The sequence below is a fragment of the Somniosus microcephalus genome, chromosome 12 (genome assembly GCF_052327205.1).
Source record: "Somniosus microcephalus isolate GS21.2 chromosome 12, FLI_Smic_1.0, whole genome shotgun sequence".
Lineage (NCBI taxonomy): Eukaryota > Metazoa > Chordata > Chondrichthyes > Squaliformes > Somniosidae > Somniosus > Somniosus microcephalus.
The window spans coordinates 160,782,042-160,848,570 of record NC_140998.1 but is presented as its reverse complement, the minus strand read 5'-3'; the positions used below and the strand labels follow the sequence as shown (position 1 = coordinate 160,848,570).

At 48.4% G+C, this 66,529-nt stretch overlaps 1 protein-coding gene across 1 annotated transcript; it reads right to left on the bottom strand.

Annotated features, from left to right (window-relative positions):
• Positions 1-6,170: 6,170 nt before the first annotated feature.
• LOC147109642 (putative G protein-coupled receptor 139) lies at positions 6,171-44,503 on the bottom strand. The gene is made up of 4 exons (XM_086002333.1): positions 44,435-44,503; positions 42,398-42,692; positions 10,994-11,117; positions 6,171-7,086 (listed from the first exon to the last, which is right to left on the bottom strand). Exons 1-4 carry the CDS (start codon positions 44,501-44,503, stop codon positions 6,171-6,173), a joined length of 1,404 nt encoding a protein of 467 aa, XP_085858459.1.
• Between the last annotated feature and the right edge of the window lie 22,026 nt (positions 44,504-66,529).

Genomic DNA, 66,529 nt, shown 5'->3' with positions numbered 1-66,529 from the left:
TTTGCAGAAGCCGTGGGACAATTACCTAGCTCGGGCCTGGCTGGGCAAGAAAGACCCAGGCTTTGAGGCCTAACAAAAACGGGGAAAGGTAGGAAAAAGAATCTTCAGGTTAGAGAAAATATTTACAAATGAATGAAGTTTTCTTAAAACAATTTAATAAAAGCAATTTTATTTTGCTGGAAATGTATATTTGAAAAGAAAGACGCAGAAAGCAGGAAAAAGAATGGAAGCAAGATGGCGGCTACTCACCTCGGTTCAGAACGATAAGGCCCGCCCACACACGCACCGATTGGTCGACCGTCAGGTCACCAAAGCGTAGGATTGGTCAATCGTCCCATCACTCGACCGTAGGAGAGCCCGGCCGCACGCGCCAGCAACCCGGCGTACGATTGGTCGACCTCGAGGTCACTCTGTCGCTAATGAGCGGATAATGAGATGCTAATGAGCGGAATGTTGAACGTTTTTCAGATACCGCGGGCGCGATTTTCATCCGGCCGAAACATAAGTACGCTTACCAGCGTTTCGGAAAGGTAAGCTTTCTTTCGACGTAACGCACGCGTCGGTACGCTCTGTAACTTTCGAGCGCATAGCCGGACAGACGCACACGTGAGACAGACAGAAGGACAGACAGAAGGACAGACAGAAGGAGAGACAGATAGACAGGCAGACAGAAAGAAGTATCCGTTTATATATATACGATTAAGGGCAAGAGGATAACCAGGGACAGAGTAGGGCCCATTAGGGACCAAAGTGGCAATTTGTGTGAAGAGCCGGAAGACTTGGGTGAGGTTTTAGATGAATATTTTGCATCTGTGTTCACTATGGAGAAGGACGATATAGGCATAGAAATCAGGCAGGGGTATTGTGATATATTTGAACAAATTAGTGTTGAGAGGGAGGAGGTACTAGCAGCTTTAGTGGGCTTAAAAGTGGGTAAATCCCCAGGCCCAGACAAGATGTATCCCAGGCTGCTGTGTGAGGCAAGGGAGGAGATTGCAGGGGCTCTGACACAAATTTTCAGAACCTCTCTGGCCACAGGGCAGGTGCCAGACAACTGGAGCACAGCTAACGTAGTACCATTATTCAAGAAGGGTAGTAGGGATAATCCAGGGAATTACAGGCCAGTGAGCCTAACATCAGTGGTAGGGAAATTATTGGAAAAAATTCTGAGGGACAGAATTAGTCTCCACTTGGAGAGGCAAGGATTAATCAAGGATAGCCAGCATGGCTTTGTCAGGGGGAGATCATGTCTAACCAATTTGATTGAATTTTTCAAGGGGGTGACCAGGTGTGTGGATGAGGGTAGTGCAGTTGATGTAGTCTACATGGACTTCAGTAAGGCTTTTGATAAAGTCCCACACGGGAGACTGGTCAAGAAGGTAAGAGCCCTTGGGATCCAGGGCAATTTGGCACATTGGATCCAAAATTGGCTTAGTGGCAGGAGGCAGAGGGTGATGGTCGGAGGTTGTTTTTGTGACTGGAAGCCTGTGTCCAGTGGTGTACCACAGGGATTAGTGCTGGGTCCTTTGCTGTTTGTAGTGTACATTAATGATTTAGATTTGAATGTAGGAGGTATGATCAGTAAGTTCGCAGATGACACGAAAATTGGAGGAGTGGTAAATAGCAAGGAAGGAAGCCTCAGGCTACAGGATGATATAGACGGGTTGGTCAGATTGGCAGAACAGTGGCAAATGGAATTTAACCCTGAAAAGTGTGAGGTGATGCATTTTGGGAGGACGAACAAGGCAAGGGAATACACAATGAATGGTAGGATCCTAGGAAGGACAGAGGATCAGAGGGACCTTGGTGTGCATGTACTTAGACCCCTGAAGGCAGCAGGACAGGAAAATAAGGTGGTTAAAAAGGCATATGGGATACTTGCCTTCATTAGCCGAGGCATAGAATATAAGAGCAGTGAGGTTATGATGGAGCTGTACAAAACGCCAGTTAGGCCACAGCTGGAATACTGTGTGCAGTTCTGGTCGCCACACTATAGCAAGGATGTGATTGTATTGGAGAGGGTGCAGAGGAGATTCACCAGGATGTTACCTGGGCCGGAGCGCTTCAGCTATGAAGAGAGACTGGACAGGCTGGGGTTCTTCCTGGCACCAGGGGTGGCTCTGCTACACAGAATGGGAGGAAAAAGTGGGGTAGAGCGAGAGTAATAGGGGATTCTATTGTAAGGGAAATAGATAGGCATTTCTGCGGCCTCAAACGAGACTCCAGGATGGTGTGTTGCCTCCCTGGTTCAAGGGTCAAGGATGTCTCCGAGCGGCTGCAGAACATCTTGGAAGGGGAGGGTGAACAGCCAGTTGTCGTGGTGCATATAGGCACCAACGATATAGGTAAAAAGTGGGATGAGGTCCTAAAAGCGGAATATAGGGAGTTTGGAGATAAATTAAAAAACAGGACCTCAAAGGTAGTAATCTCAGGATTGCTACCAGTGCCACGTGCTAGTCAGAGTAGAAATAGAAGGATACTTCAGATGAATACGTGGCTAGAGGAATGGTGCCAGGGGGAGGGATTCAAGTTCCTGGGACATTGGAACCGGTTCTGGGGGAGGTGGGACCAGTTCAAACCGGACGGTCTGCATCTGGGCAGGGCTGGAACCGATGTCCCAGGGGGAGTGTTTGCTAGTGCTGTGGGGGAAGGTTTAAACTAAAATGGCAGGGGGTTGGGAACCTGAGCAAGGAGACAGAGGAAAGGGAAACAAGGATAAAAGCAAAAGATAGGAAGGAGAAAAACAAAAGTGGCAGTCAGAGAAATCAACGGTTTAAATCAAACATGGCCACAGTAAATAACAATTCTAATAGGTCTAAGAGCATTAAAAAAAACAAGCCTGAAGGCTTTGTGTCTTAATACGAGGAGCATTTGTAATAAGGTGGATGAATTGGCTGCGCAAATAGAGGTAAACGAATATGATTTGGTTGGGATTACAGAAACGTGGCTCAAGGATGGCCAAGACTGGGAACTCAACATCCAGGGGTATTCGATATTCAGGAAAGATAGGCAAAAAGGAAAGGGAGGTTGGGTAGCATTACTGGTTAAAGAAGGGATTAACACAATTGTAATGAAGGATATTAGCTCTGATGATATGGAATCTGTATGGGTAGAATTGAGAAATACTAAGGGGAAAAAAACGTTAGTGGGGGTGGTATATAGACCTCCAAACAGTAAAGTGGAGGTTGGGGATGGCATTAAAAGGGAAATTAAAGAAGCGTGCAATAAGGGCACAGCAGTCGCCATGGGTGACTTTAATCTACATATAGATTGGGCCAACCAAATTAGTAACAATGCTGTGGAGGAGGAATTCCTGGAGTGTTTACGGGATGGTTTCCTGGACCAATATGTCGAGGAACCAACCAGAAATCAGGCCATCTTAGACTGGGTGTTATGTAACGAGAAAGGATTAATTAGCAATCTTGTTGTACGAGGCCCCTTGGGTCGGAGCGATCATAATATGATCAAATTCTTCATTAAGATGGAGAATGAAGTAGTTGACTCAGAGACTAGGGTCCTCAATTTAAATAAAGGAAACTACGATGGTCTGAGGAGCGAGTTGGGTAGGATTGATTGGGGAATGGCACTCAAAGGGTTGACGGTGGATAGGCAATGGCAAACATTCAAAGACCGCATGGATGAGCTACAGAATTTGTTCATCCGAGTTTGGCATAAAAATAAAACAAAAAAGGTGACTCAACCGTGGCTAACAAGGGAAATTAGGGATAGCATAAGATCCAAGGAGACGACATATAAATTGGCCAGAAAAAGCAATAATCCTGAGGATTGGGAGCAGTTTAGGATTCAACAAAGGAGGACAAAGGGATTAATTAAGAAAGGGAAAATAGAATATGAGAGTAAGCTTGCAGGGAACATAAAAACTGACTGTAAAAGCTTTTATAGATATGTGAAGAGCAAAAGGTTGGTGAAGTCAAGCGTAGGTCCCTTGCAATCAGAATCGGGGGAATTTATAATGGGGAACAGAAATGGCAGACCAACTAAATACATATTTTGGTTCTGTCTTCACAAAGGAGGACACAAATAACCTTCCAGAGATGCCGGGGAAAATAGGGTTTGATGAAAGGGTGGAACTGAAAGAAAACAGTATTTGTAGGGAAATGGTGTTAGGAAAATTGATGGGACTGAAGGCCGATAAATCCCCAGGGCCTGATAATCTACATCCCAGGGTACTTAAGGAAGTGGCCCTAGAAATAGTAGATGCATTGCTGGTCATCTTCCAGAACTCGATAGACTCTGGAACAGTACCCATGGATTGGAGGGTAGCTAATGTTACCCCACTATTCAAAAAAGGTGGTAGAGAAAAAACGGGGAATAATAGACCGGTAAGCCTGACATCGGTAGTGGAGAAAATGCTACAGTCCATTATAAAAAATGTAATAGCAGAGCACTTGGAAAGCAGTGACGGGATCGGACAAAGTCAACATGGATTTACAAAAGGTAAATCATGCTTGACTAATCTACTGGAATTTTTTGAGGATGTAACTGGTAAAATAGATAAGGGAGAACCAGTGGATGTGGTGTATTTGGACTTTCAGAAGGCTTTCGATAAGGTCCCGCATAATAGATAAGCGTGCAAAATTAAGGCGCATGGGGTTGGGGGCAAGGTATTGACTTGGATAGAGAACTGGTTGGCGGACAGAAAGCAAAGAGTTGGAATAAACTGGTTGTTTTCCGAGTGGCAGGCAGTGACTAGTGGGGTACCGCAAGGATCGGTCCTAGGACCCCAGCTGTTCACAATATATATTAATGATCTGGACGAGGAAATTGGATGTAATATCTCCAAATTTGCAGACGACACAAAGCTGGGTGGGAGGGTATGCTGTGAGGAGGATGTCATGAAACTCCAGTACGATTGGACAGGTTGGGTGATTGGGCAGAAACATGGCAAATGCACCATAATGTGGATAAATGTGAGGTTATCCACTTTGGTGGCAAAAACAGGAAGGCAGATTATTATTTGAATGGCAATAGATTGGGAGAAGGGGAAGTGCAAAGAGACCTGGGTGTTCTTGTGCACCAGTCGCTGAAGATAAGCATGCAGGAGCAGCAGGCGGTTATGAAGGCAAATGGTATGTTGACCTTCGTAGCGAGAAGGTTCGAGTACAGGAACAAGGATGTCTTGCTACAGTTGTACAGGGCCTTGGTGAGACTGCACCTTGAGTATTGTGTGCAGTTTTGGTCGCCTTACCTGAGGAAGGACGTACTTGCCATGGAAGGAGTGCAGCGAAGATTCACCAGGCTGATACCTGGGATGGCAGGAATGACGTATGAGGAGAGGTTGTGTCGATTGGGCTTATACTCACTGGAGTTTAGAAGATTGAGAGGGGATCTCATCGAAACCTATAAAATTCTGTCAGGCCTGGAGAGACTAGGTGCAGGAAGGATGTTTCTGATGGCCGGGGAGTCCAGAACCAGGGGTCATAGTCTAAGGATAAGGGGTAAGTCATTTAGGACTGAAATGAGAAGGAATTTCTTCACCCAGAGAGTGGTGAACCTGTGGAATTCTCTGCCACAGAGGGCGGTGGAGGCCAGTTGATTAAATATATTCAAGAAAGAGTTGGATATATTTCTTAAGGCTAAAGGGATCAAGGGATATGGGAAGAAGGCAGGGACAGGGTACTGAATTTGGATGATCAGCCATGATCTCATTGAATGGCAGAGCAGGCTCGAAGGGCCGAATGGCCTACTCCTGCTCCTATCTTCTATGTTGCTATGTTTCTATGTTTTCCTTAGAGCAGAGAAGGCAGAGGGGGGACCTGATTGAGGTTTACAAAATTATGAGGGTCATAGATAGGGTAGATAGAAAGGAACTTTTCCCCTTTGTAGAGGGGTCAATAGCCAGGGGGCATAATTTCAAGGTAAGGGGCAGGAGGTTTAGAGGGGATTTGAGGAAAAACTTTTTCACCCAGAGGGTGGTTGGAATCGGGATCTCACTGCCTGAAAGGGTGGTAGAGGCAGCAACTCTCACAACATTCAAGAAGCACTTAGATGAGCACTTGAAACGCCATAGCATACAAGGCTACGGACCAAGTGCTGGAAAATGGGATTAGAATAGATAGGGCTTGATGGCCGGCGCGGACACGATAGGCCAAAGGGCCTCTTTCTGTGCTGTATAAATCTAAGACTCTATCTATGACTCTATGCTTTAATCACTTAACTAATTTAACAATTGCACTGAACGAATATTTCACTGCATTCTTCAATTGCTCTCTGAATTTAGTCTGGGTCATTGTATAAATACAGGTGTTGGTGCACGTGCTCAAAAGCTGCAGCATGTAGCCAGATTGTTCAGTGATATATGCAGGATCATGGGGACCTGTGTATTCATAAATGTTAATAATTCGCCAATACAAGAAATATGGAACATTTGTCAACCAAAGCAGTATAAAACTGCCAGATATAGCAAAGAGTAAAATGATGGATTTCCTTCGGTTCTCCATCTCTGGGTCATTGTGATTCTCACTACTGCTGTGGTCCAGTAGTCTCCTGCGGACTCTGCTGGCCACTAAAATGTGTCTGACAGTCAGAGCATTGAGCAGTAAAATCAGAACGAATGGAAGGAAAGGGGTTAAAATAATACTGAGGCAGTCAAATGCGACCCAGGCAGCTTCGGTGTAATAGCTCAGTGATAAGGTGTAGCCCCAGGGTGTGTTATCAATGATATACTCAGGCTCAAATACAAAGTACCAAGGAATGTCCTTTAAGCAGAACAGCACACTCACTGTCACTATAACCACATTCGCAGTTTTCTCTGTGCAATATTTAGTTTTCAGCTTCTGGCAAGAAATTGCAACAAATCGATCAAAGGTGAAAGTGACGGTGAACCAGACAGAAATGTCTGTGGCTGCAGAAAGCAGGAAATGTACGAGAGAAGATGCAGGAGTGGTGTCCAGGTAAGTACCTGGGAAATGAAAAGGAATAACTGTAAACAGTATCACGTCAGTGAAAACGACCAGCAGATCTGCCACCGCCATGGCCACCAGGTAGTGGGTGATACATTTAGAGAGACCGCACTTTCCTCGGGACAGGATCAGAATGGCCACTGAGTTAACTGGAATAAATAGAAAAAAGAAGCGAATTATAGATAGACACCTCAGAGAGCAAGACAATTGCAAAGGAACATAGGGACTTCAGAAGAGGAGAAGGCCATTCGGCCCCTCAAGCTTGTTCTACCATTCAGTTAGATCAGGGGTGATCCGTAGCTTAACTTCATTTACTTGCCTTGGTTCCGTAACCTTCAATATCTTGCCTAACAAAAATCTATCAATCTCAGTATTTAAATTTTCAATTGACCCCCAGCCTCAACAGCTTTTTGGGTGGGAGAGTTCCAGATTTCCACTACCCTTTGTGTGGAGAAGTGTTTCCTGACATCACCCCTGAACGGCCTCGCTCTAATTTTAAGATTATGCCCCCTTGTTCAGGACTCCCCCACCAGAGGAAATAGTTTCTCTCTATCTGCCATCTCATATCCTTTAATCATCTTAAACATTTCCATTAGTGCACCCCATAATCTTCTATATTCAAGGGAATACACGCCTAATGTATGTAACCTGTCCTCATAATTTAACCTTTTCAGCCCCGGTATCACTGTGGTGAATCTACGCTGCACCCTCTCCAAGGCCAAGATATCCTTCCTGAGGTGAGGTGCCCAGAACTGAGTGCAGTGCTCCAAATAAGGTTCAACCCAATCTCAGTGCAGCTGTAACATAACTTCCACCAATTTTTATTCCAGCCAACCTTGAGGTTAAAGCCAACATTCCATTAACCTTTTTTAATTATTCTGTCCAGGAGCTTTTAGTGATTTCTTTACTTGGATCCCAAGGCCTAGAAATTGGGTATAGCCCCGCTTGAGGCGCTAGAACTGGCGGTGCGCTAAGTTTATAGCCAGACGAAAGTTATCGCTGCCTGGCGAGATATTGGGTTGCATCGCCCCCAAAGGGGATTGAGGCGCTAATTCAGCTGTTGCACGGTGCTCCTAAGGCGCAAAGGTTCAGGCGCTACTCAATATCGACGCGGACGGACGCAGCGCAGGTGATCTCAATTACGGGAAACCACGAGACTTCCAGGCGCCGGCCGGCTCTTAAAGGGGTGGGTCAGTCAGCCTGAGCTTCAACACCCAACGCCCTGTAGGCCTCAGAATCGGCGCTCGCCCTTCTCTGGCGGTAGAAACTTGTTGAGCATGGAGAAGGTTAGACAGAGAGCAGAGCGCTTCAGCACTGAGGCTCTGGACCAGTTGCTGGCTGCAGTTGAGCGCCGTCGAGATGTCCTGTATCCGGACAGTGGCAAGAGGCCGAATCAGAAGGCTTACCGACGATCTTGGAGGGAGGTTGCTGTGAGGGTCAGCTCCAGCAGCATGGCGACCAGGACCCCTGTTCAGTGCAGGAAGAAATTCAACGACCTCACACGGATCGTTAGGGTGAGTGATGGTTTACCAAACTTCTGATTCCCTCCATCTGCAGCTGACTTCGGCCACCCTGTTGCAATGATGCCCCAATGGCCATCTGCCAGCAAGCACCCATGGCCCTTTCTGGACACACACATGGACAGATGTCTCAAGGCCTCATGTAAGGGCTCTTTCACCATGGGGGGCATGCGATGATGTCTCAAGGCCTCATATAAGGGCTCTTGCACCATGGGGGGCATGCGATGATGTCTCAAGGCCTCATGCAAGGGCTCTTGCACCATGGGGGGCATGAGATTACCTCTCAAGGCATCATGTAACAGAACTTCCCCTTCTTTCCCCTGCAGTCCAAGCTGGCGACGATCCGAAAGGAGCAGCGTCGAACCGGTGGCGGACCTCCACAAGTGGTCACTCTCACGGATCTGGAGGAGAGAGTGCACCAGATACTTGGAGGACGTCTGTCTGGTCCAGTGACCACTGCATCTGCCGACCCCATTTCCGACAGCGAGGGTAAGACTCTCACCTTTTTCACCTGTTGCCTTCCACTTGGTCCCCCCGCCAGCATGCATCCTCAGTGTGTAGCCATGTCAGAGCCTTGCCGCAATCTGGCATGCCTTTCAGCAAAGCTGTCCTTTTGCTAAAGCCACTCTTCCACCTCCCTACTTTCAGATGAATCAGCAGCAACTCGGGCTCAACGCACTGAAGCTGCCACTTCCAGTGCCACCGGAGGCGAGGAGCAGGAGGACTCCGGACCAGCCATTGCAGAATCCGGGGAGCGGACACATCTACAGACTGGGGATAGTAGTTCCCTGGAGGGGAGGTGGGGAGGCTCTGAGGATGAACCAGTTGCCGGACCAAGCGGCATGCAGCAACGCAAGGGGGATAGGCAAGTTCGGCCACCGTCTCCCCGGAGGGCAAGGCAGGTAGTGATGACTGCTGCACAGAGTGCAGATGAGGTGTGTCGCCTGGCTGAAATGAGCAAACAGGCCCGGGTCAGACACATGGAGCTGATGGCTGCAGTGGAGAAGATGCCTGAGTCAATAGATTCATTGGCTAAGAGTATGTTGGACTTTGGGGCAACAATGGACAGGACTCTCCAGGTGTTCGGGGCAACAATGGACAGGTCTATCCAGGGCTTCGGGGCAACAATGGACAGGACTATCCAGGGCTTCGGCCCAACAATGGAGAGGACTGTCCACGGCTTTGAGTCGGCTATGGAAAGGACTGTTCAGGGCTTCGGACAATCCCTGGAAAGGTCTGTCCAGGGCTTGTCCGAGGCAGTGGAGCGGTCGGCACCTGCCTTGTCCGAAGCAATGGGAAGAACTGTCCAGGGCTTCTCCGAAGCACTGGCACCTGGCACACAGGTCCTCACTGTTGCCACGCAGTCACTTGCTGGGCTCCTCCACACCCAGATTGAGGCAACGCGATCTCTCACTGCAGCCACCCTCTCTGCATCAGTTAGGATCACCCCGGGCCCTTCCAGTCCCGTACAAGGCCAGGAATCCGTGGAGCATGCGATTGTGGCAGATGAGCCGAGCCACTCCCCTCAGATAGCCAGTGTGTCGTCCGACCATGGTGCAGGTGTCCTCTCTCGGCAGGAGACCATTGCACATGCCAGCGCTGGGACGTCTGCATTGCAGCTGCCACCACCTGCAGGCCACACTGCTTCCAGCCTTGGTCACATCAAGCATCCTGCGTCCGCACCCTCCAAGCCCAGAGGTCGGCCAGGCCGTCCCTCAGGGGCTTCTGCGCTTCCACACAGTGAGCAGGCGCCCCCCAGCCTTGAGCCCACCACTGGGGTCCAATTACGTAGGAGCAGCAGGGAGGGAAGGGGCCAGGCGCGAAAGAGAAGTCGTTCTCCCTCAAGGGGCCAGTTGTAGAGGGAGGTGCTGAGACGTTTCTTTGTCCAAATTCAAGGACACCCTCACCTGTTGTTATATTTGCAGAAGGTTTGTTGAGTTTTGCGGCTTTGCCGAAGATTTCACAGTTATTTAGTAACTTATGGTTTCTGTTGGCATTACGTTGTTTTGCTGTAATGAAAGACTTTAGTGCCAATAAACAGAAGTTTCAATGTGGCATGGTGCACGTGACTACTTTCAGTGATGCTGGCATTCAGAGGCCGTCAAACATCCAAAGTGCGCATGAGTTAAGACTCTCATCATTCCGCCACAGGGGTCTCAAAACGAGTCCTGATGAGCCTCTGACGTATGGCCCTTCCACTTTCAGCAGCCCTTCCATCTTCCTCCTCCTCCTCCTCCTCCACCTGCGCTTCCTCCTCCTCCTCCTCCTCATCCTCCTCCTCCACCTGCTGTTCCTCCTCCTCCTCCTCCTCCTCCTCCTCCACCTGCTCTTCCTCCTCCTCCTCCTCCTCCACCTGCGCTTCCTCCTCCTCCTCCTCCTCATCCTCCTCCTCCACCTGCTGTTCCTCCTCCTCCTCCTCCTCCTCCTCCTCCACCTGCTCTTCCTCCTCCTCCTCCTCCTCCTCATCCTCCTCCTCTGCCTGCTCTTCCTCCTCCTCCTCCTCCTCATCCTCCTCCTCCTCCGCCTGCTCTGCTGGTCGTTGAGGGACAGCTGGAATTGACTGGGTGCGTCGATTCGCCAAGTTGTGGAGCATGCAGCAGACGACGACGATGTGTCCCACTTGCTGCGGCGAGTACTGCAGGGATCCCCCCGAATGTCCAAGACATCGGAAACGCTTTTTGAGAAGACCAATAGTGTGCTGCTTACTGTGCCTGGTCGCCTGATGGCCGCTGCTGATCAGCTCTTCTGCTGGGGTGTCAACCACACGGAGTGTTGTCATCAGCCATGGCCAGAGAGGATAGCCCTTGTCCCCAGTAAGCCAGCCTCATCTTTGAGCCAGCCCCTCAAAAAGGTTACAAACTGAGGTCAACTGCAGGATAAAGGCATCGTGGCTGCACCCTGGGAAATGCGCGGTGTCTGCCATGATGATTTGGCGGTGGTCACAGACCAGCTGCATGTTGAGGGAGTGGAGCCCCTTGCGGTTGCGGAAGTCCTAAGGATGATGGCATGGCGCCCTCAAAGCCACGTGTGTGCTGTCAGTCGCCCCCTGCACCATGGGGAAGTCTGCAATAGAAGCGATACCCTGCGCGCGCTCCGCCTGCTTGTGCAGGGTCAGAGGCAAGGTCATGAATTGATGTCTTCGCCTATAAAGGGCATCTGTAACTTGCCGGATGCAACAGTGGACTGCAACCTGAGTGACAGTCGCAATGTCCCCAATGTCTGACTGAAAGGATCCGTTGGCATAAAAATTGAGGTCATCAGTCAGTTTAGCAATCACGGACAGAAAGGTTCTGCACCGTTCACGCGGCTGCAGATCCTGACCAAGCAGGTGGCACAGATCAGTAACAATGTCCCTCCAGAATCGGAGCCTTCACAAACACTGCTCCTCCGACATGTCAAGGCTTGTCACCTGCTGCCTAAAGACCCTCGCAGCATCCCGTCGGATTGGCTGACCTCCATTGCCCCTCCTCCTTCTGGCCAATCCCGGCCCTCTCTCCCGCCGATTCCCTGCCCCTTCACAGTGTTGGGCGATGAGGCCGTTGCCCTCCAAAGAAGCTCCCATTCGGATGCCAGTTGGTCAAAAGGCTTTTAGGTGTAGTGCTGCAAGTGCTTCGGACAGGTTTGAAGGTCCCAAGTACTGTAAAGCTAAATTCCCAAAACTCCGCTCCACAGTAGCTCGCCAACTCTATCCAGCAGCGATCGCAATGAGCAGGCCAAGTGGCTGAAGATTCTGCACTAGAGCTGTCCCCTTTAAATAGCGCCCCCCTACTCCGAGAAGGGCCTGCTAGCCCTCCCTCGAACTGTCACTAATAGCGCTAGGCGTTAAGGCTCCGGGCGCCACCCAATATGCGCTCAGGCGCTCCTAGAAGGCGTTGCACACTAAAATTACGTCATGATCTGCTTGCGCTCGCGGGCGCGCGCAAACACTTAGCGCAGGCGCTAAATGTATAGTCAATATCTGAGTTGTCGCTATCTTCATAGCGACCGCCCCAACATAGGGTATCGCCCCAATTCTAGGTCTCTTTAGGCGCTCAGCGCCGGCGCTACCAACCGAATTTCTAGGCCCAAATCTCTAATCTCCTCCACAGTTCCTCACTTCTTGCCGTTTAGAAATACTGGGATCGATCTTTCTTAGGTCCCAAGTGGATGGCCTCACACTTCCCCACATTGAACTCCATCGTCACTGTTGTGTATTTTGAATGTGTATTAGAATTGTCCCACATGGGATACCGTAGTGGTGATTTGCAATACCCTATGGGAAATGTAGTGCATTGAGTGAAGAAGCACATTGTAAATAAAATGGCCGTTAACTAAACTCTCCACCCCGGGGTCCTTCTTAATTGTTATATAGGTAAGGGTATAAAATCCCTTGAGACACAACAAAACTGGCGACGAGGACGACGGACTTGCGCATCACTTTGCACTGGAATCGGCGATGTTTAAAGTAAGAAGTTCCTGTCTTTTCTTAATGGCGCGCCCGCAGTTTAGTGCTGATGCAATCGCCTCGTAAAGGTGGCGGTTCATGTGTTACACAAATAAGAAAGGGGAGAGTAACGATACAGTGAAACGAAGTGGAGGAAAAGGAGTGTAAAAATTAAAAAACAGTGGAGGAAAAGGACTGTAAAGAAAAAAAAAGAAAACAAAATGGCTATGCTAACCGGAGCGTTTGGACCATTTGATGAAACGGCGGAGCAATGGAGTGCTTATACAGAGCATTTTGGATTTTTCGTGACTGCAAATGGCATTAAAGATGACGTGAAAGTGGCGACGTTCCTCAGTGTGATCGGAGCAAAAACATTTGGCTTGTTACGGAGTTTGATGCACCCGGATAAGCCCGGCGCTAAGACATATGATCAGATTGTGGAAGTTTTGGAAACACATTTCGCACCCAAGCCGCTGCTGATTGCCGAGAGGTTCAGGTTTCACAAACGAAACCAAGGGGAGGGTGAGTCCATCGCCAAATATGTTGCAGTGCTAAAGAAGCTAACTGAGCATTGTGAGTTTGCTGAAACTCTAAATGACACTGTCCGTGATAGGTTTGTGTGTGGATTAAGATGTGAAGCAACACAGAAGCGTTTGCTCACGACTGACAAACTGACGCTTAAATCAGCAGTGGAGCTCGCTGTCTCTATGGAGTTAGCAGCTAAAGATGCACAGCTGTTCGGGGCTGCAACAAGAGTGCACAGGGTAGCAGCTACACCGGATAAGCATGCAAGGGGCGCCAGAGAGTGTTACAGATGTGGAAGGTCAGGTCATCAGCCATCTGACTGCTGGTGTAAAGACCTGACCTGTCGGAAATGTGAAAACAAAGGACACATTGAACATGCGTGTAAAGGGCAAAGCAAACAATCCTACACAGAGACACACAAAAACAAACAAGGAAACACATCCAACTGGCGTTCTAAAAAGAAAAACCTACACATGGTGAAACAAGAACAGGAAGACAGTGACACAGACTCTGATGGGGAGCTGAATCTCCATGTGTTAACGGTGAATGGAGGCTCATCAGGCTGTGGAGTCACTCCACTACTAGAGGGAATACCGGTCAAAATGGAGCTGGACACGGGGGCCGCTGTCTCCTTGATTTCAGAGAAGCTATTCAAAGAAAAACTGAACCACCTATCACTGACGCCGGCCAAGCTCATCTTAAAGACCTACACTGGGGAAACAGTCCCAATGCTGGGTAAGACGGAGGTCAAAGTGGAGCTTAATGGACAAACCGTGATGCTGCCAGTTTACGTGGTCAAGGGTGACTATCCATCGCTGATGGACAGGCCATGGTTGGAGAAAATTCATCTGGATTGGAAAAAAGTGAATGCGGTGTCAGTCGAAGAGGCGGGGCTAGCGGCAGTGTTGACAAAGCATGCGGCTGTCTTTGACGGAGAATTGGGGAGTATAAAGGGGATTACGGTCAAACTCAAGGTGAAGCCTGACAGCCAGCCACGATTCCTGAAGGCCAGGAACGTTCACTACGCCCTCAGACCAAAGGTGGAGGCTGACCTGGAGCGTCTGGTCAAGACAGGGGTCCTGGTGCCGGTTTCGCACAGTGAGTGGGCCACGCCCGTGGTACCAGTGATGAAGAGTGACAGCGCAGTTCGCTTATGTGGAGATTTCAAAGTAACAGTGAATCCTGTGCTCTCAGCTGAACAGTACCTCCTCCCCATCATCGAAGATCTTTTCGCGGGTCTAGCAGGCGGTCAGAAATTTAGCAAGATTGATCTATGCCAAGCCTACTTGCAGATGCATGTAGAAGAGGACTCACAGAAGTACCTCACCATCACCACCCACAAGGGCCTCTACAGGTACTGCTGCCTACCCTTTGATATAACGTCAGCACCAGCATTGTTTCAGCGGGCTATGGACCAGATCTTAAGCGGCATTCCAGGGGTACAATGTTATCTCGACGATATCCTTGTCACAGGAAAGGACGACAACGAGCATCTGCAGAACCCGATGAAGACACTGGGAAGACTTGAAGAATATGGCTTACGCATTCGCAAGGACAAATGCGAATTTTTCAAGCCATCAGTGGAGTACCTAGGCCATGTCATCGACGCAGACGGCCTACACACAGCACCGTCGAATGTGAAAGCCATTGCCGATGCTCCTGCACCTACAAATGTCGGCCAGCTGCGGTCATTCTTAGGTCTCCTGAACTATTACGGAAAGTTTATTCCCCAGCTGGCATCACTGTTGAAGCCATTACATGAGTTGCTGTGTCAGGGCAAGGCCTGGGCGTGGACGAAGGAGTGCGAAGCTGCATTCAAGAAAGCCAAAGCAGCTTTGACTGACCCCAGAGTGTTGATGCACTTTGACCCGTCGTTGCAGATTCAGCTGGCCTGTGACTTGTCGCCTTATGGCGTCGGCGCGGTCGTGTCCCACATCTTTCCCTCAGGTGAAGAGAAGCCGATTGCATTCGCGTCAAGGTCCCTGAGCAAGGCAGAGGTGAAATACCCACAGATCGAAAAAGAGGCTTTGGGCATCATCTTTGGAATCAAAAAGTTCCATCACTACTTGTTCGGAAGGAAATTCACCTTGCTGACGGATCATCGTCCTCTGACATCGATCTTTGGTCCACACACAGGAATACCCTCCCTGGCAGCGTGCAGGATGCAGCGCTGGGCGCTGATGTTAAGTGCTCACAATTACAACATGAATTACCGGAGGTCAGCAGCACATGGCAATGCGGACGGATTGTCAAGACTTCCGCTGCCTGTGCCCTCTGAAGGCTGTGAGCAGAAGATTTTCTACTTTGACATGGTGAGCAATGCCCCTGTCATGGCCCGGCAGGTCAAGAAAGAGACCAGAGTGGACCCTACGCTATCCAAAGTGCTGGATCGGGTGATGCGAGGAGACGGATCACGGGTATCAGACGCACCACCTGAGCTCCTACCTTACCTGTCAAGAGGGAAGGAGTTGTCTGTCATGTCAGGATGCCTCCTTTGGGGCATTCGAGTGATCATACCACCAAAGCTGCGGAAACGTGTCCTCAACGAGCTGCACTCAGGACATTGTGGTATTGTCCGGATGAAGGAGCTGGCACGAAGCTACTTCTGGTGGCCCGGTCTGGATCATGAAATTGAAGTTGGAGCGAAATCATGCCCATCATGCGAGACAACCAGGGATACGCCAAGAGCAGCGCCACTGCATCCATGGGAATGGCTGGCGACACCATGGCAACGGATCCATCTGGACTTCGCGGGACCAGTGGAAGGAGCGATGTTCCTGGTCGCGGTGGACTCCCATTCCAAATGGCCGGAGGTTGCAGTAATGTCCACTACAACTACGGAGAAAACCATCGAGACTCTGAGAGAGATGTTCGGGCGATTTGTTCTGCCGGAGCAGATCGTAACCGACAATGGAACACAGTTTACATCCCAGGAGATGGAGGGGTTCCTCAAGAGCAATGGAATCCAGCACACGTTCTCCGCGCCTTATCATCCATCCATGAATGGATTGGCGGAGAGATTTGTCAGAACGCTGAAACGCGCGTTGAAAGCGGCAAGAAGTGATGCTATTCTAAAGCAGCGCCTGAATGCTTTCTTGCTGAAATACTGAAACACACCTCATGCTACGACTGGAGCATCTCCTGCTTACCTACTCATGGGAAGGCAGCTACGGACACGCCTTGACCTGCTGAGGCCCACGTCCACAGAAGCAGTGGTGCATGCCAATCAGCAGGATCAAATCAGCAGACGAGCTCAGAGGTCCAAAGAACGACACTTTGTGGTGGGAGGCAAAGTCCTCGCGCATAAAAACACCACCCCGGAGCGGTGGGTCCCGGCTACGGTCATTCAAAAGATGGGCCCCGTTTCATACCGAGTCCGCACCGGAGACGACCAAACATGGAGACGGCATGTAGACCAGTTACTGCCAAGACAGTCACCACAGGTAACCCAAGAAACAGAGGATCAAGGACCTGCTGGGGGCTCCAGCAGGGACTGGTCGTCCGACCCTGAGACGGTGGCACCATCCACTCTTGTGCCATCGAGGGAGGAAGCCATGCCTGCAGGGTCACGGGAGAGCCAGCCAGAGCCTGCTCCTGAGACTAGGCGTTACCCCCAAAGAGAAAGGCAGCCTCCAGAGCGCCTTAGTTACAGTTAGTGCTAACCGGTGTGCATGGGGCAGAATAATCCCCAGGGTTAGCGGAGTGTAGACGCAGTCTACTGTCCCTTCCAAAGTTATAGTCATTTTCAGTTATTCTGTTTTGTGGACATTCTATTTTAAGGGGGAGGAAATATGTTGTGTATTTTGAATGTGTATTAGAATTGTCCCACATGGGATACCGTAGTGGTGATTTGCAATGCACTATGGGAAATGTAGTGCATTGAGTGAAGAAGCACATTGTAAATAAAATGGCCATTAACTAAACTCTCCACCCCGGGGTCCTTCTTAATTGTTATATAGGTAAGGGTACAAAACCCCTTGAGGCACAACAGTCACAGTTTTGCCCACTCACGTAATCAATCAATTGGGCCAGATTTTCCGGGGCTGATGACCGAGTACGCGGTGCATATGCGGCCGTAAGTGCCTCGCAAGTTCCGGGTTTCCACACGCGAAGTCAATGCATGAAAACCCGGAACTTGTTGCCTGTCGAGACTCTTCTTGACTGATCCACCGCATGCCCGGGAAATGGACATTCGCTGGTGGAGAGTTGGGCTATTTGCCCAACTACTGCCCAGCGAATGCCCATGAAACTCTTACGCCTGGTAAAAGCAGACATAAGGCCTTCTTTTACCAGCGTAAGGGTTTAAATAAATAGTAAAATAACATTAAAAAAATCGTTTAACATTCTTAAACCTGTAAAATAAACTCGTGTAACTTTCGGCCCCTTGAAAAGTCTTTACTTTCTTTTCAAAAAATTTAATTTTTGTTTTAAATGTTTAATTAAGTTGTATTTTCATTAGTTTAAAACATGTAATGATTTTTTAAATTTCAGTGTTGTGTACATGTGTTTTGGGTGATTCCTATTAAGCTTTTGGGGATTCCGTACGTAAAAGGAATCCCCATAAGCAGAATGGGAATCCCCTTTCTGATTGGTTGGGCCGGTCCACGTGATCCCAGGGATGCTTACGAACCGCCTGTGTCCCTGGGATATGTGGGCCTCTAGGCATGCATATGCGAAGAGGCCCAGGAGCACGAGTCTCTGTGGATCCAGGACCATCAGTTAGGTGCCTAGTTTTATTGCGGTTCGGGGGCATCCGACTGCAAGTTCAGGCCCAATGTCCCTTTGCAACTTTCTGCTCAAATCTAACTTAGTGCCATCAGCAAACTCAGATATATAACTTTCTATTCCTTCATCCAAGTCATTAATAGAGATAGTGAAAAGCTGAGACTCACTTATGGACCAGGTTAGTTACTTCCTCAAAAGTTTCAATTAGGTCAGGCATGACTATCACTGAACAAATCCAATTCCAGATAGGGATCCCAGAGAGTGAGGCAGTTACAGATAGGGATCCCAGAGAGCATGGGAATTAGAGATAAGAATCACAGAGAATGTGGGAATTAGAGATAGCAATCCCAGAGAGCATGGCAATTATGGATAGGAATCACAGAGAGCATGGGAATTATAGATAGCAATTCCAGAGAGTATGGGAATTTAAGATAGGAATCACAGAGAGCATGGGAATTAGAGATAGCAATTCCAGAGAGCATGGGAATTATGGATAGGAATCACAGAGAGCATGGGAATTATGCATAGAGATCACCGAGAAAGTGGGAATTATAGATAGCAATCCCAGAGAGCATGGGAATTATGGATAGGAATCACCGAGAAAGTGGGGATTATAGATAGCAATCCCAGAGAGCATGGGAATTACGGATAGGGATCCAAAAGAAAGCATTAGTTTGAGATGACTTTGTGCGGCATTTACCACTTGAATGTTTCACTGACTACGATATCAAGGCAATTGAAATCTTTATAACTGTGTCAGCGTTTTGTTCCAGAGATATATTTCAAATATCAATAATTATTTTGGAAATTAGTAAATGAACAAATTGCATGAATCATAACAAATAGCAGAGAGCAAAGGTCAGGAAAAAGAGCAGATGAGGGCACAGTAAGTACTGAAGAAGATGAAGTTCAGAATTAATTCAGGTTTTGCTGTAGTGACAGAGTTGAGCGTGTGTGAGGGGAGCAGGAAGATGAGGCGATGGAAAAAGGGGCTGATGGTTGATGAACTCTGGTTATGAAATCGGACAGGTTCTGACAAAGCCGTCAAATCCCCTGGACCTGATGGCCTACATCCTAGGGTTTTAAAAGAGGTGGCTGCAGAGATAGTGGATGCATTGGTTTTGATCTTCCAGAATTCACTAGATTGTAGAATCCCCGTGGATGGCTAAATGGGATCCATATCTGGAATTGGATTTGTCCAGGGGTAGCCATGCCTGATTTCAACCTCCATCTCAACTCATTATGCTCTCTCTCCTCTGAGTTCACTAGCAACCTATCCTCCTTAATCTCTCCCTCCATGTAAACACCCCAACCCATATTCACAGCCACGCCCTTGGCCGTTTCTCGTGGCCTTGCTACTCCTATCATGTCAATTGTAGATAAGGCCATCTCTGACCACTTCCCACTTCCACCACCCCCTGCCCCCCACAACCCTACTTCCTGCAGTGTCTGCCCAGGAAAAATCACTCTCCCAACTGTCTTACAACTGCACTTATGAAATCCCAACTGTCCAGCCTTTGGCCCTCCATTCAGCATGACATTTCTGCAGCTACTGATCTGCTCAACCACACCTTCACCACCACCATTGATGCCTTAGTCCCTACTAAAACAATTACTCTCTCTCACCCTGGCTGTTCCCCCTGGTACGGCCCTCATCCTCGCTCCCTGAAGTCCAAGGGAGGCAGAGTTGAACGGATATGATGGACAACTGGTTCAGCCATTCACCGCCAGATCTGGCTGGACCACATAAAGCATTATCAGGTCCTGCTCACATCTGCTAAAATTGCTCACTATTCCAGAATCATTCTGGAATGCAAAGATAAACCCTGGCTTCTATTCTCCACTGCTACCCGTCTCTTTAAACCCCTCTCCCCTGTCTCCACTACCCTCATCTCCGACAACAAGTGTGAGGAGCTCATAGACTTCTTGGTCTCTAAGATTGAGACTATCCATTCAGCTGCCTCTGCCACATCCCTTCCTTCCCCTAGCCCACCGGGCCAAACTTCCTCTAAGGTTCCCCCCTGCCCTAGCCCTGAACTCGCATCTTTCTCCAATTTCTCTCTGATCTCCCCTCATGACCTTTCCGCTCTCATCTTGTCCATGAGACCCACTTCCTGCTCCCTCAACCCTATTCCCACCAAACTGCTAACCACCCAACTTCCTTTTCTGGCTCGCATGTTAGCTGACATTGTTAACTGTTCTCTCTCCTCAGGTACTGTCCCCCTCTCCCTCAAATCTGCTGTCATCACCCTTCTTCTCAAAAAGAAATCCTTGACCCCTCCGTCTTTGCAAACTACTGCCCCATCTCCAACCTCCCCTTCCTCTCCAAAGTCCTTGAATGTGTTGTCACCTCCCAAATTTGTGCCCATGTTTCCTGCAACTCCATGTTTGAATCCCTCAACAGTACCGAAACCTCTCTCTTCAAAGTCACAAATGACATCCTTTGTGACTGTCACTGTGACAAAGGTAAACTATTCCTCCTCGTCCTTCTTGACTTATCTGCAGCCTTTGGCATGGTTGACCACTCCATCCTTCTCCAATGCCACTCCCTCGTCGTCCAGCTAGGTGGGACTGCACTCGCCTGGTTCCATGTTTATCTACCTAATCGTAGCCAGAGAATCACCTGCAATGGCTTCTCTTCCCGTTCCTGCATAGTTACCTCTGGTGTCCCCGAAGGATCTATCCTTGTTCCGCCCCTATTTCTCATCTACATGTTGCCACTTGGCGACGTCATCTGAAAACACAGCCTCAGTTTCCACATGTACACTGTTAAGAGAAGTAAGAGAGGAAATAGCAGAGGCTCTGACCATCATTTTCCAATCCTCTCTGGCTACAGGTGTGGTGCCAGATGACTGGAGGACTGCTAACGTGGTACCGTTGTTTAAAAAGAGAGAAAGGGATAGACCGAGTAATTACAGACCAGTCAGCCTAACCTCGGTGGTGGGAAAATTATTGGAAAAAATTCTGAGGGACAGGATAAATCTTCTTTTAGAAAGATAAGGATTAATCAGGGACAGTTAGCATGGATTTGTTAAGGGAATGTCGTGTCTGACTAACTTGATTGAATTTTTTGAGGAGGTAACAAGGAGGGTTGAAGAGGGTTGTGCATTTGATGTAGTCTCTATGGATTTTAGCAAGGCTTTTGATAAGGCAGACTGGTCACAAATGTAAAGGCCCGTGAGATCAAAGGCAAAGTGACAAGTTGGATCCAAAATTGGCTCAGAGGCAGGAAACAAAAGGTAATGGTCGAAGGTTGTTTTGTGACTGGAAGGCTGTTTCCAGTGGGGTTCCGCAGGGCTCAGTACTGGGTCCTTTGCTTTTTGTGGTATATATCAATGATTTGAACTTGAATGTAGGAAGTATGATTAAGAAGTTTGCAGATGATACAAAAATTGGCCGTGTGGTTGATAATGAAGAAGAAATCTGCAGACTGCAGGAAGATATCAATGGACTGGTCAGGTGGGCAGAACAGTGGCAAATGGAATTCAATCTGGAGAAATGTGAGTGTGATGAAATATGCCATTCATCAGGCACTGTTTGATTGTGCCTGTGACTGTGACAAGCAGGGGAGTTTAGTTTCAGTTTCATTTCCTTACCTGTATTGTATTGTGTGTAGGGCTCCGCCCATACCTGGCCCCTACTTAAGCAGGCCCCAGCGTGTCTCACAGGCAGTACAGCAGATCTCTGGATGAGAGACACTTCTCCACTGTGTATTACTTTCTAAGTTAATAAAAGCCTTGCTTTGCTCCGTTAACGTTGAGTCTCGGATTCATTGAGGCACACCTAACAAGGCAAGGGAATACACAATAAATGGTAGGACACTGAGATGTGCAGAAGATCAGAGGGACCTTGGAGTGCATGTCCACAGATCTCTGAAAGTAGCAGGGCAGGTAGATGGGGTGGTAAAGAGGGCATACGGGATACTTGCCTTTATTGGGTGAGGCATAGAATATAAGAGCAGGGAGGTTATACTTGAACTGTATAAAACACTAGTTAGGCCACAGCTGGAATACTGCGTGCTTCTCACCACATTACAGGAAGGATGTGATTGCACTAGAGGGGGTGCAGAGAAGATTTATGAGGATGTTTCCTGGGCTGAGGAAATTTAGCTATGAGGAAAGATTGGATAGGCTGGGGTTAAATTTAAATAATTGGTTGGAGGTTTAGAGGGGATTGGAGGAGAAATGTTTTCACCCAGCGGGTGGTGGGGGCCTGGATCTCACTGCCTGAAAGGGTGGTAGAGGCAGAAACCTTCATCACATTTATAAAGCACTTGGATATGCACCGAAGCCATTGTTTTCAGTCCCCGCCACAAACTCTGTTCCTTAGCAACTGACTCCATCCCTCTCCCTAACATCGGTCACAGGCTGAACCACACTGTGTACAGCCTTGGTGTCATATTTGAGCCTGAAATGAGCTTCTGACCACACATCTGCAGCATAACTAAGACTGCCTATTTCCTGCTCTGTAACATCGCCCGTCTCCGCCCTTGTCTCAGCTCATCCGCTGCTGAAACCCTCATCCATGCCTTTGTTCCCTCTAGACTTGACTATTCCAACGCACTCCTGGCTGCCCGCCCACGTTCTATCCTAAGTAAACTTGAAGTGATCCAAAACTCGGTAGCTCGTGTCCTAACTTGCACCAAGTCCCATTCACCCATCACCCCTGTGGTCGCTGACCTACATTGGCTCCCGTTTAAGCAACGCCTCAATTTCAAAATTTTCATCCATGTTTTCAATCCTTCCATGGCCTCGCCCCTCCCTATCTCTGTAATCTCCTTCAGCCCCACAACCACTGAGATATCTGCACTCCTCTAATTCTGCCCTCTTGAGCATCCCTGATTATAATCGCCCAAACTTTGGTGGCCATGCCTTGTGTTGCCTAGGCCCTAAGCTCTGGAATTCCCTCGCTAAAGCTCTCCACCTCTCTTTCCTCCTATAAGATGCTCCTTAAAACCTACCTCTTTGACAAAGCTTTGGGTCTCCTGCCCTAATTTCTCCTTATGTGGCTCGGTGTCAATTATTGCCTGATTACACTCCTGTGAAGCACCTTGGGACGTTTTACTACTTTAAAGGTGCTATATAAATACAAGTTGTTGTTGTTGTTGGATTGGAAGATAACAAATAGCCCTGTTGTTCAAGAAAGGAGTGAGAGAGAAAACAATGAATTATAGGCCAGTTAGCCTGACAACAGTTGTCAGGAAAATTCTAGCATCTATTATTAGAGACTAGTTAACTGAGAACTTAGAAAATCATAATACAATTAGACAGAGTCAACATGGTTTTATGAAAGGGAAATAGTGTTTGACAAATCAATTAGAATTTTTTGATGGTATAACTGACAGGTTAGATAAGGGGGAACCAGTGGATGTAGAATATTTGGGTTTTCAGAAGGCATTCGATAAAGTGCCACACAAGAGGTTGTTACACAAGATTGGGGCTCATGGGATTGGGGGTGATATACACTAGCATAGATTGAGGATTGGTTAACAGACAGAAAACAGAGATTCAGAATAAACGGTTCATGTTCCGGTTGGCAGGCTGTAGTGGGGTACAGTAAGGATCAATGCTTGGGCCTCAGCTATTTACAATCTATATTAATGATTTAGATGAGAGAACCGAGTGCAATGTACCAAGTTTGCTGATGATACAAAGCTAGGTGGGAAAGTAAGCTGTGAGGAGGACACAGAGTCTGCAAAGGGATATAGGCAAGTTAAATGATTGGGCAAGAAGCTGGCAGATGGAAAATACCATGGGAAAATGTGAAATTATCCACTTTGCTAGGAAGAATAGAAAAGCAGATTTTTTTTAAAGGAGCAAAACTAGTAAATGTTGTTATTCAGAGGGATTTGGGTGTCCTTGTACACAAATCACCGGAATTTAACATGCAGATACAGCAAGCAATTAGGAAAACAAATGATGTGCTAGCATTTATTTCAAGTTGATCAGCGTACAAGAGTAACAAAGTCTTGTTGCAATTATATATGGCTCTGATGAGACCACACCTGGAGTATTGTGTACAGTTTTGGTCTCCTTACCTAAGGAATGATAAACTTGCATTAGAGGGAGTGCAGCGAAGGTCCACGAGACTGATTCCTGGGATGGGGGATTGCCCTATGAGGAGAGATTGAGTAGACTAGGCCTATATTCCCTAGAATTTAGAAGAATGAGAGGTGATCTAATTGAAACATATAACATTCTTAAGGAGATTGACAGGATAGATGCTGGGAGGATGTTTCCCCTGTCTGGGGAGTCTTATACTAGGAGTCACAGTCCCAGAATATGGGTCAGCCATTTAGGCTGTGATGAGGAGAAATTTCTTCAATCAGAGGATTATGAATCTTTGGAATTCTCTTTCCCAGAGGACTGTGGAAGCTCAGTCATTGAATATATTTAAGACTGAGATCGATAGATTTTTGGGCACTAGGGGAATCAAGGGATGTGAGGATACAGGGAAAGAGAAACTAATGTAGAAGATCAGCCATGATCTTATTGAATGGCGGAGCAGGCTCAAGGGGTTGTATGATCTGCTGCTGCTCCTATTTCTTATGTTCTTATGTTCTGACAGCTGAGGAGAGGCAGCCCTGGTGGGCCAGTTAGGAGAGGGAAAGTCCACCAGCTCAACGTATGTCCACAATTAGGGGAATATATATAATTAACAGTCCTGGGTATGGTGCCATGTGCTGTCCACAATCCTTCACTTCCTTACGTCACTATTTTTGGCAAGGCTTTTATGCCAACATTTAATATTGAAACTTCATATGTAAACATTTATAATCACGTTTCCCTATGTAAACAGTTGCCTTTTCTGGTTTGTTGATGAAACAATCGAATCACTCAAAATGCTTCTTGAAAAATTAAGCCTGGCATTTTACCTAATAACTGAAATGCGTTATCGCCAAAATAAGGTTTTAAAGAGGATTTTAAAAATCAAAAAAATAATACATTTCAAAAAACATGTCGTTTGCTTATATTAAATGGTTCATTGGCTTACCAAGAATTCCAGTAACTGCAAGAACAGGGTAGTAAATGTCTTCTACCTGATGGAGTATTGTTGGTTCACGCATTTTCTGTGAGACGTGATGGTTTCTGTTGGTGCCGGAAGGAACAGCTCTGCCGGATTACACGATACATCGAGAGGGGCCTTGTATTTATACAGGAGGGAAATCTCCAGTGAGATCATTCAGTTACATCATTATTAATATTAATTACAGTTCATTGAACAAACAAGTGGAGACAATCATGTGAAATCTCACCTGCTTATCATGGAATAAAATATAATTAACTGGAGCTTACACTGTCTCAAAGGATACATTCCATCGAAAATATAGTTGTATGTGACCCTGTTAGAGGACTATTATTGATCCATCAAACATAGGTAGTTTCATCTATGGTATTGAAGTTTCTATGGGCCGTGTCCTTTCAATTCAATATTAAATGTCAGTAATTTTTAGACAGTTTTTGTGTATTTGCCTCGTGTATTTTATACGGACAGGGTTAAAAAACGCTCCTTATTTTCTCTGCTATGCAGATCGAGGAGCTTAGGTATTAAAACTATAAACTTTTTGTAACCTCATTGTGTAATGAGCTCAGTAATCATAAAGGCCCTGTACATTGTAGATGGTGATACCTGTGGATACCCGTGTGTTGGAACCACAGCTTGCATTTATACACCACCCATAACAGAACACTGTCCCAAGGTGTCGCACAGAGACATAAAGAAGATGGCCAAAGAGATGGGCTTTAAAGAGGGTCTATGCATTTGTCACTTCCAGACCTAGTTATTCCAATGCTCCCCCAGTCGGCCTCCCGTCCTCCACGTTCTACAAACATTAACTCATCCAAAACTCTGCAGCCCATCTCGTAACTCGCACCAAGTCCCAGGCACCTATCACCCCTGTCCCTGTTGACCTACATTGGCCTCTGGTCCTCCGATGACTCAAATTGAAAATGACCATCCCCCATGTTTTAATCCCTTTGCAGATTCACCAGTCCCTATCTCTGTAATCTCATACAACCCTCCCAGCCCACCCCAGAATTGTCCTTTTCTCTGACTCTGGTCTTTTGTGCACACCTCTCCATTAGAACCACCATTGGTGGCCGAGCCTTCAGTCACCATTCCCCACACTCTGGAATTCCTTCCTGTTATGTCTGACATTTGGTGGTAGGTACTCGATTGCCTTGGCTTGAGCACATGGAGTTTGATAGTGCTGTGATCATTGTATTGTGTGTAGGTATTCGATTGCTTGTGCCTGGACGTGTGTGTGTGTGGCAGCCATATTAAAAGCAGCATGAACTGAACTCACTGACGGTCTCTGGATTATCTTTGATAACGCAACACTTGGCGACGAGGATGGCTGAAATCTCTCTTCCACCAGCTCCTTCCTTCCTTGCACTACCCGGTGAGCCCCCGATCCCATGGGTTCGCTGGTTACAGTCCTTTGAAACCTACCTCATTGCTCTTGGACTAGAAACTGTGAGTGCGGCTCGGAAAAAGGCTTGGGAGCGGAGGGCCAGCGTGTTCTTGGGACATTATGCACAGCAGACTCAATCCAAACATATGATGAGGCTGTGGGTCTGTTAAGCACACACTTCTCTGCCCCACAAAGTGCCCTCCTGCGGCGATTCATTTTTAGACAACGTCACCAACTCCTCGGCGAGTCAGTGCATCAATACATGGCTAATTTGAGGGGGTTAGATAGCTCGTGCAAGTTCGGTGCATTACAAGATGAGATGGTGCGTGATCAACTAATAGAGCACACAAACAACGTGAGAGTGCGTGAAAGACTGTTACTCGAGTCCGACGATCTGTCGTTGTCACAGGCAGTCAACATTGCCTTTCAAGTGGAGTCTGCAGCCGAATGTGCAGCGAAACTAGCACACACACACAGTGACAGCGCCCTCGGCCCCGACAGCTCTGACACGGTAATGCTCGCGCGACGGCAGCACCGCGCGCTACCGCAGCAACAGTGTGGAAACTGCGGATCTCGTTCACATGCTACCATAGCGCAGAATTGCCCCGCGTGCGGCCAAGCCTGTCGCAAGTGTGGAAAACAAAATCACTTTGCCAATGTCTGTCGCTCTGCCCCGGTTGCTACAAATGAAGACTCTCAGTCTTCAAGCACTATAATTCACAACGTGAGCTCTGGGCCAGTAGTGGCTTTCAAATCATGCACAATTAACCTGAATGATGTGTGCATCCCGCTGTTGTTGGATACCGGTGCCAGCGTCTCACTGCTGAATGTGGACACATTCAAACGCTTTTTCAGCTGCCTGCCACTCTCTGCGCCCTCCACTACCCTTTGCGGGTATGGTAATTTGAAAATTGGACTAGTGGGCTCAGTCAACCTCACAGTACGCTATGGAACAAAAGTTTTGCCAGATTTTTGTTTTCATGTGGCACGCCAAGGAGCTAACCTGATTGGACTGGATCTTTTCACTGACCTGGGTTTTTCTCTCTTGGACACCGGCGGGTCTGCGATTCTGCACGTCGCCTCACCGTGGTGCCAAACATGGCCAGCACTCTTCGAGGGTCTGGGCTGCCTGACTGCCTTCACCCACCAGCCCATGGTTGACTCCACCGTTACTCCTGTCATTCAGCCACTGCGCCGCACCCCGCTTGCTCTCCGTGACGGGGTCACAGCTGAACTAAAGCAGCTACTGGAAGCTGGCATCATCGAACTAGTTGATGCCTCCCCATGGGTCTCCAACCTGGTGGACGCAATGAAAAAGTCAGGTGGTCTATGCGTCTGTGTCGATCTTCGAGCAGTGAATAAGGCCGTAATCCCTGACAAGTATCCACTGCCCGCGTCAGAGGAACTCACAGCGCAGTTCTATGGTTCCATCCTGTTCTCGAAACTGGACCTTCAACAGGGCTATCTACAGGTTCCCCTCCACCCCAGCAGCAGGGCCCTCACTGCTTTTGTGACACATGCTGGTGTCTTTCGGTACACCAGGATGCCATTTGGACTTAGCTCTGCACCCAGCTGCTTCCAAAAGGTGATGGCCTCTGTGCTCGCGGACATTCCTGGGGTGGCCATCTACCTGGATGACATCGTCGTGCATGGGCCCTCGACCTCCACTCACGACGAACGCCTTCACAGAGTTTTCACAGCTCCAGCAAAACACAAGCTCCCACTGAATGGCGAAAAGTGTGTCTTTGCTGTTTCAGAGATCGAATTTGTGGGGTTTCGGTTGTCGGCTGACGGTATATCCCCACTCCAGTCAAACGTGGATGCCATTCACAGCATCCCAGAACCCAGCTCTGCAGCACAGGTTGCCTCCTTCCTTGGCATGACTGGCTACTACCTGAAGTTTTTGCCCCAGTACTCAGCCACCACAGCCCCACTGCGCCAGCTCCTGCAAAAGGATGAGCCCAGGGTGTGGTCACAAGCCTGTATGGAAGCTGTTCGCCTCCTCAAATCGCAGCTCACGTTGCCTCCAGTGTTGGCTCACTTTGACGTCACCAGCCCCACCCTCGTCGCCTGCGACGCGTCCGCTGCAGCTGTGGGGGCGGTGTTATCGCAGATACAGAATGGAGTGGAGAAACCAATCGCCTTTGCCTCCTGAGCCCTTAGCCCCACCGAACAGAAGTACTCAGTCGGCGAGCGTGAGGCGCTGGCGTGCGTCTGGGCATGTGAGCGGTTGCACCTGCACTCGTATGGCCGTGCCTTCACCCTGCGAACCGATCACCAGGCTCTCACTGCCCTGCTGTCGACATCCGGCACGGGCCACAGACCACTGCAACTACACCGCTGGTCTGACCGCCTCCGCCAATACAATTTCCGTCTCCAGTTCACACCAGGACGTGACAATGTTGTTGCAGATCTGCTCTCCCGCACTGTCTCTGCCCCAGCCCCACTCGTCGGGTCTGAACAAGTGGAACAGGATATCGTCCAGATGCTGCACACGCCTCTCCAAACCACAGTCTCTCTCCAGGAGCTCAAAGAGGCCTCTGGACAGGATCCGGCCCTCTCCCAGCTGTGCACCTTCATCAGAGATGGCTGGCCTCGCAAGGTGCCTGAGGAACTGTCTGCCTACTCCAGAGTTAAAGAGGAGCTCTCCTGCTGGAATGACTCCTGTGTTGCACGTGGGCTCTGCACTGTGGTCCCAAGTGCCCTTCGTGCGCGTGTTTTATCCATGGCGCATGAGGGCCACTTGGGTATAGTGAAGCTCAAACAACGATGCCGAGACCTAGTGTGATGGCCGGGTATCGACAGGGAAATCGAGGCCCTGGTCAAGGACTGTGCAGCCTGCCTTGTAAGTGGCAAGACTGGCCACCAAGCTCCCCCACCCCTGCAACCCCTTGCCTGGCCCTCTCAGCCCTGGGAGCACCTGCAGCTGGATGTCTGCGGGGAGATCCATGGTGTCCCCCACCATCAACGGTTCCTAGTGGTGACCTATGGCCTGCACTCAAAAGGGCCAGAGGTCACTGCCATGGGCTCCGTCACCTCTCGGGTCATCATTGATATCCTTGAGTCCCTCTTCTCCCGCTGGGGGCATCCAAAGGCCATCACCACAGACAATGGCCCCAAATGGTCTCTTCGGAACTCTCCTCTTACCTTGAGAGCAAGCGCATCCGTCACATACGCACAGCGTACTACCACCCCGAGTCAAATGGGGGGGGGGTGGAGCGTTTTAACCAGACACTGAAAAATGGCCTCAGAGCACACCTATCCCAGGGGTGTGCGTTTGACAAGGCCCTCCTCCACACACTGCTGCACTACAGAGCCTCCCAGCATTCCACTACAGGGGTCTCACCCGCATCCCTCATGCTAGGCCGTGAGCTCATGCTGCCCCTTGGCAGGCTCCGCCCCTCGCTAGCTCAGAGCCCTGCTCCACCGGCTCAAGCCACAGTCGCTAGACAGCAGGAGAAGATGAAACTCCGCTTCGACCAGTCAAAGAGGGCCAAGGCTCCCAACATCTCAGTCTCCGATTGGGTCAGAGTCCGCAGGCCTCACCGCAATAATAAGATGGCCTCATTCTGGTCCTCCCCTCTCCAAATCAGCCGCCAACTTGGACCAGCCACTTTCTGCCTCACTGACGGCTCTCGGTGGCATGCCAGCCGCCTTCGGAAGGTGTCAGCACCCCCTGATGCGGGATTATACGGACCTAACCCCCAAGCTTTACCCCCAGAGTGGCGGGATGCACATGTGGCTCAGCCAGCCAACCCTCAAGCAGATGTTGTGCCTCAGCCTGCTCCTCACCAGTCCACACCTCGGCCTGTTCGTACACGTTCTCGCCCATGCCACCTACAGGACTTTGTCACTACATTTCATGTTTGAAATTCTGTGAGGGGGGAGGAAATGTTATGTCTGACATTTGGTGATAGGTACTCGATTGCCTTGGCCTGAGCACATGGAGTTTGATAGTGCTGTGATCATTGTATTGTGTATAGGTATTTGATTGCTTGTGCCTGGAAGTGTGTGTGTGTGGCAGCCATATTAAAAGCAGCATGAACTGAAATCACTGACGGTCTCTGGATTATCTTTGGAAACGCAACACTTCCCTTAAACCCTTCGCCTCTCTACCTCCCTCTCCTCTTTTACACCTTCTTGAAAATCCACCTCTTTGACCAAGCTTTTCATCACTCCTCTGAATTTCTCCTTCTTTAACTCAGGTTCAGTTTTTCCTGATTACTCCTCTGTAAAGCAACTTGGGATGTTTTTCTATGTTAACGGTGCTCTATAAATGCAGTTGTTGTGCTGATTGTTGTTGTATGAGGTGTCTGCCTTGGCTCAGTTGTAACACTCTCATCTCTCAGTCAGAAGGTTGTGGCTTCAAACTCCACTTTAGAACTTGAGCACAAAATCAAGGCTTGTACTGCTGGCCCCCTGTAGATAGAGCAACAGGTGGAAGAGGAAGAAGACAGTGATGATGAAGAAACTCCGTCACTCAATCACACACAGCAGCCACCAGCTCAGATACTGACACTGTCCTTCTGCACATCTGTGTCCTGTGCAGCAGAACTCGTGTGCGATCTCACCCTCCAGGGCGTTGGCACCTGCGCTACCCTTTCCCCCTGCCCTGGCTGCACCCCACTCGTGCCCGGTGACTCACCACGTGTCGATCTGTAGGGGGTGGTGTGTGTGCAGTCAGCTCGCCTCTGACTGAGGTCTCGAGCAGTTCAAATCGTTCCCACACCCCTGGGGTCTAGACACCGGACTTAGGTACAGGCGGCGATACAGAATTGGAGTAGACAACTGGTTTAGTACAAGAAAACCGTATTTTTATTAAAAGGCAGAATAAAATTACAACACTGGAAATTACTGGAATAGTTACAGGCTTACAAGAGTACACTTAATTAGGAATGGGGAACTCACGGCACATCGAGGGAAAAATCACAGTATTAATCCCCTTACCCTTGTCCCACCCCCAATATCTAACTAATTGTGCTGTGAGGGGCCTGGGATCATGCTCATCAATAAGGGTTTCTGAACAGGTCGGATCCTGTCGATTGGGCCGGTCGCGGTTTTGGTGTTTGCTCTTGGTGTCCTTTGGGGCCTGCCGTCATCACCTGGTCCCAGGGTGCAGCGGTGGAGTCGTTTGAATAAAGTACCCTCTTTTCCTCCGTTAGAGATAGGGAGTAAAGTCTTTGTTGGGTACTTTACCTTGCAGAATGGAAACTTTGGATTTTGTTCTTCTGGTGGTGGTCGGGTTGTCGAAGTTTTGTCGCGGTTGGGGTTCGGTGTTGGCTTGGTCATGGTGGCCTAGATCGTTACCTGTACAGTGGTAATGATCCGAAGGTATAGTTTACCCGGCCCTTTTGTTACCGCGGTGCTCGTGGTCGTCGGCTTCTTCTTCTACCCCTGCTTCGAACGTCAGCTTATGCCTGGACCAGGGTGTGTGCCGCTTGTCCCCAATGCTTCTCTACGCTGCCCTTCTCTGCTTATCGGCCTTGCCGTTCGCCTCATCACACCTGCCCAATTGCTGCCCCGTGTGTCCTGTCTGTTTCGAGTCCTGTCTCGAGTCCCCTTTTTTTGGTTACCGGTAGGCCTATTTCGGAGGTTCATTATCTGCGCGCCAAATCAGGGTTAGTTCTTTGTCTAATTTTGGCGGGCTCGTTAAAGTGATTATAGTCATTCACTTTAACTGCTTTTTGGGTGGTTGCCCCATTGTTAAATGTTCCTTAATGTCTCGGTGTTTGTTATTCATAATGTTAATCGGCGTTTTCCTGGCTTGGTGGCTACTTCGAACTGTAACCGATTATTTATGTTGAGTCTGTGGTTTCAATTGCAGTTATACTGAATAACAGGACACAGACTACAGAAGTAAGTAAACAGGTCTTCAGTGATTGAGGGTCAGGGCTGAACTGGGATACACTTTGCTTCGCAGGGTTTATATACCGGTGTGGTCACCACCGGTACTACAATGTACAGGAGCCATCAAAAAGTAGTCCATCACCTTAAGGTATCCTCTTAAGGTGGTACAGGTTACATACACTACAATTTATGCAAAAGGTTTGATGGGTTGAAGATTAAGTCTTTCCTGAGCTGATTGGTTTCAAAACAAAGAATGCGTATTCTGCATTATCTAATGTCTGGCTTCAGAAATAACAAGTCCCTCACAGACCCAGGCATGTCATCTGCCCTGCCGTTTTTGCAGGGCCCTGCTCTTCTTCAATCTTGCAGGCTTCTGCCACGAGGTCCAGAAGCCATTTTGTTTAGGGTTCCCTTATAACTTCCTCCTTCAGGGTCCCTTTATTAATAACTCTGGGGAATGTGGGAATTTTGAGAACCCTACAGATCCCACCTCTAAGCTATCCTCTAAAGTCCGCCCAGTGCCGGTAGCTGAGCTGGTGGCTGCGAGGGTCAGATCGAGTGACGGTGATTTTTCTTCATCATCACTCTCCTCTTCCTCTTCCTCTTGCACCACTGGCTGGCCAGGTTGGACTTCTTGGGTCTCTGAAATGAGAAAGGCACAAGGGTGTTGTTATGGTGAGGGGGAGATGGGCGGAAAGGAAGAGGCGCATGATTACACCATTTACAGCTCGTAAGACAGAAGAGATTGTGGGATGTGGGGCAAGTGGGATGTGAGACGAAGAATTAGGCATGAGCATACCGTCATCTTCAATGGTATTAGCGCTGCCGCTGGCCACGGCCTCACTCATGGCCACTCCAATTATGCCGGGCACCTTCTCCTCGAGCGGGCGTCAGGATATGGAGGCATGGCTGTCCTTCTCCAGCTCGCTGCAGCTGCCTCCAATTGTGCGCCACCTTCTCCTGCAAGAGAGAGTGAAGTGTGTCAGTGAGTGTGGTTCACTGTGTTTGGCTGATGTGGCTGTCATGGCAGTGTGTGCAAGCTGTGAGATGAGGGTGTGAGGTTTGCAGCAGTGGGAAGTGTGTTATGGTGGGTTGGAGTAGATGAATGTGAGGTATGAGTCGGGACTGATACAGATTATTGGTAGGGGAGTAATGGGGATTTGGTGAATTGAGCAGTGTCTGAGGCTAGTGGTGCAGTTTGTGGGATATGGCATTTGAAGATGAATTCACTGAACTTGACCACTTGTGTGAGGTCATTAAACTTCTTGTGGCACTGCATGCAGATCCTCGGGGCTACACTGCTCGCACTGTCAGTGCCGGCTATCTGGTCCCAATGCCCTCACGGTTTGCCTGCCGGGCCTGCTGGCCCCCTGTTAATAGAGGATCACTCGTCTCATGCGCTCCTCCCGCACCAAGGCCTCCAATGCTGCGTCTGACAATCTGAGAGCTCTCTCTCTCTGTGCCATGTTGCGCCAGCATCCAGTTCTTTGCTCCTCAGTCTGTTTCCCAGCCACTTCCACCACCTGCTGAAGCCAGAAGACATGCAGGCTGCCTTTAAGAAGCGCAGGCTAGCTTTAATTGGTGCTAGCCTCGCACACATTTGGGCCCCTGCTGAGGCACTGAGCCACTGAACAGCGCGTTTAATGCTTCCTGACCACTGCAATCATTTTAGTTAGCAGACAGCATGAAGTTTGCCTGCTGCCTGCATCAGACTCAACAGGCACATGGTAATCGTGCTTCGCAATACCCAAGCCGTTTTCAGGCCGTATCCAATTGGCTGTATTTTAAGTTCGGGACGCACTGGGAGCGGGAATTTCTGGCAGCGTGCGGAAGACCCGAAAGTCAGTGAGTGCGTCTGTCAGTGGCTTTTTAACCCAGCCACTGAATGACCATATTATTTATGGGTTTCTCGACCAATTAACATCAGCAGGCGTGATGTGGAACCGCATGACGTGATTTCAACTCCAGTATTTAAAGGGAAACTCCAAACAGGCAATTTGAAGGGGTTTGGGGTTGGGAGCAAAAGGGAAGGAAGTGGGAGAATGAAGTCAAGCATGTCAAAGGCTGCAGATCGGTTCCGTGACGCCTCTCTGGATGTGCTACAGGGGACCCGGAGGGATGTTCTATTCCCTAGCGACAGGAGGAAGAAGCCAGCTAGGGATACCAAGAAGGCATGGTTGGAGGTAGCGGGGGAGGTCAGCAGTAGGAGCATAGTGCCACACTCCTGGATACAATGTAGGAAGTGGTACAATGACCCAACCTGGGCAGAAAAGGTGAGAGCAATGGTACATTCACCTACATGCTGATGTATGTATCACCCCCATCCAATTTTTTTTTTTTTTACAATTTAAATCGCTTTATTGGCATGATAAGTTACATCTTATGTTGCCAAAGCATCAAAATACATTTATGGTTTAGCACATAAACGCAGTTCTATTCATACAGTGTATAAACAGGTATATCCCTGAGTGTATAAATATACATTCGCATTGTTTATATATATTTTTTTCTTAGTTTACTGGTTGTCCCTCTGTTCATGGCAAGCTGTAACATAGTGCGCCGCCAGTGTTATACAGCTTCTCTCCTCTCCCAGTAGGAATGGGAGTTTTTGGTTGTCATTCAGATTTCTGAAATCAGGGCATATTTGTGAGAATTTTTGGTAGAAATTCTCCCTGATGCCCTGATATTTTCCACAAGCTGTGAGGAAGTGCATCTCTGTCTCCACCACTCCCTGACTGCAGTGAGAGCATATCCTGTCCTCTCTTGGCAGCCTGGTCTGCCTGTGTCTGCCTTTTTCGATCGCTAGGCTATGTTCGCTAAGTCTGTACCTTGTCAAGGTTCTTCTCAGTTTGTTATCCTTTACCATGGTCAGGTAATCAGCTATGTTGTATTGTCTGTTTAGGGCCAAGTAGCAATTGAGTTTGCTTTGGGTTTTTGTTGTTTCTGCCCAATATGTCAGATATTTTTCCTTTTGCTTAGCGACGATTGTGTTGGGTCGAATTCTTTGTGTTACCCTGTCACTGTCCTGGGGCTGGTTATTGTTAGTATTGTTAGTAGTTACTTCACTGAGTCCCAGGACTAATTGACTGAGGGTATTCTTCTTTATGGTCAGCTCTTGGCATTTCAGGGCGTCGTAGTGATAGCATTGGGGATTGCTCATTTGTAGGTGATTCCAAAATTTGGTGGCTCTTTTTTGGATAGTGATTATTAATGGATATTGGCCTAGTTCCGCCCTGCATGCATTGTTTACTGTTTTCCTTTGAGTCCGGAGGATACTTTTACAGAATTCTGCATGTAGGATCTCAATTGGGTGTTTGTCCCATTTTGCAAATTCTTGTTGAGTTAGCGGTCCCCATACCTCACTGCCATAGAGTGCAATTGGTTCAATTACTGATTTGAAAATTTTGAGCCAAATGCTAATTGGGATTTCTATTTGGATTGATTTTTTGATGGCATAGAAAGCCCTTCTTGCTTTCTCTTTCAGTTCATTCACAGCCAGTTTGAAGTTTCCCGTAGAACTGATTTTTAAGCCCAAGTATGTGTAGTTAGTGGTTTGTTCAATTTTGGTTGTTCCTACTGTGAAATTTATTTTGGGTCCCTGATGTTTGGATCTTTGCTGGAACACAAGGACTTTGGTTTTTTGGGGATTTATTGTCAGGGCCCAAGTCTGGCAGTACGACTCCAGCAGGTCCAGGTTTTGCTGTAGCCCCTCTTTAGTAGGTGACAGCAGAACCAGGTCGTCTGCATAGAGGAGGAATTTAACCTTGGATTCATATAGGGTGAGGCCGGGTGCTGTAGATTGTTCAAGTAGTTTTGCCAATCCATTTATGTAAATATTAAAGAGTGTCGGTGAGATTGGCGAGCCCTGCGTCACCCCCCGCCCCTGTGGGAAGTATTTTGTTTGTTTGTCTCCAATTTTAACTGCACATTTGTTGTTTGTATACATTGATTTAATTACATCATATGTTTTCCCTCCTACCCCACTTTCGATAAGTTTCAGGAATAAACCGTCATGCCAGATGGAGTCGAAAGCCTTCTGGAAATCTACAAAGCATGCGTAGATTTTGCTTTTGTTATTGTGAACGTGTTTGTCAATTAGGGTCTGTAGGGTGAAGATATGATCGGATGTTCTATAGTTTGGCAGGAATCCAATTTGGCTTTTACTCAAGACATTGTGCTCCTCAAGGAAGTTTATAAGTCTTTTGTTTATGATGCTACAGAATACCTTCCCCAGGTTACTGTTTACACAGATGCCTCGATAGTTGTTTGGGTCGATTTTGTCCCCACTTTTGTATATGGGCGTTATGAGTCCTTTGTTCCAGATATCAGGGAAATAACCGACACTCAGAACCAAGTTGAAGAGTTTTAGGATAGCCAGTTTCATTTTGTTGTCTGTGTGTTTAATCATCTCGTTTAGTATACCATCTGTCCCGCAGGCTTTTCCTGGTCGCAGGTCCTTGAGTTTTTCAAGAAGTTCTTTTTCTGTTATTATGGCGTCCAGCGGGTTTTGGTTATCTTTTATGGCCATTTCTAGCTTTTCCAGTTTTTTGCATATTTGGTGTTGCTCTGGTCTTAGTGTTTTTTTCTGGTATAATTTTTCAAAGTGGTTTACCCATGTGTCCCCATTTTGAATGGCCAAATCGTCGTGTTGTTTTTTGTGTAGTGTTTTCAAGTTTTCCCAGAAACAATTGGAATCAATGGATTCCTCCATGGAGCTGAGTGTATTCTTAATATATTGCTCTTTTTTGGTTCTGAGTGTGTTTCTGTATTGTGTTAGTGTCTGACAATAAGTAAGGCGTAGTTCCTCGTTTTCTGGATGTCTGTGTTTTTGGTTTGATATTTTTCTAAGTTTTTTCCTCATGTTATGGCAATCTCGGTCAAACCATTTTTCATAGTTTTTTGTTTTGGGTTTGTTCTTGCGAGCTTTCAAGTTTGCATTTGTTGCCAAATTATCAAAAATATTGTTTAGTTTACTAACTGCCCGGTTTACGCCTTCTTTATTGTGAGTGTATATGTTATCCAGAAAGGTGTCTAAGAGAGCTTGAGTTGATGCATTGCTAATTGTTTTCTGGTATTTTTCCGTGTCGTTTTTGGCCCATCTGTACGATTTTTTGGTGTTGTACAGTTTACTGGGTTGTGTTTCTATGTTGTTTGTTTCTGTCTTTTTGAGGAACATAGTAATTTGACTGTGATCTGACAGTGTTGTTTGTGGTTTGACTGTGAATGCTCTGAAAGAGGATGGGTCTAAGTCTGTAATCATATAGTCTACTGTGCTGCAGCCAAGAGGTGAGCAATAGGTCGATCTTCCTAGGAGGTCTCCTATGAACCTACCATTGACAATGTACAGACCCAGGTTTCGACAGAGCTGTAGTAGCTGTTTTCCGTTGGTATTTGACTGCTTGTCGCAGTTATGCCTGTATGGAAGGGAAGGGATGTCAAAGTGGTTATTCCCGAAAACATAATTGTTTCCCTGATTATTGGTGAAGTCTGGTTCTTCGCCCGTTCTTGAATTGAGGTCCCCACAGATCAACACGTTCCCCTGGGCCTGGTATTGGATAATTTCCCCCTCCATGTTGGAGAAGGTGTCCTCTTTAAAGTACGGGGAATCGATTGGAGGGATATAAAGTGCGCAAATGTAAACATCTTGGGTGTTTGAGATAATCTCCCTCTCAAGTTTGAGCCACATATGGTTTTCGCCCTTTTTTATAAATTTGATGTAATTCTTAAGTTCTGTTTTAAACCAGATCAGTATGCCTCCGGAGTCTCTGCCTTGGGTTACACTTGGTAATTTATTGGAGGGCACCACCAGCTCAGTGTACCCTTGGGGACAGCCAGTGTGTCCTTTTCCTTTATACCAAGTTTCCTGTAAAATGATAATATCTAGGTCTTTAGTTTCATCTATGAACTCTGGTGTCCTACTTTTCACTTCTCGCAGTGAAGAGCGTAGACCTTGGATATTCCAGGTCGAAATATATAAGGATTTCATGTTAAGTTTGATCTTTTACTATGATAGGTTAAAGAGTGGTACGTGTTTGTCGTGTCTAAGTGTGGGAAAAAAAAGATCACATCAGTTGTCTACAAAAGTTAATACAATTTGGTTACAGTTCTTTCTATTAATTAGTCCTTGATCCATAAGGCGGAAGTAGATGCTGCTGCACATCTGCTTATTGTCTCTTAATGGATTGTTTCTGTCTGAGGTATTGCGTACGTCCTGTGCATCTCTCCCTCTGTCTGGCTGGGAGCAGTCCTATTCCCCTGTGGGACAGGAGTGGTGCAGGTCTGACATTGTTGTTTTGCATGGGGATCCTCTCTGGTCTCGGTTGGTGTGTTGGTGGTCCTTGTAGTGTTCCTGATATGTACCCCGCTGATCTCTGGTGGTCGGGGGGGGGTCCTCTTGGAGTCTGGGTATGGACCCGGTTAAAAGCGACGTCCTTCAGGGCTTTAGCAAGGATCGATATTCTTTGCCTTTGGATGTGGACGTGGTCGTAAAGACATTCCTCATCGAGGGTGGGGTGTTGGGCCAGGTGTACGTTGTGGTTTGATTCGCAGTCTCTTGCTATGCTGGCATTTATCTCATGAATTGTGTTGTTGTTGAAGTCTGTTCTCGGCAATATTGTGGAAACAGTGATTCTAGTGTTTGGAAATGTACTGCTTGCTTTCCTAATCATTGCTCTGAGCGATGTTGCTACTTCTTTCTGTTGGGTCTTTAGGTCATTTGTGCCCGTGTGTATTATTATGTGTTGGGGGGAGCCTAATCTGGCTTTGGTCAGCCATCCCATGGCTCTGTTTGTTGTTGGGCACCAGATCTTTTCTACTTTACTTCTAGGGAATAGCTTTTTCTCCCATAGAAATTTCCCATTTGAGTCTATGAGTATTACGACGTCAGCCTTGTTTGTGTTTACTGTCTGGTGGCTTTTGCTTGGACTCATAGTGTGTGTGCTGGGCTGGGGTGTCTGGTGTGTGCGTACCTCTTGTGAGCGGCCCGCTTGTGGTTCCACGGTGGTGGGGGAAGGTTGCGAATCAGTATGCTGGTCGGTCTGTGTGGCACCCCTTGTATTGTGTGTCTGTTGCTTTTGTTCCGTGTGGGAGTGCAGCCGTTCCGTCCGGCTCTGTCTTGTCTTATCTCTAGCCTCTGGTTGCTGGTCTAATGGTGTTTTCTCTCCTCTATGGCTCTCTTCTTTTTCCTGCAGCTCTTTCACCTGATTCCTAAGTAGATTCACCTGGTTCTCAAGTAGCTTCAGCTCTCTCTTGTGTCTCTCCCTCTCCTGATTTTGATTGTCATTCATTTTGAGGAAGTCCTCTCTAAGTTTAACCATCTCTATCTCTAATTGATTAAATTTATCTTTTGGTTGTATCTGGCTGTGTGATCCCGGGGTATGTGTCTGGTCGGCCCTGGTAGGCTCACTCACTTCCTGGCTAGGCTGGTCGGCCCTGGAGGGCTCACTCACTTCCTGGCTATGCTGCTCTTCTCTTGGTGAGCTGGGAATGGTAGGGGGACTATGTGTGGCTTCCTCCCTGGTAGTTATGCTGGTGTTTGTCAGTTGTATCGTGTGGCTGTGGTTCCCCGGGGTTAGTGTCTGGTTTGAACTGTGTGGCTCGTTCACCTCCTGACCAGGCAGATTTTCTCCTGGTAAGTTGTCAATGTTGGGGGGAGTGCGGGCCACTCTGGGGCTGTTCCTTCCCCCCTTAGTTAATTTTTTCAGTGTCCTGAAGGCCGTTGCAAATTTGTCGAGGTTGCCTTGCACTAATATTGTCCCGGTATTGTACGCGTTGACCGTCGTAGTTGAACTGTCTCCTGGTGTGTTAATTTTCATTATGGACCCATTTGCGGTATTTTCTAGCTTAACATTGGTATAGTGTGATTTTATTGCTGTGATCCAAGCCACTGGCTGATCTGAGTAGAAAATGAGGTTACTTTTTGTCCCATTGTTGTAACAGTCAGCAAAAAGTGTTTCTGGTTTTTCTCTCATCTGCTCATGCTTGATCGCTTTTATAGCTTTTTTTGCAGTGTTGGGGGGAATCTGGAAGCGGGGCTGTTGTGGATCTTCTGATTCGCTCATTTTTGGTAAAGTATTGTTGATCTTAGAATAAGCTTTTCTGGGGCCCCGGGTTTGGTGTTTCCCTCTCCCTGTTCGCGAGCTTTCCCGGTCCCCCTCTCCGACCCCGTGGTCCCTGGGCCTCGGCTTCTGGGTTCACCCTTCTCAGGTCTGGGTCTGTGAGCCGCTGTTTCCCGGTGCCTTCGGGCTGTTCCCCTCCCCCTCAGAGGCCTCTGTGCCTCTGTCTCGGCCTGGCTCCTCGGGCCTTTCCCTGGCTTCAGTCTCCCTCCCTGGGCCCTGTACTCACAGTCTTGGTTTGCTTCTGGAAGCCTTCTGGTTGCTCCCCTTCTCCTCAGAGGTCTCTGGGCCTGGCTCCTCGGGCCTTTCCCGGGCTTTCTAGCCCAGCCGCCGCTCGGGTTGTGCCTCGTTCGCCGTTCGGGTGCTGGACTGCGGTCGTCGCTCGGGTGCTGGACTGCGGTCGTCGCTCGGGTGCTGGACTGCGGCCGCCGATCGGGCCGTGTCTCGTTCGCCGCTCGGGCTCCCCGAGTCACCTCGTTCCGGCTGCCGCTGCGTCTCCGTGCGGCCTCCCCGATTCGCCTTGTTTCCCGAAGCGGCCTCCCCGAGTCTCCTCGCTCCGGCTGCCGCTGCGTCTCCGTGCGGCCTTCGCGCCTCGGTTCCCGATGCGGCCGAGTCACCTTGCTTCTGCTGCTGCTGTGGCCCCGTTTGTTTTTTTTTTCCCTTATTTCTTTTTTTTTTCTTTGGCTTTTTTTTTTCTAGTTTCCTCTGGTTTTTTTTCCTTTGGTGGTCTTTTCCTTCCTTACTTAATCTAGACTAAACTAAACTTAAACTTAACTAAACAAACTAAACTAACTTAACTAGAACTAAATTTAACTTTAAACCTTTTTAAACTTGAAATGAACCTTTTTTTTCCCCACTTTAAACACTAAAAACACTAAAAATTCAGCAGCCCATCTTCAGCGTGTGTATTCACTCTGTCTGGCCATCCCCTCACTCTGCCTTCTCAAGCCTACACCAGCAAATCACTCCTCACACCAACTTACCCTGCAGGTACACCCATCCCTCTCTCTCTGTGCACTTCCTCACATCCCCATCCATCTAACCACCACTGACATTCACCATCATCCTTATTCAATGTCATGCCTCTCCCTCATAATCACCCTCAACAAATGCTCTCTATCCATTCGTTTAACACATGGCATAACTCTCACTTATAGTTCTTTCCCTCCTCACAGGAGAAGAGAGCACAGAACACGGGTTAGTGAGAGAACTGGGGGTGGCCCTCCACAGATCTCACAGCTAACAGCTCACAGGGGAGTTATCCCCGGTGTCCTGGCCAATATTTATCCCTCAATCAACATAACTTGGTTGTTTGCAAGACTGCTTTGTGTTAGTGGCATAAGGGTGGGGTGAGGGTAAAAAGTGACTTTTGCATGTGGTTCTTAGTTGGGTTCACTGGTAGAACATAAGCGAACTTTACATTAATGAGGGCATCCCAGGCATCCTGGGCAGTAATGTGTTCCACTGGTGGTGCATGGCCTGCATCACCTTCCGCCTCCTCCTCCTCCTTTTCCTCCCCCTCCTCCTCGTCTTTCTCCTCCTCCTTGGAATCATCCGAGGTTGCTCTGTGCTTTGTGCCTTTTCCTTCTTTAAGTCCAATTCTTGCTGCTGGGCAATGTTGTGTAATGTGGAGACCCTGGATGGTGCGTACTGAAGGGTGCCTCCAGGTCTGCCCGGGCACCTGAAGTGCGCCTTCAGCATGCCAATGGTTTGTTCGATGACACATCCGGTGGTCATATGGCATTCATTTTATCATTCCTGTACCTCATTCCTCAGGTTTCTGAGATATATCATCAGCCACATTTTAATTGGGTATCCCCTGTCTCTGAGCAGCCAGCCAGTAACTCTGCTTCCTAATGCGACGATGTCTGGGAGGGTGGACTGCTGCAGGATGAAAGTATCATTACATCTGCCTGGGAATCGTACCAGCTGGAAATTGATGGAGTGGAAGCCCTTGCTGTTGATGAGCACCCCTGAGTGATCTATGTGTGGTTTAATGGCCTCCAGTGTGCAGTCAATGAAGCCGTGCGCCTGTGGTAAGTCAGCGAGAGCCGCGAACCTGAGCGACTGCTCATTGTGACTGGCATCATCGCAGGCGAAGTTGACATAATTGGCGGCCCTGACAAAGAAGCCATCAGTCACCTGTCTTATGCGTTTGTGTGCCACCGACTGCGAGATATTGCAAGTGTCTCCAGTAGACCCCTGGAAGGATCCAGAGGCAAAGTGGTTGAGGGCGGTGGTGACTTCGACAGCCGCTGGTAAAGCATGGCCACCAGGTCCAGCTGGCAGCAGGCCTTGTTCCAGAAGGCTGCAAATGTCTGTCACCACCTGATGCGAGACCCTGAGCCGGCTGAGAGACCAGTGTTCCGACATGTCGAGGAAGCTCATCCTCTGCCTGTAGACCCTGTGTGCTGGGTGTGGCCTCCTGTGAGCTACACCTCTCTGCTGGTCCCCTCTCTCCTATGGAGCTGCAGGTCTGTGAGCAGCAGGCTGTTGCTGGTGCAGCTCCTGGTGCTGCTGCTGGTGCAGCTCCTGCTGCTCCTGGTTCTGCTGATTGTGCTGGTGGACAGCATGGTCCTCCTCTGAGGTCCAATGTAACAGTGTAAGCGGCACCCACAGTGATCTGATAGATCAGAGCTCCAAAGTGCAGATCAGGCCTACAACCCTCCAAAGTGTTAGTGACACTTCCAAAGTGTGTAAAGTAACCTCCAAAGTGTGGACTGTAACCTCCCAGTGCAAGTGCTGTGAAGAAACCCTTTCACACAAGCAGGTAAGAAAACCGCTGTGTGTAATCGGCACTTATTAGCATATTTCCTTGTCATGTCTTCGGCCTCCTCAATTGACGCTTTCTTCTCGCCTTGCTTTCTCTGGCGAGGCCCAGGATGCCCAGGATGCCCAGAAACCCATGGAGCCAACGTTAAACTGCGAAGCCCACGTTAATATCACTGTAATTGAAAAATTAACTTATTGAAATTGACAACCTGCCTCTCCCGAGGGTTTTTCAAAAATTTGTTTTTCTGGGATGTAGGTGTCGCTGGCAAGGCCAGCATTTATTGCCTGTCCCTAGTTTCCCTTGAGAAGGTGGTGGTGAGCCACCTTCTTGAACCGCTGCAGTCCGTGTGGTGAAGGTACTCCCACAATGCTGTTAGGGAGGGAGTTCCAGGATTTTGACCCAGCGTCGGCGATATACTTCTAAGTCAGGATGATGAGTGACTTGGAGGAGAACATGGAGGTGGTGGTGTTCCCATGCGTCTGCTGCCCTTGTCCTTCTAGGTGGAAGAGGTCGCGGGCTTGGGAGGTGCTGTCGAAGAAGCCTTGGCGAGTGCATCTTGTAGGTACGCCGGTGGTGGAGGGTGTGGATGTTTAAGGTGGTAGAGGGGGTGTCAATCAAGCGGGCTGCTTTTCCTGGATGGTGTTGAGCTTCTTGAGTGTTGTTGGAGCTGCATTCATCCAGGCAAGTGGAGGTTATTCCATCACACTCCTTACTTCTACCTTGTGATGGTAGAATGGCTTTGGGGAGTCAGGAGGTGAGATACTCGTCGCAGAATACCCAGCCTCTGACCTGCTCTTGTTGCCACAGTATTTATGTGGCTGGTCCAGTTAAGTTTCTGGTTAATGGTAACCCCCAGGATGTTGATGGTGGGCAATTCGGTGATGTTAGTGCCATTGAATGTCAAGAGGAGGTGGTTAGACTCTCCCTTGTTGGAGATAGTTATTACCTGGCACTTCTGTGGTGCGAATGTTACCTGCCACTTATCAGCCCCAGCCTCAACGTCGTCTGGGTCTTGTTGCATGCAGGCATGGACTGCTTCATTATCTGAGGAGTTGTGAATGGCGCTGAACACTGCAGTCATCAGCGAACATCCCCATTTCTAGCCTTATGTTGGAGGGAAGGTCATTGATAAAGCAGCTGAAGATGGTTGGGCCTAGGACACTGCTCTCACGCAGCTTAATGCACTGCAGTTAAATGTGTAAGTCAGCGGGTTGGAGCCGGTTTCCCCAGACATTGGCATTTTTCCGGGATTTCACCCCCAGCTGCACCAAACCCACCCGCTCATCCTCGGTAAAATTCCCCCCAATATTCTCCAGACAAACGTCCCAAAGCAACGCTGCCTGCATTCCTCATAACTGAAGCAGATATGTAGTATCGCGTGAATGATTTAAGCCATTTAAATAAAATTAAGAGTCTATTAATGGGGCAGAAATTCCTCCCCAAACGCGTGAGTACGGAAGGGGTACTCACGCGCCTGGCCGGAGGAAATGCCGGTTTTCAGCATGCACAGCGCATGCGCTGAAAACCGGCATTTCCTCTCCTCTAACCCAAGAGGTGAAGAGGCTAGCGCGTGCGCTGTAGGGGGCAGCGTGTGCGTCTTGGATTTCCTCTGTTTTGGGGGATTTGCGCATGTGTAAAGGCCTCCGGTCTTAACGCTTGTAAAAAGCACACGTAAGTATTTATTTTTACAGGTAAGTGGTGTTTTAGTGTAATTTAGAATTTTTTTTCCCACAGGTTTATTATTTTAAAGAATCTACAATAAGGTAAGTTTAGTTTTAGACCCTTTTTATCAAAAAATTATTTTTTTCAAAGAAAAAAATTATTGTTTAAATTATTTTTTTAAACTTATTTATACTTAATTTAATGATTGGGATGTTTTTTAAATTTTTATTTAAAGTTTAAATAGTGTTTTGGGCCCCCGTAGTTTTCATGAGTTTGACAGTTCTTACTCTCAAACTCATGAATGAACCTTCCCCTCCCCTGATTGGTTGTACAGTGCTCACCTGATCCCAGCCGGCACATCGCACTAACTACGCCGCTGGATCAGGTAAGCACAGCGCGCCGACAGCTGAACCGGGCCTGTGACAGGAAATGCAAGCAGGCCCGGGCTTCAGATGTCAGCGCGCAGGGTGAGTGCAGATCGGGGGCTTGCACCCGCGGGAAGCCCCCGACCCGAATTTTTGGCCCAATAAGAGGATATGTCTGAAAGAAAGACATTTGATTCAAATCACCACAGATTAAAGGACAACAGAAGTTGATGTGCTTTAATAGCTTTGTAATGATTTCAGGAATCTAGTGAGTGAAAAGTTGGAGGAACACAATTGTGCCAATCCTCTTGACCTTTTGACCCCAGGGTTTGCCCATTGTGGTTTAAACCCCACTGTTGTCTTGAGCACATAATCAAAGCTGTAACTTTAGTGCAGTGCTGAGGGAATGCTGCATAATTGAAGGTGCTGTAGCAGTTCGTGTTCGCCTAGGTAGGTATCGGACGAATGACTACTAAATAATCGAGTTCGACTTCAGGAGAACAATCTAGAAGTTGTTTATTTACAAGAACAGACGAAATATAGCAGGTAAGGCGGCTGGATGCAGGAGCACTGTGAAGTAGGTCTTTCCCCAGCGGGGACGCCACGAGGACTGACTCCGCAGTCCTGTGGAGAGCGTGATGACGTCATCACGCTTGGCTGTGTTTTCCTGTGCTTCGGGCGTCACGTGACCGCGTCGTGACGTCAGCGCGTTCGCCCGCGCTTGGGGCGGTCATGTGACCCGCGCCGATACGTCGACGCGTCTACCCGGCACTGAGGCTGGCCGTTGCGGCCGAAGTCGCGAGCGCGAGAGACACCCGGCACTGAGGCTGGCCGTTGCGGCCGAAGTCGCGGGAGCGGGAGAGGCACCCGGCACTGTGGCTGGCCGTTGCGACCGTCGAGGGAGCGGACGGCCGAACTAGGCCGGCAGCCGATGCGTTTAGGTGCGTCACGTGATATGTGACGTGACGTCAGCGCGCTAGTGCGCGTCTTAAAGGGGCAGTGGCCCAAACAGGTAAGTTAAAGGGGCAACGGCCCAAACAGGTAAGTAATATACATACAGTTAGGTTAAAGTGAATTATGTACATTATATATGTAAGGGACACCTGGTGGAACCGCCACAGTGCTGTGTTTTGAATCAAACAGTAAGCCGAGGCTCCATGAGCATGGTCAGTTGGACATCAAAGATCTTGCAGCGCTATTCCATCGCTTTGCTGATGGTTGAGAGTAGGCTGATGGGCAGTGATTGGCTGCATTGGATTAGCATTTTGTGGACAGGACATACCTGGGCAGTTTTCCACATTGTCGGATAGACGCCAGTGTTGTAGCTGTACTGGAACAGCTTGGCTAGATGCGCGGCTAGTTCTGGAGCACAAGTCTTTAGCACGATAGCCGGGATGTTGTCAGGGCTCTTAGTCTTTGCTGTATCCACTGCGCTCAGCCGTTTCTTGATATCATGTGGAGTAAATCGAATTGGCTGAAGACTGGCATCTGTGATGGTGGAGACCTCAGGAGGAGGCCAAGGTGGATCACCCACTCGGCACTGCTGGCTGAAGATGTCTGCAAATGCTTCAGCCTTGTCTTTTGCACTCAAGTGCTGGGCTCCACCATCATTGAGGATGGGAATATTCATGGAACCTCCTCCTTCCGTTAGTTGTTTAATGGTCCACCACCATTCACAACTGGATGTGACAGGGCTGCAGAGCTTTGATCTGCTCCATTGGTTGTGGGATCGCTTTGCACTGTCTATAGCATGCTGCTTCTGCTTTTTAGCATGCATGTAGCAGCTTGTGTTGCAGCTTCCCCAGGTTGGCACCTCATTTGTTGGTATGCCTGGTGCTGCTTCTGGCATGCTCTTCTACACTCTTCATTGAACCAGCGTTGGTCACTTGGTTTGATGGCAATGGTAGAGTGAGGGTCATGCGGCTGTGAGGTTACAGATTGTGGTGGAATACAATTCTGCTGCTGCTGACCCACAGTGTCTCATGGATGCCCAGCTTTGACCTGCTAGATCTGTCTGAATCTATTCCATTTAGCACTATCTATTCTATTTAGCACACAACATGATGGAGGGTGTCCTCAGTATGAAGGTGGAACTTCGTTTCCACAAGGACTGTGTGGTGGTCCCTCCTACCAGTACTGTTATGAATAGATGCATCTGTGACAGTTAGATTGGTGAGAACAATGTCAAGTAAGGTTTTCCCTCGTGCTGGTTCCCTCAGCACCTACCGCAGGCCCAGTCTGGATTCGTCAGTATGTCCTTCAGGACTCGGCCAGCTCGGTCAGGAGTGATGCTACCGAACCACACTTGGTGATGGACATTGAAGTCACCCCACATTCTGTGGCCTTCTGTGCTTCTTCCAAGTGGTGCTCAACATGGAGGAGCACTGATTCATCGGCTGAGGGAGGATAGGTAATCAGCAGGTGGTTTCCTTGCCCATGTTTGAGCTGATGCCATGAGACTTCAATGTTGAGGATACCCAGTGCCATTCCCTCCCGAATACCACTGTGCTGGCACCTCTGGTGGGTCTGTCCTGCCGGTGGGCGGTGATGGAGGAGTCAGGTATGATACTCTGCTTCTGACTATATTATCAATTTCGGCACAAGTCCCCAGATGTTCGAGGAGGACTTTGCAGGGTCCTCTGGCTGAGTGTGCCTTTGTTCTGTCCGAGTTCGATGCAGATGGTCCATCCAGTTTTTTTCTTAATATACTTTGATGTAGCAGTTGGGTACAACTGAGTGGCTTGCTGAGCCATTTCAGAGGGCAGTTAAAAGTCAACTACATGTGGGTCTGAAGTCAAATGTAGGCTTTGCTTCCCTAAAGGCTAAGGTGGGTTTTCATGACAATCCAGCATTACTGATACTGGCTTTTTATTCCTGATTTATTTAATTAACTGAATTTAAACTGCCACAGTGGGATTATGAACTCATGTCTCTCGGATCATTATCCAGGCCTCCGGATTACTAATCCCATAACATAAGAGGGAAAAACCTACTTGACCTCGTCCTCACCAATCTACCTGTTGCAGATGCATCTATCCATGACAGCATTGGCAGCAGTGACCACATTCAGAACAGATCTAGCAGCTCAAAACTGGGCATCCATGAGGTGCTGTAGGCCATCAGCAGCAGCAGAATTGTATTCCACCACAATCTGTAGCCTCATGGCCTGGCATATCCCCCACTCTACCATTGCCACCAAGCCAGGGGACCAACTCTGGTCCAACAACAAGTGTAGAAGATCATGCCAGGAGCAGAACCAGGCATACCTAAAAATGAGGTGCCAACCTGGGGAAGCTGCAACACAGGACTACATGCATGCTAAAAAGCAGAAGCAGCATGCTATAGACAGGGCTAAGTGATCCCACAATCAACGGATCAGATCAAAGCTCTGCAGTCCTGCCACATCCAGTCGTGAATGGTGGTGGACCATTAAACAACTAACAGGAGGAGGAGGCTCCATAAATATCCCCATCCTCAATGATAATAGAGCCCAGCACGTGAGTGCAAAAGACAAGGCTGAAGCGTTTGCAACCATCTTCAGCCAGAAGTGCCAAGTGGATGATCCATATCGGCCTCCTCCTGAGGCCCTCACCATCACAGAATCCAGTCTTCAGCCAATTTGATTCACTCCACGTGATATCAAGAAATGACTGAGCGCACTGGATACAGCAAAGGCTATGGGCCCTGACAACATCCTGGCTATCGTGCTGAAGACTTGTGCTCCTGAACTAGCTGCTCCTCTAGCTCCTCTAGCCTGGCATCTATCTGACAATGTGGAAAACAGCCCAGGTATGTCCTGTCCACAGAAAGTGGGACAAATCCAATCCAGCCAATTACCGCCCCATCAGTCTACTCTCAATCATCAGCAAAGTGATGGAAGGTGTCATCGACAGTGCTATCAAGCGGCATTTGCTCACCAATAACCTGCTCACTGATGTAAAGTTTGGGTTCCGCCAAGACCACTCTTTACAGCCTTGGTCCAAACATGGATAAAGGAGCTGAATTCCAGAGGTGAAGTGAGAGTGACTGCCCTTGACATCAAGGATGCATTCGTCCATGTCTGGCATCAAGGAGCCCTAGTAAAACTGAAGTCAATGGGAATCAGGGGGAAAACGCTCCACTGGCTGGAGTCATACCTAGCACAAAGGAAGATGGTTGTGGTGGTAGAAGGTCAATCATCACAACCCCAGGACATCGCTGCAGGGGTTCCTCAGGACAGTATTCTAGGCCCAACCGTCTTCAGCTGCTTCATCAATGACCTTCCCTTCAACATAAGGTCAGAAATGGGGATGTTCGCTGATGACTGCGCAGTGTTCAGTGGCATTCACAACTCCACAGATAATGAAGCAGTACATGCCCGCATGCAACAAGACCTGGACGACGTTCAAGCTTGGGCTGATAAGTGGCAGGTAACATTCACGCCACAGAAGTGCCAGGCAATGACTATCTCCAACAAGCGAGAGTCTAACCACCTCCCCTTGACATTCAATGGCATTACCATCGCCGAATCCCCCCTATCAACATCCTGGGGGTCACCATTAACCAGAAACTTAACTGGACCAGCCACATAAATACTGTGGCAACAAGAGCAGGTCAGAGGCTAGGTATTCTGCGGTGAGTGTCTCATCTCCTGACTCCCCAAAGCCTTTCCACCATCTACAAGGCACAAGTAAAGAGTGTGATGGAACACGCTCCACTTGCCTGGATGAGTGCAGCTCCAACAACACTCAAGAAGCTCGACACTGTTAGATCCGTGTATCTTGATGTTATGTCCTTCAATAATTAGACAAGAGACTGCAGGGAACGATCAACAGGTGTTTACTGAATGAGGGTTACTCTAGAACTAACTGTACAGATCCCTAACCAGGGTTTATATACAGGTGTGGTCACTGCCGGTACTACAGTATACAGGAGCTGTAAAAAGTAGTTCTCCCCTAATAGGTACATACATTACAATTCCTCCCCTTTTAGATTAACAGTACCATAACATTCATTTAATAATTAAATATCAACTAATTACAATTAACACTTTTAACATACAACATTAACTGAAAATAGTCTATTTATAAATTCAGTCTTTGGGGAGGCTTCCTGATCCTTTCTGGATAGCGCCTTTCCTGAGTGTCTTGCTGTTGGTGCGGAGGCGATTCTGGCCCCCTGTCGTCGGTTGGTTCATCCGCTTCCGATGCTACTGTTTCTGGGGTAGATGCTACCTGTACGTCGGGTTCATCACCAGGTACGTATGGGCGAGACATGGGGTTGACTCGTTCCTGTGACTCTAGGAGCTGGTCAACATGGCGTCTCACAATGTTCTCCCCAACATTCACTGTGTACATTAGTGGCCCCTGCCGTGTGCATATTGTTCCTGGTTGCCATTTCTCTGTTCGGTAGTCGCGGGCCAAGACTGGTTGCCCTACATTGAGGCTCCTTGTCGGCTTTTCATTGATGTGCTGGAATTGCTTATTCTCAACATCTCTTCGTACATTTGGTCTGAGCAAATCCAGACGAGATCTCAACCTTCAGTTAAAGAACATCATGGCCGGGGTCTGGTTGGTGACTGCATGTGTCGCATTTCTGTAGGCTAACAGGAAATTGTCCACCTTATGCTGCAGTGGAATGTCGTCATCGCACATGGCCCTTACTGCTTTTTTAAAGGTTTGTACGAACCTCTCAGCCAATCCATTTGTGGCTGGATGATACGGGGCGGATGTGTAATGCCTTACCCCATTCCTTTTCATAAATCTTCGAAACTCTTTGGACATAAACTGTGGCCGTTATCAGAGCAAATCTGCTCTGGCAAGCCGTTCCTGGCAAAAATGGTCCATAGGACTGCAATCGTTTTCTCCGTGGTGGTGGAGGACATTTTGATCACCTCAGGCCATTTCGAGTGTGCATCAACGGCTATTAAAAACATTGAGTCCATGAATGGACCAGCAAAATCAATATGCACCCGTTGCCATGGAGATGAAGGCCACTCCCTTGGGTGTAGAGGGGCATGTGGTGGTGCATTTTGGAACTTCTGGCATCCTGAGCAGCTCTTTGTCAGGTCCTCGATTTGCTGATCGATCCCCGGCCACCACACATAAGCCCTAGCAAGGCTTTTCATTTTCACCCCTCCCAGATGACCTTCGTGAAGCTCATTGAGCACTCTCTCCCTTAACTTGGGTGGAATTACCACTCGGGATCCACACATCAAGGTCCCCTGGCATACTGACAGCTGTTCTCTTCTGGATGAGAATGCTGGCAACAGTGAGTCGCCATGTGCTGGCCATCCCTTCACCGTCAAATCATATACCCGAGTCAGTGTCGGGTCATTTCGGGTCTCCTTCTCTGTACCAACGTTAGTTACTGACAAGCATTCAATTATAGTCGAATGAAATATTTCGACAGGATCCACTGCTGGTGCTTCCTCTGCAGTAGGCAGTGGCAGGCGTGATAGCCCATCAGCATTTCCATGCTGTTTCATGCCCTTATACTCTATTTCATATTGGTGCGCCCCCAGAAAAAGGGACCATCTTTGTAGCCGTTGCGCAGTCATCACCGGAACGCCCTTCTTTGGATTAAAGATGGAGACAAGTGGTTGGTGGTCAGTCAGCAAGGTGAACTTCTGCCCGTGCAGATAGTGATTGAACTTTTTCACTCCCCACACTAGGCTGAGGGCCTCCCTGTCAATCTGGGCGTAGTTACGCTCGGCTGAGGTTAGTGACTGAGACGCAAAGGCTACTGGCCTCTCCGAGCCGTCCGGGAATTTGTGTGACAGCACCGCTCCAATGCCATAGGGTGATGCATCACACGCCAACCGAATTGGTACTGCTGGGTTGAAATGAGCCAACACCTCTTTTGATGTGATCGATGCTTTGCTCTTCTGGAAAGCTCATTTACATTCGTCACTCCACTTCCATGGTACCCCCGTTTGCAGTAGGGTGTTCAGTGGGTGTAGTACTGTAGACAAATTCGGCAAGAACTTATGGTAGTAGTTCACCAGCCCGAGGAACGACCTCAGTTGTGACACATTTTCCGGTGCTGGAGCCTTGACTACTACCTCAATGTTTTCAGGGACTTATGTAACCCCTCTTTATCAATAACGTGGCCACAATACGAGATCTGCTTCTGGAAAAACTCGCATTTGTGGCGATTAGCTCGGAGCCAATATTCCTTCAATCTGGTGAGCACCTGCTCCAGGTTGGCAAGGTGATCACTGTCATTTTCGCCCGTGACCAGGATGGCATCCAAATAACACTGGGTCCCTGGAATCCCTTGCAGGACTTGATCCATTGCCCTTTGCCAAATAGCCGGAGTTGATGCTACCCCGAACACCAGCCGGTTGTATTGGTAGAGACCTTTGTGAGTGTTGATCGTGAGGTACTGTTTCGAGGCTTCTTCTACCTCCATTTGCAGGTACGCCTGGGCCACAGCAATCTTAGTGAAGTGTTTCCCTCCAGATAGCGAGGCGAAAATATATTCAATCCGCGGAAGCGGATATTGTACAGTGTGAAGGATTGGGTTCACTGTCACCTTAAAGTCCCCACAGATACGAACCTTCTTTGGTTCCCCAGGCGTATTACTCAACGAACTCTTCATTACAGGAACGATGGGTGTAGCCCACTCACTCCAGTCCACTTTGGACAGTACTCCTGAACGTTCTAAACCTTCCAGCTCTGCTTCGACGGCTGGGCGGATCGCATAAGGTACCGGCCTGGCCTTAAAAAGCTTTGGGCTTGCATTTTCCTCTATTTTGATCGTCGCTGTTATGCCTTTTAGTGTTCTGAGTCCCTGCTGGAACACTTCTTGTGCATCAGTTAGCATTTTTGACAGTCGTCCAGGTGTGACGTCGTCATCCTTTTTGGCATCTACAGTCAATGCTTGTATGGAATGCCAATCTAGCTGTATCTTCCGGATCCATTCACGTCGTAGTAGTGGTGGTCCTCCATCTGGCAATACATATAGGTCCACTTTTGGTGTTTCCTTGCCGTGATATACAACGTTCACCCTTATTTTTCCTTTGGGGTAGACTTTTTGCCCCGTGTACATCTTCAAGACAATCTTTGTATCTCTCAAGGGTATATGTGAGAATAGCCGCTTGTAGTCCCTTCGATTTATGACTGTTAGGGCTGATCCTGTGTCTAATTCCATTTTCACTTGGACTCCTGCTATCTTGAGCGTGACCCAGATAGTTTGGTGATCCTCCATTTTGATCACATTATGTAGTTTCAGACAACCCAGCTCCTTGCTTCCAGAGTCTGTATCACTTTTCTGTTCGTCTGCACTACTCTCCGTCACCTTATGTACCTTCTTGTACTTCTCCTGTGGAGATTTCTTGCTGCTGGCTTTCTTTCCCGACCTGCAGACTCTTGCTATGTGTCCTACTTTTCCACACTGTCTGCACACTTTGTCCTTGAACCAGCAATCCTTATGGTCGTGTGTTGTTCTGCCGCAGAGATAGCACTTCACTGTTCCGTATGACATTTCATTTGTGCCATATTCTTGTGGTCTCCGTTGTATCTCTGCCGCGCCCCATGCTGCTGCTTCGTGTGATGCCATGCTGAAAGCCTTGTCCAGCGTAAGATCCTTTTCTGATAGAAGCTGTTTCTGGGTTCCTTTACTTTGAAGCCCACACACAAACTTGTCCCTTAAAGTATCTGCTAGTCCCGTTCCAAACTGGCAGTGTTTCGATAGCTTGCGCAGTTCCGTTAAATACTCAGCATTACTTTCATCTTTATGCTGGATCCTTTTGTGAAACTTAAATCTTTCTGTTATCAGCAGCGGTGTGGGGTTTAAGTGGTCCTGTAGGATTGACACTATGTTTTCAAAATCCTTTTCTACTGGCTCCTCTGGGGTTACTAGGTTTCGTAGTAAGCCATACGTTTTTGCACCCATTGAATTCAACAATACCAGCGCTTTCTTGTCATCTGGCACTTCATTCGCCTTGCAGTTTACTTCTAGGCGTTCGACATATGTCGTCCAATCTTCGACTTCATTGTCGAACGCTGTGATACTGCCACTCTTCGGTATTTTTGGGTGTGGTTAGACTGGCTTAAAATGGCGCCTCCCGCGCTTTCCTTTCTTCCCCGCTGTGGCTTAAAATGGCGTCTCCCGCGCTTTCCTTTCTTCCCCGCTGACGCTGCTCGGCCCTTGAACACTGGCTGTGCTCTGCGTGTTTTCCTGCGCGCCTCTCTCTCCCATTGACGCTGCTCGGCCCTTGAACACCGGCTGCGCTCTGCGCGTTTTCCTGCGCGCCTCTCTCTCCCGTTGACGCTGCTTGGCCCTTGAACACTGGCTGCGCTCTGCTCTCTCTCGTTGATGCCGCTCGGTCCTGAACACCGGCTGCGCCCTGCGCGCTCTACCCTCTCTCATTCCCCCGTCGACGCTGCTCGGCCTTTTTCTGTGCCGTCGGTCGGCTCTAGCCGCCGCTGTCTGGGAAGGGTCTGCGCACTACCTGTTGCCAGCCCGTTTCGCTGTGACTGGAAAGCCAAGCCTGGCTCTCGACAGCCTCCCCTGTGATGCTCAAATCTCTGCTGGATGACTGGGGGGTTTCCCATGGTCGACGCCCGTGCTTCTGGACTCGGCCTTCTTCCACTGTTCTCCAGGAGCGAATCCCTGGGAGGTGATGCAGAGTTGCAGGTAGGTTTGAATCTGCTCGTCGCCAATGTTAGATCCGTGTATCTTGATGTTATGTCCTTCAATAATTAGACAAGAGACTGCAGGGAACGATCAACAGGTGTTTACTGAATGAGGGTTACTCTAGAACTAACGGTACAGATCCCTATTCAGGGTTTATATACAGGTGTGGTCACTGCCGGTACTACAGTATACAGGAGCTTTAAAAAGTAGTTCTCCCCTTAAAGGTACATACATTACAGACACCATCGAGGACAAAGCAGCCCAATTGATTGGCATCCCATCCACCACCAGCGTACCATGGCTGCAGTGTGTACCATTTACAAGATGCACTGCAGAAACTCGCCAAGGCTTCTTCGGCAGCACCTCCCAAACCCACAACCTCTTCCACCTAAAAGGACAAGGGCAGCAGGCGCATGGGAACACCACCACCTTCAAGTTCCCCTCCAAGTCACACACCATCCTGACTTAGAAGTATTTCGCTGATCCGTCATCGTCACTGGGTCAAAATTCTGGAACTCCCTCCCTAACAGCACTGTGGGAGTACCTTCACCACACAGACTGCAGCAGTTCAAGAAGGCGGCTCACCACCACCTTCTCAAGGGCAACTAGGGATGGGCAATAAATGCTGGCATTGCCAGCGATGCCCTGATCCCATAAAAAGAAATGTTAAAAAAAATAACCACTATGCTACCATACCCACTATGTGTGCACCAGTGTCTATAAACTCTTAATTGCAGGAACACTGCAGTGTATCATTGTTTGTGGGGCACACAGCGAACTTGTTTTGTGGTGTATCAATGTTGAACCTGCTGCAACGGAACCCATTCACACAAGACAAGATATATGCCGAACACATGGGTGCCATCTACTGTGCCCTCTACACTCAGGAACCCTGCCACCTAGTAAAGGCTGGAGACAGGTATGACGGAACGATATGGTGAAAGGTGCATGGGTAGGTGGGCTTGAGGATTTAAAATGAGATTGGATTCTGGGGATTAGTGGCCTTCTCCTGGTCCTAGCAATCCATGGTCTGAGTTCCTGGTGCTAATGATGACACAGGCCTGGAAATCCCCAGGTGGATTATCCTGGTTTTGCACAGTAACTTCGGAGGGAGACCAGAGGAACCATCCGAGAAATGGCGTAAGTGACCATATTCAGCCATGTAGGTCGTTTCTCTATCTGCCTGTCGACCTCCCACCAATGTTACAGTGGGAGAACTGCCACGGAATTGCAGGTTCTAATATTTTTCACCACTCGGTCTTTCAAAGAAAGCCCATGAGCAATAACAGGATAATGATGTGACAGGGGCTTTACAGTCTTTATTATAATATGTAAACATGTATCAATCATGATTGTAGCAAAGAATTCAGTATCAGAATTGTACATGAATCCATTGAGCTGGACAAGACGGGTGTATCTCACACAATAACTGTGGTCAGATATTGTTCAATTCAATCTTCAACCAACAGATCAATCAAAATAGATGCAGTACAAAGGCAAAATACTGCGGCTGCTGGAAATCTGAAATATAAACAGAAAATGCTGGAAATACTCAGCAGGTGAGGCAGCACCTGTGGAGAGTGAAGCAGAATTATTGGGCTAGAGATTGGATATGACCTGAAAACGGGTGGTGTCATGGGTCAGCACTGTTAAGCTGTGCCTGGTGAAACTGGTCTAGGTAGCACACAAAATTCTTGCTCAGTCTTCCTTAACATCATTATAGTGCTGATCTCAGCACTAAAACCGCTGCTCACTGGCTTACCACGCAACAGGTGGGCTGATATCGGAACCAGTCTGTAGAGTCCGCGCCTTAATAATACACGGACTGCGGGAGAACAATAAAACAGGTATTTTACTGAAAAGAGAGTAACGTCAAACTGAAGTTCAGAAGCCTGCTAGGGCTTTTTATACAGGTGTGGTCACTGCCGGTGCTGCAGTATAAAATCAGTTCTTCTCTTAAAGGTACATACACAACAATTCCTCCCCTTTTAGATAAACAGTACATAACATTCATTTAACAACGAAATAATTAACTAATTACAATTACAATTTTCTTGGTACTATATACATCAACTGAAATAATTATTTATAAGTTCAGTCTTTGAGGAGGCTTCCTGCTCCTGACTGGATAGCGCCTTTCTCGAGTATCCTGTTCTTGCGGTGGAGTCGATTCTGGCTCATTGTCATTGGTTGGTTCGTCAGCTTCCAATACCACTGCTTCTGAGGTAGATGCAATCTGTACTTCGGGTTCATTACCAGGTGCACATGCTTGTGGTATAGGTTTGGCTTGTTCCTGTGACTCTAGAATCTGGTCAGCATGGCGTCTCACGATGCTCTCTCCAATGTCCACTGTGTACATTAGTGGTCCCTGCTGTGTGCATATCGTTCCTGGCTGCCATTTTTCTGTTCGGTATTCGCGGGCCAAGACTGGTTGTCCTATCTTGAAGCTCCTGGTTGGCTTCTCATTGATGTGCTGGAATTGCTTATCCTCAACATCTTGTCTTATGTTTGGTTTGAGCAAATCCAGGCGACATCTTAGCCTTCGGTTGAAGAACATTATGGCTGGAGCTTGGTTGGTGACTGCATGTGTCGCATTCCGGTAAGCAAACAAGAAATTATCTACCTTGTGTTGTAGTGGTATGTCGTCATTATACATCGCCTTTATTCCTTTTAGAGTCCCAAGTCCTTGTTGGAACACCTCTTTCGCGTCAGTTAGAATTTGTGACAGTCGTCCAGGTGTGACGTCATCATCCTTTTTGTCAGTCACAGTTAGCGCCTGAATGGAATGCCAATCCAATTGTATTTTTTGGATCCATTCACGTCCCAATAATGGTGGTCCTCCATCTTGTAGTATATATAGATACAGTTTCTGTGTTTCCTTGCCGTTGTATTTAACTGGCACCCTTATTTTTCCTCTGGGGTAGACTTTTTGCCCCTTGTATGTCTTCAATACAATGGACGTGTCCTTTAAGGGTATGTGTGAGAATAGCCGCTCATAGTCTCGTCGATTCATGACAGTTAGGGCTGATCCTGTATCCAATTCCATCTTTACTTGGGACCCTGCTATCATGAGGGTGACCCAAATGGTTCGGTGATCCTCCATTGCGATCACGTTGTGTAACTTTAGACAACTTAGTCTCCTGCTCCCGGAGTCGTTATCATTCTCCTGATCTTCCAAACTACTGTCTGTCATTCTTTTTACTTTCTTGTACTTTTCCTTGGTAGTTCTTGTAGTGTTGGTTTTCTTTCCCGACCTGCAGACTCTTGCTATATGTCCCATTTTCCTGCATTGCCTGCATACTTTGTCCTTAACCCAGCAGTCCTTCTGATCATGGGTTGTTCTGCCGCAGCGATAGCACTTTTCTGCTCCATACGCCATTTCGTTAGCGCTGTATTCTTGTGGTTTCTGTTGTATTTCCGCAGCTCCCCGTGCTGCTGCTTCATAGGATACTGCCACGCTGAAAGCCTGTTCTAGCGTCAGGTCCTTTTCCGAAAGTAGTCGTTTCTGGGTTCCTTCACTCTGCAGCCCGCAGACAAATTTATCCCGTAAGGTGTCTGCCAGTCCTGCTCCGAACTGGCAGTGCTTCGATAACTTGCGTAGTTCCGTAAGATAGTCAGCATTGTTCTCATCTCTGTGCTGGTTTCTTTTATGGAACTTTAATCTTTCTGCTATCAGCAGCAGTGTAGGGTTTAGGTGTTCCTGTAAGATATTAACAATCTCTTCAAAACTTTTCTCCATTGGTTTAGCTGGGGTAATTAAATTCCGCAATAGGCCGTACATTCTCGTGCCCATTAAATTTAATAATACCGACGCCTTCTTTCCATTGGCCACCTCATTGGCATTGCAGTACACTTCAATTCTTTCCACATACGTGGTCCAGTCCTCTACCTCGTTGTCGAAAGCAGTGATACTGCCACTCTTCGGCATCTTGGGTGATTTAAAATGGTGCCTCCCGCGCTTTTTCTTCTTCCCCAATGGAATAAAATGGCGCCTCCCGCGCTTTTCCTTCTTCCCCAATGGAATAAAATGGCGACTCCCGCGCTTTTCCTTCTTCCCCTTGCTGCCACGCTGCTCTTAGTTTTCTATAGGGTAATGGCAGCAACCCGCGGCTTCGGCGCATCTCACTCTTCCTTCCCCTCGTTTATTTTCTCTCCGCTGCCTGGTTCTTGAGCACCGACTGCGCCCTGTGCGCTCCACCCTCTCTCTCTCTCTTTCCACCCGGTGACGCTGCACGGCCCCTTTTGCAGAGCCGCTCGATCGAGCTCAAGCCCGCCACAATCCAGAAGGGTCAGCGCACTACCTGCTACCAGCACGATTTGCTGGAACACCTTGACTGGGGAGCCAAGCCCAGCTCTCCACAGCCTCTCCCGCAATTCTCCGAACTCCGATGGATCCTTGGGCGGTTGCCCGTGGTCGACACCCGTTGCTCTGACTTCGACCTCCAAGAAACTTCTTCTCAGGGAAAGATCCCCGTGAGGTGATGCAGTACTGCAGGTGAGTTCAAACCTGCTCATCGCCACTGTAGAGTCCGCGCCTTAATAATACACGGACTGCGGGAGAACAATAAAACAGGTATTTTACTGAACAGAGAGTAACGTCAGACTGAAGTACAGAAGCCTGCTAGGGCTTTTTATACAGGTGTGGTCACTGCCGGTGCTGCAGTATAAAATCAGTTCTTCTCTTAAAGGTATATACACAACAGTCTAATTCTAAGTCATGTTTGGTCTCTGCTTTATTCAGTACTTTAAGGGGAAGTGCATTGATGCTACAGCACCTCATTCTCAGTTGAACTGCACCTGGAAGCAGACGCTGCTACAAAGAGATGGCTGAGCTTCAGCACAGGGAGAGAGACAGAAGATTCTCAGACGTGGTTCTGGAGGCACTGGTGGTGGCCATGGAGAGGAGGCGGGCTGTCCTCTTCCCGCAAGCCAGCAGACAGCTATCGGCCCATACATCCAGAAGGCTGTGGCGGGAGATAGCCGATTATGTGACGGCCACCAGTGTTGTCCCCAGGTCCTCCATACAATGCCGCAAGAGGTTTCATGACCTCACACGGCAGGTCAAGGTGAGTGAAGGCTTCAGCAAATTCCATATCCGAGGATCTGCACCATAAGCCTCTCACACTGCGCAATGTATCACACTCCCAGCTCAATCCTAATCCTTCTTCTCACATCCAACGTCCTCCTCATCCTAAATTCTCTTCTCACTTACAAGCTGTTTGTAGTGTATGTATCTTTAAGAGAGAACTACTTCTACAGCTCCTGTATACTGTAGTACCGGCAGTGACCACACCTGTATATGAGCCCTGAGCAGGCATCTGTACTGTTAGTTTTTAGACTACCCTCATCCAGTAAACACCTGTTGATCTGCAGTCTCCGTCTATTTATTGAAGAACACCATACCTTAAGATTCACGGATTCAACAGTGGCGACGAGGTCGATTTGAACCTACCTGCAACTCTGCATTTCCTCCCAAGGATTCGCTCCTGGAGGACAGTGGAAGAAGTTGAGGCCAGAAGCATGGGCATCGACCACGAGCAACCGCCCAGTCATCCGGCAGAGAGTGAGCATCGCAGGGGAGGCTGTTGAGAGCTGGGCTTGGTTCTCCAGCCACGACGATCCAGCAACAGGCTGGCAACAGGTACAGTGCAGACCCTTCCTGGACAGCGGCAGCTGGAGCCGACCGACAGCACAGAAAAGGCCGAGCAGCGTCGACGGGGTAAGAGAGAGGGTAAAGCGCACAGGGCGCAGCCGGGGGTTGAAGACCGAGCGGCGTCGACGGAAAACAAAAAGAGAGAGAGGGTAAAGCACAGTCGGGGTTCAGGACCGAGCGGCGGCAATGAGAGAGGCGCACAGGAAAATGCACAGAGCACAGCCAGGGCTCAAGGGCTGAGCAGCGAGCGCGGGAGACACCATTTTTGAAGCCGCAGCGGAGAAGAAGGGCGAGCGCGGGAAGAAAGGGAAGCACGGGAGACGCCATTTTGAGCCAGCGGAGAAGAAGGGAGAGCACGGGAGACGCCATTTTAGCCAGTCTAACCACACCCAGGGATGCCGAAGAGTGGCAGTGTCACAGCGTTCGACAATGAAGTCGAAGATTGGGCGACATATGTGGAACGCATTGAGGTGTACTGCAAGGCGAATGAAGTGCCAGATGCCAGGAAAGCACTGGTTTTGTTGAATTCCATGGGTGCAAAAATGTATGGCTTACTGCGAAACCTAATAACCCCAGAGAAGCCAGTGGATAAGGATTTCGAAAGCATAGTGGAAATCCTACAGGACCACTTAAACCCCACACCGCTGCTGATAGCAGAAAGATTTAAGTTTCACAAAAGGAACAAGCATAAAGACGAAAGTAATGCTGAGTATTTAACGGAACTGCACAAGCTATCGAAACACTGCCAGTTTGGAATGGGACTAGCAGATACATTAAGGGACAAGTTTGTGTGTGGGCTTCAAAGTGAAGGAACCCAGAAACGGCTTCTATCAGAAAAGGATCTTACGCTGGACAAGGCTTTCAGCATGGCAGTATCACAAGAAGCAGCCGCACGGGGTGCTGCAGAGATACAACGGAGACCGCAAGAATATGGCACCAATGAAATGTCATATGGAGCAGGGAAGTGTTATCGCTGCGGCAGAACAACACACAACCAGAAGCATTGTTGGTTCAAGGACCAAGTGTGCAGACAGTGTGGAAAAGCAGGACACATAGCAAGAGTCTGCAGGTCGGGGAAGAAAACCAGCAGCAAGAAATCTTCACAGGAGAACTACAAAAAGGTATATAAGGTGACGGAGAGTAATTCAGACTGTAGTGTATGTACTTTGCAGAAGGAACTATATTCTGCAGCCCCTGTATACTGCAGTACCAGTAGTGACCATCCCTGTATATAAGCCTGTGTAGTAACATTTGCATAGTAGTTCCAGGTTGTCTCCATTCAGTAAAGACCTGTTATAACCAACTCCTGCAGTCCGTGTCTCAATTACACACGGACATAATACTGGCGACGAGCAGATACGAACTTACCTACAGTCTGCACCACCTCATGGGGATCCATCCCTGAAGTGAAGTTATCAGCGGTCGAGGCCAGAAGGAAGAAAGAAACAGAAGAAACGGGCGTCGACTGTGGGCATCCGCCTCTGAGTCAGCGGAGTTGAAGATTTGCAGGAGAGGCTGTCGAGAGCGGGGCTTGGTTATCCTGTCGATGGTGCTTCAGCTAATCGGGCTGATGGCAGGTAGTACACTGATCCTTCCTGGGCTGCGGCGGTCTAGAGCTCGAGCGGGTGGCCTTGCAACGGGGCCGAGCAGCGTTGTCGGGAAGAGGAGAGAGAGAGAGTGTGGAGCACACAGGGCACGGCCGGTGCTACGAAGCCGGGCAGCGTACAGACCCGAGAAGAGGGAGGCAAGTGTCCCGCAGGGTTGTTCCGACGACGGGGAAATAATAAAAATTAAACGCGCAGAAAGCCGCGAGGAGCTGCAGTTTGCCACGGGAACCGCGGAGAGCGGCGTTAGCAGCAGCGCGGGGGGAAGTGCGCGAAGACCAGAGGGCATCGCCATCAAGGCATAAAACGCCAGCAACAGTGCTAGCAACAGCAGAGAAGACAGGAGGCGCCATTTTGTTAAATTGGTGAAGAAGGCAAAGCGCGGGAGGCGCCATCTTAGATTTCCAAGATGCCGAAGACTGGCAATATCACTGCCTTCGATAATGCAATAGAAGACTGGACCACGTATGTGGAAAGAGTCGAGGTATATTGTGAGGTAAACGAAGTAGCCGATGAGAAAAAGGCATCGGTACTGCTAAACTTAATGGGCGCAAGAATGTACGGCCTATTGCGGGACATGATTACTCCAGCCAAACCGAAGGTGAAGAGTTTTAACGAATTGTTGCTATCCTACAGGAACACTTAAATCCTACACCGCTGCTGATAGCAGAAAGATTTAAATTCCACAGGAGAAATCAGCATAAAGATGAGAGCAATGCTGATTACCTTACGGAACTACGCAAGCTATCAAAGCACTGCCAGTTCGGAGTAGGACTGGCAGATACCTTACGGGACAAATTTGTCTGTGGACTCCTGAGTGAAGGAACCCAGAAGAGGTTACTCTCAGAGAAAGAGCTGACGCTAGATAAGGCTTTCAGCGTGGCAGTATCGTACGAAGCAGCAGCAAAGGGAGCTGCGGAAATACAGCAAAAGCCACAGGAATACGGCACCCACGAAATGACACGGGGATTTGCAAAATGTTATCGCTGCGGCAGAACAACCCATGACCAGAAGGACTGCTGGTCCAAGGACAAAATATGCAGGCAATGCGGAAAGATGGGACACATTGCACGAGTTTGCAGGTCTGGGAAGAAGACCAACGACAACAAAAAGGCTACTAAGGAACCGTACAGGAAAGTACAAAAGATGACGGACAGTAGTTCCGAAGACCAGATGAGCGATAGTGAATCCGGGAACAAGAGACTAAGCTGTCTCAAACTTCACAACATAATCGCAAAAGAGAATCACCGAACCATTTGGGTCACCCTCACGATAGCAGGATCCCAAGTCAAAATGGAATTGGATACAGGATCAGCTCTAACCATCATGAATCGACGAGACTACGAGCGGCTATTCTCACACATACCCTTGAAAGAGACATCCATTGTCTTGAAGATGTATACGGGGCAAAAAGTATACCCCAGAGGAAAAATAAGGGTGCCTGTCGAATACAATGGCAAGGAAATACAGAAATTGTATCTGTACATACTGCAAGATGGTGGACCACCGTTATTGGGACGTGAATGGATCAGAAAGATAAGTTTAGACTGGCACTCCATTCAGGCACTGACGGTGGCTGGAAAAAAGGATGACGACGTCACTCCTGGACGATTGTCAACAATCTTAGCTAACGCCAAAGCGGTATTTCAACAAGAACTGGGAACTCTTAAAGGCGTAACCGCCTCGATAAAAATAGAAGGGAATGCAATTCCCAAGTTTTTCAAAGCAAGACCGGTACCATTTGCAATTCGCCCAGCCATCGAGGCAGAGCTGGAGAATCTGGAGAATGCAGGCATGTTATCTAAGGTAGACTGGAGCGAGTGGGCGACACCCATCATTCCTGTCATGAAGAAAATGTTAAACAATAAGTCTGAGGAGCCAAGGAAGGTTTGCATCTGTGGGGACTTCAAGGTGACGGTGAACCCAGTCCTTCACACAGTACAATATCCTCTTCCAAGGATAGAAGATACCTTCGCCTCACTATCTGGAGGGAAGCGTTTTACAAAAATTGACCTAGCACAAGCATATTTGCAGATGGAGGTTGAAGAATCCTCTAAGAAGTATCTCACGATAAACACTCACAAAGGTCTTTACCAGTATAATCGACTGGTATTTGGAGTAGCATCAGCTCCGGCGATATGGCAAAGAGCGATGGAACAAGTCCTGCAAGGGATTCCGGGGACTCAGTGTTACTTGGACGACATCCTAGTGACAGGTGAAGATGACAGTGAACACCTTGCCAACCTAGAGCAGGTGCTCACTAGACTACGTGAACATGGGCGACGAGCCAATCGCCCCAAGTGCGAGTTTTTTAAGAAACAGATATCGTATTGTGGACACTTGATTGATGAAGAGGGGTTACATAAGTCCCCTGACAAAATTGAAGTGGTAGTTAAGGCTCCAGCGCCTGATAATGTGTCGCAACTGAGGTAATTCCTCGGATTGGTGAATTACTACCATAAGTTTTTGCCAAATTTGTCCACATTTCTGCACCCACTGAATGCCCTACTACAAACGGGAGTAGCATGGAAATGGAGCGATTAATGTAAGTGGGCCTTTCAGATGAGTAAGGACCTAATCACTTCAAGAGAAGTATTGGCGCACTACAACCCATCACTACCGATAAGACTGGCGTGCGATGCGTCTCCCTACGGCATTGGGGCGGTACTGTCACATAGATTCCTTGATGGTTCAGAGAGGCTGATAGCTTTTGCGTCACGCTCGTTAACTTCAGTCAAGCGTAACTATGCCCAGATTGACAGAGAGGCCCTCAGCCTGGTGTGGGGGGTGAAGAAGTTCAATCACTACCTGCACGGTCAGAAATTTACTCTACTTACTGATCATCAACCTCTTGTCTCCATTTTCAACCCTCAGAAGGGCGTACCAATAATGACAGCACAACGGCTACAGATGTGGTCCCTTTTCCTAGGGGCACACCAATATGACATCGAGTACAAAGGAACTAAACAGCATGGGAATGCTGATGGATTGTCGTGCCTACTGTTGCCGACGGTGGAAGAAGAACTTGCAGTGGATCCAGTGGAGATATTCCACTCGACCATAGTCGAATGTCTCCCTGTGACGAATGCAAACATAGAAAAGGAAACACGAAATGACCTGACACTCTCCTGGGTCTATGATTTAATGGTGAAGGGATGGCCAGCACATGGCGAACTACTGCTGCCAGCATTCTCGCCGAGAACAGCAGTCAGTGTGCAGAGGAACCTTGATGTGTGGATCCAGAGTAGTAATTCCACCCAAATTGAAGGATAGAGTGCTCAATGAGCTTCATGAGGGTCATCTGGGAGGGATAAAAATGAAGAACTTAGCCAGAGCGTTTGTGTGGTAGCCGGGAATCGATAGAGAAATCGAAGAGATGACCAAGAGCTGTACAGGATGCCAGAAGGTCCAAAACGCCCCACCACAAGCCCCTCTACATCCATGGGAGTGGCCCTCATCTCCATGGCAAAGGGTGCACATTGATTTTGCTGGTCCATTTATGGACTCGATGTTTTTAATTGCGGTGGATGCACATTCAAAGTGGCCAGAGGTAATAAAAATGTCCTCAACCACCACAGAAAAAACTATCACAGTCTTACAAACCATATTCGCCAGGCATGGGCTGCCTGAACAGATTTGCTCTGACAATGGACCACAGTTTGTGTCTGAAGAGTTCCGGAGGTTCTTAAAGAACAATGGTGTTAAGCATTACACATCCGCCCCATATCATCCAGCCACTAATGGATTGGCCGAGAGGTTCGTTCAAACATTCAAGAAGGCTATCAAGGCAATGTGTAATGAAGATATACCCCTACAACACAAGGTGGATAACTTCTTGTTTGCCTACCGGAATGCGACACATGCAGTTACCAACCAAACTCCAGCCATGATGTTCTTCAATCGAAGACTACGATGCCGCTTGGATTTGGTTAAGCCAAACATCAGAAGAGATGTGAAGAACAGGCAGTTTCAGAATATGAATGAAAGGCCGACCAGGAGTTTTAAGATAGGTCAACCAGTTTTGGCCCGGGACTACCGCACAGAGAAATGGCAGCCAGGAACGATCTGTACACGGCAAGGACCTCTAATGTATACCGTGGACGTTGGAGAGAGCATTGTAAGACGCCATGCTGACCAGATTCTAGAGTCACTGGGAAACGTCAACTCCACACCACGATCTGATACACCTGGCGATGAAACCAAAGTACCAATTGCATCTACCTCAGAATCGGTGATGTTGGAAGCAGACAAACCAAACATTGACATTGATCCCGACTCAACTTTGCCAGAAGAACCTGATACCCCAAAGAGGCGTTATCCAGACAGAATCAGGAAACCTCCTCAAACACTGAACTTATAAT

What these genes read in the sequence shown, in the direction of transcription:
- LOC147109642 (XM_086002333.1), bottom strand. Translation starts at nt 44,503, where the DNA reads ATGCCAATGTCTGGGGAAACCGGCTCCAACCCGCTGACTTACACATTT. An exon ending in ACTGCAGTGCATTAAGCTGC is followed by an intron (nt 42,693 to 44,434) that starts GTGAGAGCAGTG and finishes GGATCCTTCCAG; the next exon opens with GGGTCTACTGGAGACACTTG. An exon ending in ACGCACCCAGTCAATTCCAG is followed by an intron (nt 7,087 to 10,993) that starts CTGTCCCTCAAC and finishes TCGCTTCTTTTT; the next exon opens with TCTATTTATTCCAGTTAACT.